The sequence below is a fragment of the Nymphaea colorata genome, chromosome 10, assembly GCF_008831285.2.
Source record: "Nymphaea colorata isolate Beijing-Zhang1983 chromosome 10, ASM883128v2, whole genome shotgun sequence".
Taxonomy (NCBI): domain Eukaryota; kingdom Viridiplantae; phylum Streptophyta; class Magnoliopsida; order Nymphaeales; family Nymphaeaceae; genus Nymphaea; species Nymphaea colorata.
In genome coordinates, this window is record NC_045147.1 from 3399101 (window position 1) to 3471189 (window position 72089).

At 37.8% G+C, this 72089-nt stretch overlaps 2 protein-coding genes and 2 pseudogenes across 2 annotated transcripts; all 4 read right to left on the reverse strand.

The window, feature by feature from the left end:
- Positions 1 to 1630: 1630 nt before the first annotated feature.
- Positions 1631 to 2993, reverse strand: LOC116261866 (probable carboxylesterase 2). Its single transcript, XM_031640776.2, has one exon. The coding sequence runs from the start codon at positions 2942 to 2944 to the stop codon at positions 1928 to 1930; it is 1017 nt and encodes a 338-aa protein (XP_031496636.1). The 5' UTR covers positions 2945 to 2993; the 3' UTR covers positions 1631 to 1927.
- A 7078-nt stretch (positions 2994 to 10071) lies between these two features.
- Positions 10072 to 11179, reverse strand: LOC116263159 (probable carboxylesterase 2; annotated as a pseudogene).
- Positions 11180 to 38768: 27589 nt separating this feature from the next.
- On the reverse strand, positions 38769 to 39718 carry LOC116262187 (2-hydroxyisoflavanone dehydratase-like; annotated as a pseudogene).
- Positions 39719 to 68660: 28942 nt separating this feature from the next.
- Positions 68661 to 69686, reverse strand: LOC116262190 (probable carboxylesterase 12). Its single transcript, XM_031641329.2, has one exon. The coding sequence runs from the start codon at positions 69684 to 69686 to the stop codon at positions 68688 to 68690; it is 999 nt and encodes a 332-aa protein (XP_031497189.1). The 3' UTR covers positions 68661 to 68687.
- Positions 69687 to 72089: the final 2403 nt, after the last annotated feature.

The window sequence follows — 72089 nt, forward strand, 5'->3', positions numbered from 1 at the left end:
GTTGGCATTCTTGGACTATGGTATAATTCATATTAATAAAAAAGTTGTATGCCTTTTAAAATTTCTTTATTAATTGAAAATAATAAAGAAAACTTCAATTTAGAAATTTCAACAAAATGAGTATTTTTAAAAATATGAAAAGTAATCGTAAATAACTATATTTAATATGAAAAAACGGTTGAACTCATAAAATGTTTTATTTATGAAATAATCAGTTACTTATCTAATCAACAAATAATTGTTTTGTATAATCATACAATTTGTCCAAAAGTCTTAGGTATTTAATATATAAAACAAAATTCACAAATTTAAAAACAAAAGTCTTTAACTAATAGGAAAACAACAATTTGTTTTATTTAATAAATTATCTGAAATATGATTTGATTAAAAAATACAATTTTATATAAAAAAAACACCTATTGCAATAAAGTTAAGAGGACTAACACAAAAAAGTTAATGATGATGTGGAGCGAATGAAAGTTTGACATCTTTTAACACGTTTTTTACGGATATATTCCTACCATGGGTTGGCATAGAAATGCAAGCTCGAGGTTGGTAGGCACTCAATCTTAATTTCTAGTTCAGGGGCATCAGCTTCTTGTGTTAATACAAAAGGAGGTCATTGATACACAAACTGAAGTACAGTGGGAGCGGTACCTCGAAGCATCACAAGTATGTCTTATACTCCAACAAACCATTTAGCAATAATAACACATTGTTATTGTCTCGTGAATGTGTCTCAAAAAATAAGACAATTCATTGAATATTGTAACAAGTGTTCGTTGAATCTGCTCTGTTTGTTGATACTTTTATAAGACAGTAACAATGTGTTACTGATCGGACAAAGGATTGGGTAAAACCTAATTCGGCTCTTTGGGGCTGTTTATTATTCTTTCATGAATTTTGATTCATGGAACACTAGAATAAGTCCTCCATGAATCTACCTTAATGCAGAGGTAAAATTCATAGAATATTTAACAAGTCAATCACCTTTATTTAGAGGCAAATTCATGAAATAGTAACAAACTGTTCTTATTGTCAAACATTTTAATAACGCGGTTCCTGGCATTAGAGCAGAGATCTAAAATGCGACTTGACTTGAATGGAATGGAGGGCCTACCTTGAGGTCATTTTAGGGGCGGAGGCAGGAGACCCACCTCGGCCATGGCCTCAACCCAGCTAATTGAAAAAAAAATTATATTAAAAAAATTAAAAAAATTATAGTTGTGTAATGTATTTTTTGGATTTGGGTTTAGTTTGGTCCTACCTGAAAAAGTTTATTGGATTGTTTGGTCCGCTCCTAAAAAAAATCATCGCTCCACCCCTGAGTCATTTTCCTGTCTACATAGGTAAGAGATGATATATGCATATTAGTTAGATTAGTTCGATACAAAGTAGAACCTTCAAAATGCTACTTCGCAATGAATCCTCCTCTTTATAGTGAGAGAGGCATCATGCTGGGGAACAAACACCACATGGGCGACATTTACTGGGAACGTATTTTCCACACTGAAAATCTTTGAAGCTTATAAAAGTCAGGAAATTTCTCAAACTAATAAAATTAATGAAAATTGTGAAATTCATGAAATTTAGGAAGTGTATAAAATTTTAGAACATTGTTCACGACACCTTTGTCAATAACTTTCATTTAATTTCTTATTTCATTATGTCAACCACAAACAAACACGAATTAAATATGTAAACACATAAAGATCACATTATAGTGACCGTGACACTTTGACCAATTTGTGGCGGCCGTGATCTCCAGAAACATGTAAAGCAAATAGGAAAAGAAAATATCTAGTAGTATTCTCTTTTGTAAGAAATTTTGTTGGATTCCGTCCAACTTATTGCCAATGTTCTGATTTTTCTCTCCTTCTAGAAGACGATGATGGCTCACAATCTGTAATGGACGACTAGGATGGCGTCAATCACCCTTGATGAACAAAGCAAATCGCTTGAGCAGCAACTTCGCCTTCTCGTCCTCTGGCCTGAACAGATGGAAGACGTGTTCCTTCCCTTCCACCTCCGCCTCCCCCTTCCAACCGCTAGCAGTCAAGGCTTCAAAGAACCACCGGCCGCGGCCCCGCAGGAAGTCATTTCCGGCGATGGAAACCAAGACGCGCCGGCACCCCAGCCCATTGAGGAACGGCGAGCCAACCGCTAGCGGATTCATAATGGGGTCGTCGACTCCAGGGCTGGCAGGGCACGCCAACTTCCATATCAACTCTACATGTGCTGCCGACTCAGGCAACTCGCCCTCCAGGAGAGTCGACGACGAGAAGTACGGATGGACCAGAAGGATCCCCTGGGTCTTCACCGGGTCTTCGATGGGCGGACCCGATCCATGAACTGCAGATGCGCCGCCGGCTCTCATGGCTACATGGTGGACGAGGTTGGCACCGGCGCTGTCGCCGGCGAGCACGATGCGGCCAAGGTCGGCATGATCGGCGACCCATGGCTCGGTGCCTGGTCCAGTCTGGCGCGCCACCCACTGGAAGGCGGCCCAGCAATCGTGGTGGCAAATTGGGGCGGGATGTTCCGGAGCTAGGCGGTACTCGACGGAGACTGCAACGGCCCCCGTCTCCGCGACGAGGGAGTTGAGGTAGTTGTGGAAGAGAGGAGAAAAGGCAGACCCCATGAAGAAGCCACCACCATGGAAGTAGATTAAGAGTGGGCGGCGGTGATGGTTGCCGGAAAGTGGGGGGAGGTAGAGGCGGGCGGAGAGGCCAGTCTCAGGGTCGATGAGGACGTCTTTGGAGGAGACGCCGGTGGTATGATGGTCGGTGGAGGGAGGGACCCTCTGGTTGCCATTCAGCCTCTCTACCCGGCCGTCCTGATAGAGCCGAATGAATCCAGGGACTTCGCCTATCAACTCTGCGGAGGAATCCATGCTCCAGAGAGAGTGCGTCGGTGCCGAGTGTGTAGCCTTTCTCCTTACCATAAATGGGTGTTTTGTTTTCAGTTTACTTACCTATCACCGTTTCATTTTTTCTAGGTGTTCATATGGGGATGCTTTTATTTATTGGGCCCAGCGGCCGCTGGCGTACCCAGTCGGATTCAGGCCAGGGCCCGGCCTGTTTTTTACCCTAGTGTCCATGATTTAACTCTCTGTTCGGCCCCGACATCATAACGGGCTGGGTTGGGTTCAGGTTAACCTACTTGACCCATGGGGCCCGTTAGCTAGTTTTGAGTCTCCACTTTTTAACTTTTTACCAAAGGCATTTGGGCTTTCAAGTTTTGACTTTTCCTTTTTTGTTTTTTTGTTGGAAAGAAAAGATCTTTGCGTGTTGAGCCATCGCCACCGTCGCCACACCACGAGTCCGCCACCGCCGCCGTCGACCTCCGGTCCACCACCGGAAGTGCTGGGGTTCGATTGTCAGTCGTCACCGAGTCTATTTCCCCTCCAGTGGTTCTAGTAGGAGGCTATTGATTTTCATCTTCACGGTGAGCAGGTATACAAGTGATCTCTTTTGATTTAGAATTATTAAAATTGATGGTTTAAATTCAGACGTTCCATTTGATTGGCTTTGTTCTTTTTCTTGATACATCAGATTTTTTTACTCTGGTTTTCTCACGCGTGTTATGCAACTCCTGAAATATCACCAACTTGATTATTATGTTTATCTCCTCTTGTTTGCTACATTACATTCTCTTGATGGTAGCTGACATCATACACAGACACAACTCTTGTTCTATCTTGCCTAAATATGGCACAATTCTGTTTTTGGCTAACTATTAAAAGAATATGCTTAAGCGTCTATATTTTCCATCTCGAAATTGTAAAACAAATGATAGTGCGCGAGAGAGTTCTATCTCTGTTTATATTGCTTAGTCTAATTCAAATAGTTGTTGTTGTATCTCCCTGTTTGATCTTAGTTCTTGGGTGCATTTGGATGGAAAAAGAAGAGGGGGTCCAAACAACATTGGAAAACTTAGTGGAGAGTTCTCTGGTTATAAGAACGTGTATGCTTTTTACTTGACCTAGTTGCTTGCTCTCTCTCTCCACACTTACATGTATGATTGCAAACAAGCACTTGTTAATTTTTATTAACATTTCTTTTTCATGTTAAATTGCAAATGGACATTCAAGATTGTCGACGGACTCTCAAGATGTCAAGATGTTTACTTTGATTTCCAAACTCTCTTTTTATGTTTATGGTTTTAGCAATTTTAGTTTCTGTTGTGATCTGGTAACTAATGTTAGTCAAGAGTGATGGCTAATTGATCAATGATGATCATGATGGCGATACTGGCTTTAGATGTTTCTTGGTGGCTGCTAGTGCTACAGTTTGGTTGTATAATTTTGAATGGTTGAAGTTGAATTTGCTTGTTGTGGCTGAAGTTGTTGAACTGCGACCATCATATTTCTTTTTTTAATGTTCTTTTGATACAGACCTCACTCTGTTGAGGAATGTTAGAGCAAATATTACATCCACTGATTTGATCAAGACTCCTCAAAAGTGAGGCTCAAATGAAATCTAAAAATGAAAAGGGAGGACAAAGCGTGAGCCAAAGAGGTTCTTTCAAAAGACGTTCAACATTTAAAATTACATATGCACATGATGCACATGAGATTAAAAACAGTGCCCGGCCGGCCTGACCCAACCCGGCCCGTCCCGACCCAGCCCGGTCCTGCAGTTAAAAAACGGGTCGAGCAGGGCCGAAACTCGGATGTGGTTGAGTATGTCCAATACCCTGCCCGACCTGGCCCATTAATAGTCGGCAGGTAGCATGTCAACCTGATCCAACTTCAGGTCGTTAACAACGTTCACTAAACAGGTTGACCCGGCTCGACCTGGCCCAATGCTCAGGTCTATTGTATTGTAGTGTCCCACACTCTTGGCTAGTGTTTTAGGGGAGTGTTTGGTAATAGTAATTTATTGTTGATGTCGTCTCAACATTTTACAAAAAAAAAAAAAATAGATTTTGAAATGTTTAATAATTGTTTCATAAATGCACTATAATTTTTAAGATAGATTCATAGATCATTAATGCTGCTAAACACCTCATAAAGAGCTTTTCTTTTTTGGCTTTGAGAATCATAGCATATACGAAAGTTTTAGTTATCAATTTAATTTACGCATATATCACTTCCTCTAACCTAATCTTGAAACTTCTTTACATATTTGACTACTTCACTGGCTCTTTGAAGCTTCGTCATATACATATTGGAAAGATTATTTTGAACTCAAAAACGTGAACTATTATAGGATGTGACGATGAACGTTATTTAAAATCTATAATTGGAATCTACGGATCTAATCTTAGTTCATGGAACCAAAGAAAAGAAAAATTCAGTGTCATTTGATCGTCGGGTCTTGGATCCTCGTGGGTTTCCATTTTCCTTTTTTAAATCAGGACGTGTGCGGCTAAATTTTTCAGATCAAATAGTTTGCTTTTGAACAGCTGAACAATTTTTTTTTTACAATTATTTTGACTTTCGTCCTTTTTCTGAACCCTGTCACGTCTTCTGTCAAATTTGGACGCTGACACATTACTTCGACTGTTGGGACAATTGAATATAATTTTTTAAAAAAATTCAGTTTACATTATCGTGCATATTATATCAATTTATGTCTATACTCGTACTTAGGTTAATAAAGGGTATTGCCATCTTCCTTATTAAATTTGACTACTTTCGAAATCTAACTTAAGCATACTTAAGTGGCCCGATGACAATAGTAAGACATCGTTCCGAGGCAAACTATCCTACATATAATCATGAATCGATAGCCAGTGTCTTTACAATTAAAATATGAATGAATTATTTATATGGTGAGACATATCAAATATTTACAAATCATAGATGCTTAAAACATTTGGTTATCTATATGAAGGAATTATTTATATGGTGAGACATATCAAATATTTACAAATCATAGATGCTTAAAACATTTGGTTATCTATATGAAGGAATTATTTACATGGTGAGACATATCAAATATTTACAAATCATAGATGTTTAAAACATTTGGTTATCTAGAAAGCATATTAAGAAATTGGAACGGATTCAGATTTAAAAAATGACATTCGATTATATTTAGATTCAGATTCGAATACAGACTCAAGCCAGACTTATTTTTAGACAAATATCAAATATCTAATGCTCATACATTTTGAAATCGGCCAAATTAGGTTCAAAATTTGGATTTGGATTCGGATATGAATGCAAAAAATAGATTCAAATTGTGAAATGGATTTCTAAGTTCGGATAAATATATGACTTTTAGTTGTTCTTATTTGAATCAGAATTTAAACCCAAATGTGTAAATATCTGAAAAAGCGGATATTGTTAAAGGTGTATCTAATTCAAATCGATACACTGACATCCCCATGTATTAGGGCATCGCTTACTCACAGTCTCATGCTCAAGAGAACTGGAATTAGGGTTGAAGAGATGTGATTAATAATATTGAGCGGATAGAGACAAAGATACTACTGGGCGACTATGAGAGGAATGGAACTATGTGGTGTATTAGAGGCCTCAAGGAAGAAAATAAGATTGAGGTCCAGGCTTCTCACCTGAAGGATTGGAGTGCTCTAAAATAACCTGTTGTGGAGGAGAAGCTCTAAAGAGTCGGGGTACATAACAGGGAGCAATTACCATCTTCTACTTTTTGTTTTAGTAGATTGGCTTGTTCTTTTTCTAGATGTGTCCAGTCCTTTTGCAAATGCCACAATACATGTTGTTATGGTTTTACCTTTTATTACTTTATGGCTTTACCAGTCTTATATATCCTCCCCATCCATGTTCATAGTAGCCACCTCGACCCTACATCATTTCATCTAGCATTGTTTCCTCCTTGCTAGAATTATGCAACTTTACTTCCTCCTTGCTAGAATTATGCAACTTTACTTCAGCTTGGAATGCTTGTTTTGCACTTTTAATAGTTGACCTGTTCTTTTTTTTTTCATGGGCTAGACTACCTTATAGCTCAATATTAAAATAATTGGTTAGATCTTTAGATTCTTATTTAACATTAACCACATGATCAAAACCTGGGCGGTAAGCTTCTCAAAATTTTTTCAAATACCGTTTCTTTACTATAATTTTCCCAAAATCTGCGGATTTGAAATCCTGGTAATTAGATCCGCAGTGAGGCAAACACACCCTTAATTAAAACTGATTTTTGATTACTCTCGTGGCCTCTTAAACCATGTCTTAAAGTCTCCATTAAGGATTTACAGTTTTATGTTGGTCACCTTTTTACCACAGCAATATTCTTACTTGAGAATAATCTGAGCTTCGTTTAAGATAGCACGACCAATATGAGAAAAGATAGTCCCAGCTTTTGAAAAACAGACCAGGCCTTCAATTTCTTGCTCCATTGTCCTTTAAGTACGAGCAACCAGCATTTCCCATGCAGCTTTTCTCAATGAAATCCAAAAAATTTTAATGACAAAAACAAAATCCTCATTTTATGTGCCCAAACACGTAATTATTCCCATTAAAAATTGGTATCAGTGATTGGAAAAAATCAAAATTGTCATGTCATTTGCCATAGTAAAAGAAGTTCTCTCAAGAATTTTGTCAAATGGTTTATGCATAGACATGTTTAACTTTGCACTGAATTGTTTAGCCTTCACCAACAATCACCACCTTACACAACAATGCTAGGTTCAATCAAACCTAAGCTCTAAACCCACTATTAGCAACAAAATGCGAGTCTAAGATGGAGTCTCATGCAATTCCTCTTTCATATTTATGTAAATTACAGATAGTAGGAAAACAGCAGCCAACTTGGGGGGACACAAAGAATCAACTGGAGAATAGAGTTTGCGGCACAAACATTTTCAATCTACTATTTTATGTACACAACAAACATTTAGAATCTTTAATTTGGCCGTTCTCATGAAAAAAATCTGGATCCGCCTATCAACAAACTATGACTACTGCTGTCTCTAGCATCGTGAGACGATCACCAGATTCACCACAAGTGCGGGTGCACTAGAATGATGTGTTGGATCTTCACTGGCTCTTCAACCAGCTAGCCCAATCCATGAATTGCATGTTCACCCTCGGGTCTCATGTTGACATGGAGAATGAGATTAAGTTTTAAAAGGTGATGAAGCGAGGTTAGGCGTTACGTCCGTCGTGAGGCAAGGTGTAGGCCTCACAACATTGATGAAGCGTAATTTTCATTCTCCAAATTGGCTAAGTGTAAAACATTTATAAAAGTAAAGAAAAAGTTTGGAAAAGGAGAATTAAAAAATAAATATATCAATAAAGCACAATTAAGTTACAATTACGGTATCGGACAAAAGGAGTTAAACTCACAATCACAAGAGCTTATGTATAGTAAAACCCTACGATCGAATGAAATATTAAAGTTATTTTAAAAAATTAATTTCTAAGTAAGGTGTGTTAAGGAAGCAAATGACTGCTAAAACAGGCTTTCCTTTTCTAACGATGTGCTAAACAACGTAAAGAGACTGAAAAAAAAAAAAAACAAAAGAAACAAAGACCAAAAAAACAAAAGATTTTTTTTGAAAAATGTCTTAAAAATAATTTTCTAACTAAGATGCATTAACTAAACAAATGACCAAAAATCTGATTTATTTACACCGTAAATCATCGACAAAAAGGACTTTCAATTTTGGAAAATGCAGTAATAAGTAGTTGCCAATAAACTGACCAGCCGGAACAATATTGTGTTTCCATTCAAATGACGTTCTAGAATATTTTAAACTCCATCCAAAACGATTAAAAGCAAACTACATTGAGCCAGAAAACAAGCATTGTGCATTGAAAAGCATGAGCTGCTGCTGGAAAAGGGAAGAACACGACCAGCGGGATAATCTTATTCAAAGTCGACCAAATGCATATGGATCGCTTTTTATCGACTTTCTTTTATGGAAATTCAATATAAGCACGATTTTAAAATCGACTCCACACCCGAAACCTAATTCTTGGACTGTTAAAACTCATTGTTATTAGGACAGTTTATTTGGTTTGTTTGTGGTGTACAGTTTTCTTACCATATGTTATTAAGAGGGTTTAGTGCAATAGTTTGGAGTCATGGCTAGTAGGTGGCTAATCTCTATTTCAAGTGTCAAGAAGCATCAACCTTTTATGCTACAAAAAAAGGGTTGTTAATGTGCAATCTAAAGTGTAACAGGGACGGCACTATAAAATACTAAAAGCAAACCCTGTAAACTAAGGTGACAAGAGGAAGCTCCCACTCTGTTGGAACCTGTACTGGTTTTCTACTATACCAAAAGTCCGTTGTCTTAAATGTCAAATATGATGGCCCACCAAAATTTTGGGTAAACCATGGAGACAAAACGTGAATGTTGGGTATAACATGTAGAAGAATGTGGAATGCATAGTGCTCCCTAACAATTAATTCTTAGTGATTTGTGTCACTTTAGTTGTTTGCTATCTTGTCCAATAAATAATTAAGGGTTAAACTCATCCAACTAAATGAGGATTCAATGGCTTGAATGTTCAACAATCGAACATCTTGACCTTGTTTGGTAGTGAAAATAGTTTGTTACTATTCTATGAATCTATCACAAAAAACTATAGTAACTTTTTGAAGAATTTTAAAAATTTTAAACTACATGTAAGTTTCAAAAATTTTAGTTTTAATGTATAAAAAAGAACTAAAAAATTTTACTTGAAACATTTTAAAAATTTTGAAACTATAGTTTATAGTTGTAGCTGCCGGTGCTGATGGCCCATCAACTTTGTAATTACTTTCAACAGGAAATCGCTACATCATGCACACGTTACGCCAAACAGTTTATCTCATGAACTGTATTCGTTTCAAGTGTACGAAATTTTAGAAAATTATTCACAGCGCCCCTTTGTCAACATTTGATGCATACTACTAAATGTAACTTTTATTTAATTTCTTCTTTCTTTACGTCAACCACAAACAAACACAAAATTAAGCATACACTGAAGAAGATCACATCATTCACTTAGACACTTTGTCCTATATGTGGCATCCGTGAATCTGCAAAAAGATGTAAAGCAAAAAGGAAAAGAAATTTTGTCGGATTCCGTCCAACTTATTGCCAATGTTCTGATTTTTTCTCCTTCTCTCGAAGACGACGATGGCAGACGTTTGGTTGGAAGTGAAGCTTTTGGCTTTTGGTACGAACAAAGGGAACCTGAAACTCATCAATCTATAATGGACGACCAGGATGGTATCAACCACCGTTGATGAAAGAAGCAAATCGCTTGAGCAGCAACTTCGCCTTCTCATTCTCTGGCCTGAACAGATGAAAAACGTGTTCCTCCCCTTCCACGTCCTCCACCTCCGCCTCCCCCTTCCAACCGTTAGCAGTCAATGCTTCGTAGAGCCACCGGCCGCGGCACCGCAGGAAGTCCTTTCCGGCAATGGCTACCAAGACGCGCCGGCACCCCAGGCCAGAGAGGGACGGCGAGCCAACCGCTAGTGGATTCATAATGGGGTCGTCGACTCCAGGGCTCGCAGGGCACGCCAACTTCCATATCAACTCCACAAGTTCTGCCGACTCCGGCAACTCGCCGTCGAGGCGAGTTGACGACCAGAAGTACGGGTGGACCAGAATGATCCCGTGGATCTTCACCAGGTCTTCGATGGGCGGACCCGATCCATGAACTGCAGACGCGCCCCCGGCTCCCATGGCTACGTGGTGGACGAGGTTGGCACCCGCGCTGTCGCCGGCGAGGCGGCGAGCACAATGCGGCCGAGGTCGGCATGATCGGCGATCCACGGCTCCGTGCCTGGTCCAGTCTGACGCACCACCCACTGGAAGGCCGCCCACCAGTCGTGGTGGCAAGCGGGAACGGGATGCTCCGGAGCTAGGCGGTACTCGACGGAGACGGCGATGGCCCCCGACTCGGCGACAAGGGAGTTGACGTAGTTGTGGTAGAGAGGGGAAAAGGCAGACTCGATGAGGAAGCCACCACCATGGAAGTAGATTAACAGTGGGCGGCGGTGGTGGTTGCTGGAAAGTGGGGGGAGGTAGTGGCGGGCGGAGAGGCCAGTCTCAGGGTCGATGAGGAAGTCCTTGGAGGAGATGCCGGTAGGATGATGGTCGGTGGAGGGAGGGACCCTCTCGTTGCCGTTCAGCCTCTCTACCCAGCCGTCCTTATGGAGCCGAATGAATCCAGGGACTTCGGCTATCAACTCTGCGGAGGAATCCATGGTTGAGAGATGTGAGAGAGAGAATCTGTGTGTCTCCTGTGTGCCGGAGCCCTTCTCCTTGTAATCTTATTTGTAAATGGATGTTGTTTTCAGTTTCCTAACACTGCTTTATTTTTTATTATTTATTATCTTGTCGACATGTGGATGCTTTTATTTCAAGTGTCCCACACAGAGGATCTCTTGAAGTTTTTTTTTTTCTTTTCCAAAATAAGGTATCTGGTCAGTATATCATCGCTTCCTAACCAGAAAACAGCCTTTTATCTCAAAGTTAGAGAAGTAATCCGTGAATCTCCATACAAAGTAGTTATGATTGGTCGTATGGTTCTCCAACTGTCCAATTTTGAGCTCCCTCATATATATATTTGATGTATTAGTTGAACTCTAAAGCATGAGCTATTACAGGATGTGATGATGAACGTTATTTAAAATATATAATTGGAGGTCGTTCCTATGGATCTAATCTTAGTTCATAGAACACTAGAATAGCTCAGATTCATGATGTAAAATCACCCTTCATATGCCCATTATATCTTGCAAAAAAAAAAAAATCAATAACATTTGATTGTCAGGCCTCGCATCCTTCTATGTTTCCATTTTCCTGTTTGAAATCAAGAATCACATGTGTACGGCTAAAATTTTCAGATCAAGTAGTTCGATTTTAAGCAACTGGACAATTTTTTTACAATTATTTTGACTTTATGTCAAGTTCGGAGGCTGAGACATTACTTCGAAAGGCCCATGCCTGTTGGGACAATTATCCATCCAATATAATTCTTTAAAATTTCAGTGTACATCATTGTGCACACTATATTTCAATTTGTGTCTAGACTCGTGCTTAAATTAAGAAAGGCTATTACCATATCCTTAATAAATTTGACTGAATCTAACTTACTGATGAATAGGTCAAAAAAAAATTGGGCACATTAATGAAACAAGTGTTTTATGAATTTGTCGCATTTTTATGGAAATTAACAATGTATTACTACCAAACCGTTTCTCAGTAATGTTTTGTATATCTCATATTTAATATTGAAGTTTATTTGAGATCATTGGGAATCTTAGATATGGAGAGCTGATGTCAGACATTGTCCAACATCAAATCTATGGTTTTTGCGATGAGTGTCTTATATCCTCTTTCTTACTTGTTGGTTAGATACGGTATTTGTTTATACTGTAGGTCTCATGTAAGAGGCATTTAATCTGGAAATCGGATTTAAGATTTGAGGCTACCAAACACAGGTCTGTCCAAAATAGAAGAAAGTGTGAAATGAACTTGAGAAACCGGAAAATAAATGGTCCAACTTACAAACTTTCTTAACATGGTAGATGAATTTCTTGAAGTATTTGAAAAATTGTGGATGACACAACTCGAGTAAACTAATTGGACGGCAACAATTATTTAAAAACCCCATGAAAGCAAAATTTTATCATACTCTTACGGGGTGGGGAACTGAACTGAACCAATCGATCATCATGGAAGAATAACGAAAATGATAGCTCAAGTATTTCTAATGCATCTATGCATACAGATCCTTCTTTGTGTGTAGGAAATACAGGAGGAATATAGTAGAAAAGAGCAGTAATCATGAATTGTTCTATCGGGGGACACAGCAAATTAGTTAGACCTTTTGCAGAATGATAGGAGCATTCGATCGAGCATAAGTTGCTTGTAAGAAGAGGAAAATGATTTGAGAAGAACAATGAGCAAAAGAGTTCAGTTGTGTAGTTTCCCAATGATTTGAGACAAAAAGAGAACAGTACATTACATCTTTCATATTCTTATCAAATCCCATCCTACTTGTGTCAAGGATTGCCAATTTCTTAACAGATTACAGTGCCCCAATATCGGATGTCTGCTTTACAAGATTGCAGAAACTGACTTAATTTCTCTTCTTTATTTGTCCTAGAGTGGAAATTTTTTTTAGGCACGAAGAAGCGAGCTGGCATAAAATAGTATGGATCCTTTTTATTGTGAAAGGTTGATGCACGAGTTTCATTGTATGAGTCATCATGGTCCACAAGGATATTTTTATTATAAGCTCCAAACAGGAAAAATAACTCAGCATGAAAGTGGTGAAGGACAATTATGTTACAGAGAACATTTGAGGCTGTTCAAGAATGTGAAATTATTAATTCATAAAATTCGTTAATTATTTTTCTTGCTTTCTTTGCACATTGTCCCCTTATTATAACTATAAATAAGTGTTGAGAAATGAAATACGTATGCGCTCGTACTCTAGTTTCTATTCTTTCTACTCTTCATGTAGTTGGACTCAATTTTTGTACATGGTATCAGAGTAATGTCCACGACTTGCTGGGTGATATTCTTATCCCAATGGTGGAACACTGCATGTAGGATCAGAGTCTCTCGGACATGTCAACTAGGTGGATTCTTCCAACCCTTATTACTTGCATCATTATGACAATCCTAAAGTTGTTCTGGTTTCACAACTCTTGATTGAAGATAACTACCTTATATGGAGCCATAAAATGACTATGGCATTGTCTGCCAAAAACAAGCTAGGGTTTGTGGATGGAAGTCTTCACCAACCAAGCATCGCTACACCAGAGTTTATGACTTGGAGACACTGAAATCATATGGTATTTTCTTGGATTCTCAATTCTATTTCTTGTGAGATTATGGGTAGTGTGATTTATGCTACTTCTGCCATAGATGTGTGGATTGAACTTAGAGAATGGTTCACTCAAGGGGTAGCACCATGAAAATACCAATTACAATATGTTACTTCTCGTCTATCAGAAAACATCATGACTGTTGTTGCATACTATATTAAAATCAAATCGTTGTAGGATAAACTATGCTCTTATGAGCCTCTACCTGAGTGCTCTTGTGGTGGTATGAAACTCATGGCAAAGTGGTTGCAAGAGGATCGTGTTATTAAATTTCTAACGAGACTGAATGGCACATTCACTAGTTTTATAAGATAAATTCTATTGTGTCACCCATTGCCTTCAATTTCCAAGGTTTACTCTCTTGTACTTCAAGAAGAAAAGCAGAGAGAGGCATGAGTGATGAGCAATCCAGTTGAGAATGTTGGTTTGCCCACTATTGGTAGGGATCTCAAGCTTGTTAAAGGCTGAAACAACAAAAAAATCTCAATATTATTGCAACTATTGCAAAATTTCAAGGCATACCAAAGAGAGATATTTCAAAGTAAATGGATATTTTTCAAATACTAAAGATGGCAATGAAAGGTATGTGAAATGTGCTCCCTACTTGTCTTCTGATGACCACTTTGGTGAAAAACCTCAATCTATAGCTTCAACTTCTGCTGCAATAAACAAAGATCTCAATAAAGATTCTGCACCTTTCTTTACAATAGAAAAATACAATCATATCAAACTTCTTAAAGATCGCTCATCTGCCCAGTGTAGTTCTGTAGCTATGTCTGTTCACTCTTCTGGTACTTGGATTTTGGACAACGGCACAAGTGATTGTATGTGTGTCATTGAACATTATGATCAATGTGTCACTTTTTCAGTCCTCATTTCCTGTTAGACTACCTGACAATGAACTAGTTTCAGCTACTCATATTGGACAAGTCCAGTTATCTCCTAACCTTATGGTGCAAAATGTCTATTATCTTCCCAATTTTAAATTCAATCTTGTTTCCATAAGTAAAGTTCTACTTAACTTCTACTTATTTTGATGTTGATACTTAAAAACATAAGATTAAAATATGCTTTTTGACATGCCGCTAGAATTTTATAGGAGGAGAAAACTAAAACTCGCATACGAATAAGTAAAGTATCTATTTAGGTTTTTTAAAAAATGATAAATTAACAATTGACTTTCAGCTATTTGAACTCTCATTGTAGGTAGAAGGAAGATAATAAGGAAGAGGATATGCCGGAAAATCTTGGAAAGGAGAGGATTATAAAAATGGTTAAACCTTGGAAGAGGAAGAGGATATAAAATTTGAAATCTTGTAAAAGAAAGGACCATTCTAAAAATGATTAATACTCTAAGGGTTATAGCTCAGGAAAAAAAAAACATTTTCCTTCTATTTACAGTGACTCTTTGGTCAACACTCAATGCATACTCCTAAATTTGACTTTCACCTTATTCTTCTGTAACAACCACAAACAGCACATTATATTCAAAGAGAAAATTTACATCGTTGAAAGTTTGATTTGTAAGTAGCTGCACAAGTCATTCTCAATTATATTGTAGTTCGTCCTTTTTCTAAACTCTATCAAGTCTTCTGTCAAATAAGGAGGCTGAGACATCCCACCATCTTTTGCCAGCTTGGGTTCCCTTGTTTTCATCAAATTCTTGCAAAAAGAATAGTGTCAGATCATAGATATCTGAAGATTGGTTGGTAAAAATGGGGCAAAAAAGGTTTAAATTTGGGTTGCGTCCAACTTTTTATCAGATTGGGCTTAGTCAGATTTTAGGGTTTGGAATTACATTTAGACTTCATTTTTTATAAGTAAACTTGGAGCTGCCTGGAATCAAATCTGCCGTTTGTAGGATTTATCCAACTTGAATTAAGATTCAGCTATGATCAGTTGTAGAACTAATGTGTTATTCCTTAACCTGTGGTGAAGGAAATCAGCCGGAACTATTATTTTTATGTTTTGAAAAAAATATATTAAGAATTGATTTTCACCTATTTGAACTGTGGTAGGTTAGATAGAGGGAAGACGATACAATTGAAAATCTTGGAAAGGAGAAGGGATTTTCTAACAATGACCAAACCTTCAAAAGAGAAAAGGACTATCATAACCATGGTTAATACGGCGTAGGTTACTGGAAGTTACCTTTTTATTAAAATCTGACGTCCAGAGTCTACCTAACACAATTGCTGGTTGAGAATAAACTATTATTAGATCCGACCTTCATGCTGCTCATCAAGTCAGCAGCTGACAAGCGTCTCTTATGATTATTAAGTCTTAGTATATTTAAAATTAGGCAAAATGCTGAGTTTTGTTGCCCGTTATGAATTATTAATTAAACTTATCATATCATCCATCGCCTACTTGCCTAAAAGTACTTCAAATGATTCACAGTTATTATGGATATTATTGTATATTTGCTACTCTCTTAGCCTTCAGCCAGGGGCGGTGCCATAAACTTTTGACCAAGAGGCACTAAATATATAGTGAATAAAAAACGTATAAATTAAAAGAACTATAACTTAAAAAGCAAATCAAATATTCATAATTATGAACAAATTTACAATTGGCTTCAAAAAACAAAACAAATGACTATAGTTATGAATAAATTTATAATTAGCTTCAAAAAGTAAATTTAATAACTATACTTTTGTACAAATTTACAATTAGTCCCAAAAAGTAAATCAAATGAAAAAGACTGTAGGTCTACACATATTTATAGTTGGCTCCCAAAACAAAACAAATAGTTATAGTTTTGTACAGCTTTACAATTGGACCCAAAAAAACAAATCAAATAGTTATAGTTCAATTATAGAATTAAAATTGGCCCAAAAATCAAATCAAATGGCTATAGTTCTGTACAAATTTATCATTGGCTTCAAAAAAGCAAAACATATAACTATAATTGCAAATAAACTCACATTCAGCCCAGTTGATGTTTCATATTCTGGAAACAAAGCATGATTGTTTCATCAATGGTGTTGTCAAATGTATCCTTCTCAATGTAAGTAATCAAAGCATCATTGACTCATCATCTCTCATTTTGTTACGAAACCAAGTTTTGATATTATCATGGCTGAGAATATTTTCAACACTTTTTGTTGCAATTGATAAAGTTAGTGTCAACTTGATCAGCAAATACACCAAATGAACTGCTATATGCTTTCTTGTTGTTATAATTATTTGTGCAAGTTCTACCAAAGAATTTAAATGTGAAAACTCCATAAGGTCTTCATATCTTTGATATGTAATTTTGATATCTAAGTCTTTTCATGCATATTCCAGGAAAGTCTTTAGGATAGAACTCAGCAAGACGAACTAAGTTACCTATATCAAAAGTCTAGTAGGTCATTAAGGGTACAAAGTTACCTATATCAAAAGTCTAGTAGGTCATTAAGGGTACTAAGTTACCTATATCAAAAGTCTAGTAGGTCATTAAGGGTACTAAGTTACCTATATCAAAAGTCTAATAGGTCATTAAGGGTTAACTTCTTTGGGGAAAGAAAGCAGACTTGCAAATGATGTGCAAATGTTAAGACATTATTTGATAGAATAAGGACTGATCAATTTCAAGCTATGATGGAGCTGCATATGGAGGTTTGTATTGGACAAATGCAGAGATGTTGGCAAGAGATGGATTTGTGACAGTTCCACTATAGTGCCCTGTTGAGAAAGAGTCAACTTTAATTTGAATAAGTCAAGTCTGATCCCATCAAAGGTCATTGAAACAAGAGTTTTAGTAGTTGGTTATGTCCCTTCTTGAACAGCTTTTCGTAATTGAATCAACACGTTCGTAATAGTCTAGCCTTCGAATCTTGGTCTATTTGTGTGAAAACAATTCTTTGGCTTAAACATGCTACTGAAAGGAGAAGCTCTGCCTCCTAAGTTAGCTTTCAAACAAGCCCTATTTTGCTGGATTTGAGCGCCAATTGCCATCCTAAGTTCCCCATTTTCAGAAACTTGTTGAGAAAGCCTTTCCATACAATCATAGGGGCATTTTAGGAATTTCATTAGTTACCTTATTTTCTTTAATATCTACCAATTAGAATAGGTTTATTGTTATTATTTGTTTTGGTTGTAGTTTACTGACTTATTTTTTTCTTGCTTTAGCCACTTATTTTGCGCCTCTTCCAAGATTCATGTACATTGAAGAGGTAAAGTGCGGATATTAGCAGAGTAGTCAAAGTACTTTAGGGTATATTTATTTTGTGCATTGGATTGTCTTCCTCGTGTGACTTTGCATAATTTTTTTTTTGTTTGAGTAATAAAGGAAATTTATATCTTATCCATTTTTGTTTTGGATCATGATTATCTGAGATCTTCTTGTTTGTGGATCGAACCCGACTTATCACCACTTTTTGTGTAGATCTGAAAATTTAATTGGTGCGTGACTGAGACGCCATAGAAGATAGCATCACAAAAGGCCAAAGATGGTCTGCGTGCACCATAAGGAGCCATGTGGCAACAGTAATACATTGGTATTGTCCCACGAATTGCCTGCAGATTCCTTTTTTTTCAGCACCAGTGATTGCTTGTAGTGATAACATAGCAAATCAAATTTTACAAGAGAAAGCGAAAGACGTCAATACTCATTGCCATTATGTGCAGAATAAAGTCGAAGGAGATGGAGACCCCATTTGATTAAAACAAAATCATTTTTCAAATTCATTGACCCAAAGTTCGCCGACAGAAAAATTCAAAAAATATCAATTGCATGTAATGGATGGTGTTGAAAGGTACAATTCAGATGAAACTTCTCATGCCTATCTTTCAGGAAGTGTGGATGTGGTTCCGGATATCACCTAAATTTATACAATATTTTTTTTATTACAAAATTTTTTCTGGCCAATCACTTGTTTCTCAGTGCCTTATTTTTTCGTCCTTTGTTTCTACCATAAAGGGCTCGCAATCTACCAAATAAAAGATAATCAGGCATGACACTATCGTATTCACCAATAAACCATCACAGGCATTGAGTAAGCCAGTATGAGGCTCAACATGTTCCCCGTGGATGTTTCCCTTGGATAATATAGGTCAACATTGGGTCGAATCACATAAATGTGTTGTCTTTGTGTGCTCATGTGTGGCTTGAAACTCCCGATGCAAATTGTTGGGAGAGAGGACTCCCATAACCTGGGGGCGAAGGCAGTTGTGGGGCACCATGTGGACAACCTACAAAAAATTCTTATTTTTATATTGATACTACAAATAAATTTTATTTATTTACATGTTGGTATTTCTTAAAACCCGACTAGGCTCAACTACATAATGGGTGTTAAATTATAATGAGAAAGTAGTTAAACAAGTAGAAACTGAACAAGTTAATGAGTTAAATGAATTAAGAGTTAAACAAAATGAAACTTGCTTAACATAAATGAGTTAAACGAGTCGAGTCCAAGTTTGATGTTGTATCCTCGACTCAAGCTTCAGCTTGTTCTATCGAGCTCTAGTCTTATGAGTCGAGCTCAAGCTGGCCCAACTTGAACTCGACTCGGCTGGTGTGCAGCCTTACTTCCTCCAAACTAGCTTTGCTATATATTGCACTCTAAATGAACCGAGTATTGGTAAACTCTCAAATGAACACTTATTTCAGTGTAATTGCCAAGTTCGTAATTCCAAATGTCCTCTTTGTTGATGGGATGAAAAATCAAGATATTTTAGTTAACACTTGTGAAACACCACTTAAATGTCCTCGTAATTGCCAAGTTCGTAATTCCAAATGTTTTTAAACATGTGCCAAGTGCGTAATTCCAGTGAATTTTTTTTTGCTCCGCCACAGCTAAACACCAAGAAGCCATGGAGGACCTTTTGAGGAAAGTTAAAGTAAAAAGAAGTACATCCCTGACGATGTGGTTGAAATCTTCTATCCTTTTGGACTGCAAAGAAATATCATTAAGTAAACAATGGTTGTTGTAAAAGAAAACAAGGTTCATGAAGAGGATGCCTGGAAAACCTTGAGTGGAGACATCTTCTCAATTATCATTGCAACCACCAGTCATATATATATATATATATATAAGAAACAAGAAATCCCACAATAAGTGCATGCATGAAATAAGGTTGTTTTTTTTTCAGCCCACAATAATCATTCATCACCAACAAGACATCAAAGATTAACCTAGCAATTAACTTATGTTAAAGATAAAGGGGAGGGGAAAACTAGCAAAAAAGAGCTTCATGGACCATAAGAGCTTATTTTGAATTGGGTGATTGCTCTAGAAAGTACTACATAGTCTACTATGACATTTATGATCAGTAACGTTCAGTATTGAATATGGCAGTAACGGCTCGAACAGGGCATCTTTTAGGTGCTATTTGGCATTAAAATTGAGACTACTGTCAAACAGTCCCTTAGGAGACTGACCCATTTACTGGTCTGCCACTTGAAGGACATATTCCTGGTTGTGAAATAAAATGAAATAAAATATTTAAGGCGACGGTGGAATATGAGTCCAATATATTCATCTTATCATAATTGGAACAGTAAAACCTCTATTATTAACTTGGCTAGCAATGGCATATCTTTGGATGAGCCATCACTTCTGTACCTTGATTTGGTACACCCATCACAACCATCAGTGTTGCCAAGACAAATTGCATCCGAGTCATAAATAGCATGTGAGTGCCACATTGCGGATGGGATCGCTGAAGATCACATGTTGATTGAACTATCAGTGAGATGGAGAGAAATGCATCATTAAAGACCACGTGTTGGCAGAACCATGGTGACACTATGAGAAACAATGTCATATACTGCCATTGGTGGGTCTAAACATCATCGTATGCACACAGCATGATTATGTGCATCTGGTGCATGCAAGATTTTGGTTGATTGTGGTGATTTAAGAAAAGCGGGTCAATATACATAAACCACACACTCTCGCTCCAATGCATTATATAGAAAAGATTTTCAGCTTACACAAGGGATTTTCCATTGTCCATCCATCCAGCAATGGCATTAACGCACCCTTGCTGTTTAGAAAACCATCCAGCAACAATTGTGTGACCTTCAATGATGATTTCATCCAGTTTCGATGAGTATTTCTATCTCTCTCTTATCTTTCTCTCCTCCTCCCTTCCAATTGGATGGTTGATGTCCACCGACAAGAATGGCAAATTGGCCGCTGGCCATTATTGTCTGTTATCCAAGATATCACGTGCTTTCCCGTTCCTCTGTATTGTATTAGACATCTAAATTTGATATTATGTAGCATGAAACTTATTCTAAAGAACAGGACTTGTCAACTTGATTTCATCTGTTATTAAGTATATGTTTGTAATTTTATATATTAAACTCTTTTATTTCTCATTTCTCAATTTTTGTGAATTGAGAATCAAGACATGTGCATATGAGCTAACAAGTGAAAAAAAGCTTTGGACTATTGGTTTTTGAATTTTCATGAAATCCTAACAAACTTTGAAGAAACATATTTTTTATCTTAGGTTTTTCAAGTAGAAATCATATTTGTATAGTTAGTTTCAATTTATAAAAAAAAATATGCATAGGTAGTTTTTCAGATAATTTAGTTTTTCAAACCGTTTTTACCTTTTTAATTACATTCTTAATGATAATTTCAAAATTTTGGACTTGATGTTTATGCATCACATCGCTGCATTGTGCATCACTTCACACCACAAGTTCAATGCATTGCTTGGCATCAGCAGGATTAACAACATTGGATGTAACAATAAAAATCTTTTTTTCTATGAAAAAAACGAATCATATTGAGACTAGTTGTCATCATGCGCGAGCGAAGTTTCAAAACAAGGAGACAGAGACCCCATTCGTTAAAAGTAAAAATGATCTTTCAGATGCATTTACCAAAAGCGTCCCAGTGGAAAAATTAATAAATTTCAATCTCAAGTGTGGTTGTGATGACATCTACACCCAATCGATGGTTAGTGTTGAAAAGATACAATTCTTTTGAAGGCAAAAGAAATCTCTCGTACTTATCTTTTAGATTTTTGGCTGTGTTTTTTTATGTCGTTTAAATTTATGCAATATTCTTTGTATAACAGAAATTTTCCTTGGCCATCGAGTGCATCCCCATGCCTATCTTTTCCTCTCCTCCCATGAATACAAATAGCAAGAAGAAAATCTCATTTTTACTACTAAAAGGTCTAGGCGGCTAGCAGTTTACAATATAAGAAAACCACCATGCATGACTCTATTGTAGTTGTCATCAACCGTCAAAGTCATTGAATAAACCATCCTGTGGATATATAGCCTTATCGTGGATAATACGGGGTCAACATTAACGTTGGTGGATTTATGACTTTATGTACTTCTGTAAGAAATCAAAATGAAGAAATAATTAAAGGGACAAAAATTTTTAAAGTGGTTCAGCCAATAGGCCTACGTCCACTAGTCTATCATTTCTTGCTTGCCTTCCTTTGGTGGAGAGGCTCATTTATATAGAGGAGTTACATAAGGGGTCTCTAGTTCCCAAGAGACATGACTTTTCATCTTTCAACATACATGACTTTTCATCCCTCAAGAGACATGACTTTTCATCTCTCAAGAGACATGACTTTTCATCTCTCAAGAGACATGTCTTTTCATTTCCTAAGAGACATGACTTTTCATCTTCCAACAGACATGACTTTTCATCTCTCAAGAGATATGACTTTTCATCTCCCAAGTAATACACATTGAGAGCCTTCTTGGTGTTTCTGTTAACATCCCCCCGCAAGCTCAATGCTCCAACAATGAGATTGAGCTTGTTAATTATTTGATAATGGTGCTGCTTACTAAGTGGCTTAGTTAAAATATCAGCAACCTGATCTTTGGAAGAGATGTACTGAATTTTCAAATCTCCTTTAGCCAATTTTTCTCGAACAAAATGAAGGTCAATCTCTATGTGTTTGCTGCGACTATGATACACAGGATGAGCTGCAAGATAGGCTGCGCCGATGTTGTCGCACCATAATATGGGAGGTTGTGATTGATCAACACAAAGTTCTTTTAATAAAAATTGTAACCACATGATTTCAGCAGTAGTATTGGCAATGGATCGATACTCAGCCTCAGTGCTAGAACGAGAGACAACTGACTACTTTTAGCACTCCATGAAACTAGATTGGATCCAATAAACACTGCATATCCACCTGTAGAGCGTCTATCATCAAGACATCCTGCCCAATCTGCATCACTGTAAGCATTAATATTTAAAACTGAACTAGGTTTAATAACAAGGCCATAATCAATAGTGTGCTTTAAATATCTTAGGATTCTCTTTACGGCATCCCAATGGGCATCAGTAGGATGATGCATGTATTGACAAACTTTGTTGACAGCATAAGAGATGTCTGGACGAGTCACAGTAGAGTATTGAAGAGCGCCAACAATGCTGCGATAAAGAGTTGGATCATAAAAATTTGATCCAGTTTGAGCAGATAAAGCAGGGGAGCATGCCATGAGAGTTGAAACTCCCTTAGTTCCAAGCATATTTGTTCTTTTGAGAAGCTCGAATATATACTTCCTTTGAGACAATATTAGCTTATTGTCAATTCTTTTTGCATCTATGCCCAAAAAAAAATGAAGCTCACCCAGATCTTTAATGGCGAACTCACTTTTGAATTGACAAATAATTTTATGAATATATTCTGGTGAGCTTCCTGTTATGATCATGTCATCCACGTATACCAAAACATATAGAAGTATTTCTCTTTTTCTCAAAATAAAAAGAGATGAATCTGTTTGAGCCCCTTTAAAACCAAGATTTTGGAGGAATAGACTAAGACGGGCAAACCATGCCCTAGGAGCCTGTTTTAAACCATATAAAGCACGTTCAAGCTTGCATACATGATTTGGGAAAGAATGATTTTGAAATCCGGGTGGTTGAGCCGTATAAACTTCTTCTGAAATAGATCCATATAGGAATGCATTTTGAATATCCAACTGATGTATTTTCCATTTGTGACTAATAGAAATAGTCAATACTGTCCGAATTGTAGTAGGCTTCACAACAGGGCTGAAGGTTTCAGTATAGTCAATTCCTTCTTTTTGACTATATCCCTTGGCGACGAGTCTAGCCTTGTATCTTTCCAATGATCCATCTGCCTTTCGCTTGATTTTGAACACCCATTTACATCCTACAATGTATTTGGCTTCTTTCTTTGGAACAAGTTTCCAAGTATTGTTTCGAATAAGAGCATCATATTCTTCTTGCATGGCCTTCCTCCAATTTTCATCTTCATATGCTTCCTTGAAACTTGAGGGTTCTTTGTCTTCAAGAAGAGTGGAGACAAGAGCTCTTGGAAGAGAGTGTTTGCTAGAAAAATATGTATGGAACTCATTGTATTTAGAATTAGGTTTGAAGATTCCCACTTGAGATCTAATAGTCATAGGATGGACTCGTTCTTGATTTGGTTCATTTTCATTGGATTGGGTAGGCTCCTCATTTTCAAGAGTTTTAGGTTGAGATTCACTATTTGTTTCAGACTGAAGTAAGGGTTCCTCTGAAGTTGTGGAGGTACTAGATGATGGTATTGTAGGGTTTGATAACTGATATTCATGAGGGGAGGTTAAAATTATAGCTTGGTTTTGAGTTTCTAGATCTTGAGTTCTAGTTTCTTGAGTATCAATAAAAGGAAATTTTTTCTCATTAAATTGGACATGTCTCGAAATATAGATTTTACGGGTTCGTACACCCAAACAATAATATCCTTTATGTTGAGGAGCATAACCCAAGAAAACACATCTTTCAGAACGGTAATCTAATTTATTTTTCTGATAAGCTCTTAAACAAGGAAATCATTCACATCCAAAGATTTTGAGGAAGCCATAGTCAGGTTTCTCTTTGAACAATTTTTCCAAAGGAGAAGCAAAATCAAGAATCTTGGTTGGCATTCGGTTAATCAAATATACAGCAGTACAAAAAGCATATGACCAAAAGTTCTTAGGAATATTACCTTCTGCCATTAGAGATAAACCTGTTTCAACAATATGTTTATGTCTCCTTTCAGCTGCTCCATTTTGTTCAGGGGTATGAGGACATGATATTCTATGTCCAATCCCATTATCGACAAGATATGATTGAAGCCCTTGAAATTCTCCTCCTCAATCTGAGTGAAAATATTTTATCTTGTGCCCAGTGAGATTTTCAGAAAGTGCCTTGAAAGCTTTAAAAACATGACTGACATCTGATTTTTTTTTCATCAAATAAATCCAAGTATATCTTGAAAACGCATCCATAAAAATCACATAGTACTTAAAACCATTCACACTCTCCACTGGGGCTGGACCCCATACATCAGAATAAATGAGTTCAAGCGGGCGGTTCACCTTACTTGAAATAGCATTAAATGGAAGTTTATGACTCTTAGCCTTTTGACAAGCTTCACACAAATAATTTAAACAATCATCATAATAAGACAAATCATACTTGTTCAAAACCTTCTTAACAATGGAAAATGAAGGGTGACCAAGTCTTTTGTGCCACTGCCCAATAGTATGTCTTTCTCCAAGTTGTGCTTCCTTTTTTCTGCTACTAAGGTCAATCTTATATAGCCCATCACTGCTCGTTCCTTGATGAAGAATTTTTCCCGTTCCCTGCTGCTTAACATAGCACATATTAGGATGAAACTCAAAATAGACTCCATTATCCTTAGAAAAACGTTCTACAGATAACAAGTTTCTTGTTATTTTGGGCACATGAAGGAGATAATTTAAAACTAAATTTTGAGATGTCTTTGAAGAACCAATATGAAAAATTCTCAAACCTGATCCATCTCCGATTTTTACTGCATCTCCACCTTTGTATTTGGCATGAATGGACAAGTTATTGATATCATTGGTGATGTGATGAGTCGCACCGAAGTCAGGATACCAATTGTCATCTCCAATGTCTTGATTCAGAGTGCTAGAAGAAACTGCATGATATGCTTGAGGAGGCGTTGTCTCTTTTTCTTTAAGCAAGTTAGTATATGACCAACAAAACTTTGCAATATGACCAACTTTTCCACATATTTGGCACACAAAACGATCACCTTTGTATTGATCACTTTTCCGGACTCCTCCTCTAGATTGATAGTTGTTTCTACCACGACCTCTGTAGTTGGTTTGCTTGTTGTAAACTTGTTTTGAGGCAATATTCGCAACCGGCATAATAGATTCAAAAGTTTGAGAATCATCTTCTTTTAAGTTGGCTTCTTGTATGAGAAGAAGCCCATGAAGTTCGTTCAAAGAGACAGGGTCCTTTCGAGTTTCCATACTGACTTTAAAAGCAAGATATTCACTTGGCAATCCTCTAAGAATTTGAAGGACAAGATCATCTTCATCAACAGGTTTGGATGCAATGGCTAATTGATGAGCAATAAATTTTGCTTTGTTTATATAAACATCCATAGAACTAGACCCCTTTTTCAAATCTTGAAACTGTGATTTTAACTGCATTATTCGAGCCCTAGATTGAGTGGCATATGACTGCCTAAGAGCGCTCCAAACCTCAAAAGAGGTTTTTAAACCAATAATTTGGGTATGTATTGCTTCAGATAGAGAGGACTTAATCCAACTCAAAAGTAGTTGATCATTTTTCAACCATTCAATATATTCTGAACTAATTTCAGTTGTTCCACTTCTAAACATTGATGGAGCAGGTTTGCTTCCATCAATATATCCCATAAGACCAAATGATATCAAAATTGAAGTGAATTGAGATTCCCAAATAAGATAATTTTCAGCATTTAACTTGATGGTGAGGAAATGCTGTAAATTGCTTGGGCACTGAAGAGGAGAAGCAAGAAAATTCATACCCGTATCAGAGTTGACTCATGTATTTGATGATGCTTCTTGATTTGCCATGAGAATGAAACGCGGCAACACAAGATGTAATCCTTAGGATCTAGCAGCAACACTAACAAGGACCAGTGTCTCTGATACCATGTAAGAAATCAAAATGAAGAAATAATTAAAGGGACAAAATTTTTTAAAGTGGTTCAGCCAATAGGCCTACGTCCACTAGTCTATCATTTCTTGCTTGCCTTCCTTTGGTGGAGAGGCTCATTTATATAGAGGAGTTACATAAGGGGTCTCTAGTTCCCAAGAGACATGACTTTTCATCTTTCAACATACATGACTTTTCATCCCTCAAGAGACATGACTTTTCATCTCTCAAGAGACATGACTTTTCATCTCTCAAGAGACATGTCTTTTCATTTCCTAAGAGACATGACTTTTCATCTTCCAACAGACATGACTTTTCATCTCTCAAGAGATATGACTTTTCATCTCCCAAGTAATACACATTGAGAGCCTTCTTGGTGTTTCTGTTAACACTTCATAGATGTTAGTTCGTCTTTTTGTACTACTTCATTTGTGACTTGAATCTCAAATAGCGTGGATAGTTCAAGGCTAGAACCAATTGAGTTCAAGTTACAGACCTAATTGTGAGGTTCCTTCCTCCCTACTAGCCATTCTCTAGCAATCTAAGGTTGTGTTTGTTTTACCATGGATTAATATCTATGGTGATCTAAGATCCCTAGGATCCTACGATCGGACCTCCCCCCATCTGACATAAGACCCATGCTTTTAAAATGAAATTCATGCTACTGAGAGCTGCAGTTTGTTTAAACTGAGGATCTCTCAAAACACACAGTTTTATGTAGCCTCGGATATGCAACCCACATGAATTGAGTGTTTGGTAAAATTTAAATGAACGCTTATCTATGTGTTGCCAAGTTTGATATGTTCACTTTCTTGATGGGATGAAAATCATGATCGTTAAAGTCATGTTTCCTTAACAAAAGAAATTCGTGGCTGGGATTTCCTTCCAACTTCAGACCATGACTTTTATACCCCAACCATTGCCCACTAACCATAAGAATTTGTTTTTATTTTTTTCCTTTTATGAAAACGTAGAGCGTAGTGATTAAATGGACATGGCTGCATTTCCATGCAGAACCGCCGTGGTGTGGTTCAATCACGAGTACTTGAAATGAGAGAAATATCATCAAGTAAATAATGGTTGGTCTAAGGGCCACTCTAAGCTTAAATTTGAACTTTAAGGGACACTCATATTAAAAACTGAAAATTAATGAAGTTTTCATATATAAATAAAGTAAATTTTATGGGCTGGTGTGGGCAATTGGCCCACACCAGCTACAACATAGCTTCTCCACTGGTCAAAACAAATTAAGATGCATGAAGAGGATGCCCGGAAAATCTAGTCTGGTGGCATTGATCATATATATTCCCATGCAAAAGCCACAATAAGTGCATCTACATTATAAGGATTTTTTTTTTTAAGAAAGCTAAGTAAATTAGTTTGAGAATTTCCACTGGACATGGTAATTAGTTGTGCAGTTTCAATGCCAACTTGTAAGTGTAAAGACAGAAGTTTGTGGCCTATAAGTACCACTTTTTACCTACGCTAGCTATTTGTTCATAATTTTTTTTTTAAATCAGTGGCACAAACTATGTCGTAAACTATCAAATAAGTGCCAGATGCATTTCTCTTCTCTAATGCTTCTTGTTTCTCAAGCTAACAAAATTTCAATATGGGCTTCAAAGGTGCGTATTTCATGTTTCATAGAAAGCAATACCTTTATTAAGATAATTTATAAAATATAATCTTTTTTAGTAATTACTAAAAGTCTAAGCCAAAGTAATAAAAAATAATTGTGGTATTTAAGCTTTATTTTTTCTGTCATCATGCGATGTCAATCAAATGGTGGAGATAGCTTAATCTTGTCATCCAAAGATGAGTTCAAGGGTCGAAAACCATAGACTACCCATCATCGGTTTCAATTTGTAGGCAGCCAAGTAAACAGTTGCATGGCTAGTTCATTTGCTAGTAGTTATACTTCATAAGCTGCAATTGCATTTGTTTTGTGATCTTTCTAGTTTCAGCTTAACATATTTATCTTCATAGTTTTGTTAGATCATATTAATGGTGCTTATTGCTTGGTTTAGTTAGACATAGTGAAGGAAATTGAGCTTCTTCTACATTCTCGAACTTTTCTCTGAACAAAATTTTTGGGTATGCCAGACACCTCATTGTAGGAGCAAATTCTTAGAGCTTTGGGGGTGCCATTCTTCCCACTGGTGGGTCTACTCTGTGAGGACCTTCAGTTTTTTTTTTTTAAAAAAAAAAAACTTATTTTCATCTAATTTTAAAAAAGTCTTCAAGAACTGGTTTTCTTGTTCTTTGTTTTAAAGTCTGTATGAAGAAATATCTCCACAAAAATTGAAAATTCATGTTTTGGAATCTAGGGGTAATTTTTGATATCTTTGAAAAGGGTTTTGCTTCTCTAACAACTTAGCTTTCAAACAAGCCCTATTTTGCTGGATTTGAGCACCAATTGCCATCCTAAGTTCCCCATTTTCAGAAACTTGTTGAGAAAGCCTTGCCAAACAATTGTAGGGGCATTTTAGGAATTTAATTAGTTACCTTATTTTTTTTAATATCTACCAATTAGAATAGGTTTATTGTTATTATTTGTTTTTGTTGTAGTTTATTGACTTTTTTTTCTTGCTTTAACCACTTATTTTGCGCCTCTTCCAGGATTCATGAGTACATTGAAGACGTAAAGTGTGGATATTGGCAGAATAGTCAAAGCACTTCAGGGTATATTTATTTTGTGCATTGGATTGTCTTCCTTTTGTGAGTTCGCATAACTTTTTTAGTTTCAGTAATAAAGGAAATTTATATCTTATCCATTTTTGTTTTGGATCATGATTCTCTGAGATCTTCTTATTTGTGAATCGAACCAGACTTATCACCACTTTTTGTGTAGATCTGAAAATTTAATTGGCATGTTACTGAGACGCAATAGAAAATAGCATCACAAAAGGCCCAAGATGGGTTGCGCACACCATAAGTAGCCATGTGGCATAACATAGCAAATCATATTTTGCATGAGAAAGCGAAAGACATCAACACTCATTGCCATTATGTGCAGAAGAAAGTCGAAGGAGATGGAGACCCCATTTGATAAAAACAAAATCATTTTTCAAATTCATTGACCGAAAGTTCGCCGACAGAAAAATTCAAAAAATATCAATTGCATGTAATGGATGGTGTTGAAAGGCACAATTCAGATGAAGATAGATGAAACTTCTCATGCTTGTCTTTCAGGAAGTGTGGATGCGGTTCCGGATATCACCTAAATTTATACAATATTTTTTTTATTTTTTCTGGCCAATCACTTGTTTCTCAGTGCCTTATTTTTTCGTCCTTTGTTTCTACCATAAAGGGCTTGCAATCTACCAAATAAATGATAATCAGGCATGACACTATCGTAGTCGCCAATAAACCATCACAGGCATTGAGTAAGCCAGTATGAGGCTCAACATGTTCCCCATGGATGTTTCCCTTGGATAATATAGGTCAATATTGGGTTGAATAACATAAATGTGTTGTCTTTGTGTGCTCATGTGTGGCTTGAAACTCCCGATGCAAATTGTTGGGAGAGAGGACTCCCATAACCTGGGGGCAGAGGCAGTTGTGGGGCACCATGTGGACAACCTACAAAAAATTCTTATTTTTATATTGATACTTCACATAAATTTTATTTATTTACATGTTGGTATTTCTTAAAACCCGACTAGGCTCAACTACATAATGGGTGTTAAATTATAATGAGAAAGTAGTTAAACAAGTAGCAACTGAACAAGTTAATGAGTTAAATGAATTAAGAGTTAAACAAAATGAGACTTGCTTAACATAAATGAGCTAAACGAGTCGATTAAGAGTTAAACAAAATGAGACTTGCTTAACATAAATGAGCTAAACGAGTCGAGTCCAAGGTTGACGTTGTATCCTCAAGTCAAGCTTCAGCTTGTTCTATCGAGCTCAAGTTTTCTGAGTCGAGCTCAAGCTGGCCCAACTTGAACTCGACTCGGCTGGTGTGCCGCCTTACTTCCTCCCAACTAGCAGTGCCATATATTACACTCTAAATGAATCGAGTATTAGTAAACTCTCAAATGAACACTTATTTCAGTGTAATTGCCAACTTCGTAATTCCAAATGTCCTCTTTGTGGATGGGATGAAAAATTAAGATATTTTAGTTAACACTTGCTTCCTTAACAAAAGAGATTGATGGCTGGGATTTTTTTCCAACTTCTAAGAATGACTTTTATGGCTCCAGCCATTGCCCGTCAACCATTAAAAAAAATTGTTTTTATTTTCTTTCTTTACAAAAAAAATAGTGCATAGTTATCAAATAGACGTGATCTCACTTCTCTGTACAACCACCATGGTTCATTCTTCACCTACATGAAACTTTAAAGCAAAGAAATATCATCAAGTAAATAGAGTACTTTATCAACAAGATTTCATCAAGTTTTTGAGAACAGTACAAAGAAATATTCAGTTTGATACTTTAGTCGCTTACAAAGCAAGCTCTAGATTCCAACCTAAACGTGATCTGTCTTTTAAACCTTTCTACAAATGGCGGCATATTAAAGCAGATCACACTCTAATCGAGCTATCTGTCCTTTAGAAGGTTGTTTGAGGGCAGAAACAATATGTTACTGTTTCATATATTTTTTGCCTCAAAGGTTATGGTGCCTTAAAAATTGAAATAAATTCATTAAATGCTTTCACAAATATTTTGTGAATTTATCTCAATTTTTGCGGCACATACATGGCTTACCAAACAACTTTTATGGGGTCCTTTGGCAGTAGAGACATTTTGTGAGTGTCTCATGAATTTATCCAAAAGATTGAGGCCAGTTTATCGAATGCTAAAACTATCGTTTTATGAACATGCTACAATATTTGGGGTAGATTCATGAGACACTTACAAAGTGTTGCTGCTGCCAAACTACCCTTATAAGTATGGAGAAAGCAGAATTTGCTGCTTTTTTTCCAATGTTATAAAATTATTTATGAGCCGATAAGCGGTTGAATCGGCCTCTATCACTTAATACAGTCGAACAAGATGTGTCATTTTGGTTTTGTATAAGAAACAAAAATTGATATCTATAACACTCACGATTAATATAAGAAGCTGAGTAATTAATGGGGTGTTAGACAAAATTTGTGGCGTCTTAATTAGCAGGATTTATGGGAGTGGCTTTAGAAGTGCGATCATCAAGGCAACTGTATATGGATCCAATTTTAGTCCCTTATTTTATCTATTTTAATTTATCTTATGGATATCCAAGCCACTGAACTTTCAAATATATGGTGGTACAAGAGAAATGTGAAGGGGTCAAGTCCAAAGTTCACCATTAATTTATTTCCTGAGATTTTACATGGTTTTGCTATAGTAAGGTTCGCTGGCTAGGGCTCTTTGGTCTCACTAAAAAAGTTAGTTAAAAAATACAAGTAACAGTTTTAAGTAGTTTAGAATGTAAAATATGATCCTTTCAAGGCACTTATATTGAAAATCCGTGCATCAGTCACCAAGTAATAGGTTGAAATCTTGTTCTCAAGTTAACAAAATTTTTGTACTGGCCTCAAAAGCTTCTTGTTCTCAAACTGGGAATACTAAGGGGATCTCGCGACGGTTTTCAACGTCGATCGGGACTCAAGTCTCAACATTGATCGGGGGACTCAAGTCCCCCCGTGCTTCTTCCTTTCCTTCCTTCCCACCAGGAGCGGAGGGAAGGGGGCAGCAAGGGTCTTGGCCCCCGTCAGATTTTAAAAATTTTAAAATTTATATATAAATTTAAAAAAATATATTATAATATATATTTCAAATCACGTTTTACTGATGGTTTTGACCGTTGGCAGCCATAAACTTTTGAGTGGGTGTTTCGTGGAAATTAGTAAAACCTTTATTAAGAAATGACAAGTAGTAGTCATCTTTTGTGGCGGCTAAGTCCAAAGATTCAAAAATAATTGTAGTCTTTTAAAGGTTTTACGTTATCCATGGATTGAAGACGACTTCAAGGGTCCAAAACCAAAGGCTAGCCACCAACATGTTGCCCTTAACTCCAAAATATAAATAGGTGAGCCAAGGTAGCATTACTCATGAGCATTTATCCCAATCATAAGCTCTAGCTAGAGAAAGTGAGATTATACATATCAGATGGAAGGATGGAAGGGAAGAAGCGGCGTTGCAGCGGTGCCGCTTATGATCATGGTGTTACTTGTGCTGGTTGTAGGGGCAATGGTTATGCCTGTTGCAGAGGCTCAATGCCAGAACGGGCCTTGCTGCGGTGCACTGGGTAACAACCAAGTGGACTGCAAAACGATAAATCCCAACTATTGCTGCAGCAAATTTGGTTACTGTGGCAGTGGCCCTGCGTATTGCGGGTGAGCTTTTTAGCTCTAGTGTTATGCCATTGTCAGGCTTATAAGACGGTCTTATGGCTATGAATAAAGCAGCTAGCTAAGCTGGTGGTAAGGTCCGGGTCAGCTCCAGTACTCCTTAAATAAAGCAGTGTATGCACCGTCTTGTTTGATGATGTAATATCTATTTGTGGAATCTCATAATGACACGTTATATGTGTTTGTTGTGATTGCATTGTGTCCTTCCATTGGCTTTAGAGAAATTTTAAAGCTAAATATGTGTCGTCTTTTATGGTTGCATGCAATTGGTCATCGATTCACGGATTTAAGATCCAAGGTTGCATTAAAAGACGTGCTTTAGAAGACTAGGATCTTAGGAACGTGGATTAAAAAATGTTGATTTTTGATATCCTTGGGGTAATTTTTGATATCCTTGAAAAGGGTTTTACTTCTCTAACAACTTAGCCACGAGATTGTCGATCGAATTTTCTCTGTATGTTCTGATCATATATTTTCCTAATAGGGGAACTTCAATACCGAGAAATAATGAAAATCTATGGGATCTTTTCGAATAATCTCCCAGCCAAAGTTTTCAACAAGGCTACGTACATGATCATCTACATAAAGCATGACAAAAAAAAAAGATTGTCTATTTTGAGAGGATAAAAAAGAGTTGTCTGATAGAGCTTTTAGAAAAGTTATGTGCCTCCAAGGAAATTGCTCAACCATGAACACACGATTCTTTAAGTGCTTTCTTCATACCATACAGAGGCTTTCAAAGTTAGCAAACATGATTTTTGAGGATCGGATTACTCAAAATCAGGTTGTTGTTTCATGCAATAGTATCTTCAATGGTAACTTTAGTGAAAATATAGTAGTGACACCACGTATGCCTGCTTCCTGAGGATGTATAAGTAATCCCTGTACTAGCAGATTCTCTTTTTTAGCATCAGTGATTGCCCAATTTCTTGTAGTGACTTTACAATACGTATTATTTTCCATGAGACGGAAAGCATATCAAGATTGATCACCATTATGTGAATGAGAAACTCCAAACTAATGAGGTAGATACCGCATTTGCTAAAAGCAAAATATTGACTAAAAGCTTCCCAAGGTAGAAATTAGTAAACATCAATGGATGTATGGTTGTGATGGCATCACCACCTCACTTGGTGAGCGTTGAAAGATATGATTCCTTTGAAGGTTGATGAAATCTATCGTCCTTATCTTTTTGGATATGCAAGTGAAAATATAATAGTGGCAACATGTTTCTCAAGTTTGATGTAATCTAATACTAATCGACATGAATTGAAAAGATTGCAACTAAAGCTTCTTGTTTCTCAAGTTCACAAAATTCGTTGCGGACGTCAATGGTACTTCATTCATGTTTAATGGAAAGCAAAACCTTTATGAGGAAAATCATAGGTTGTTTTGAAATCGTTAAGGGAAGGCTATGTCTGAATATTCAAAAAGAATTGTCGTATTTGAGCTTCACGTTATTCATGTGTGTCGTTGATTAAATGGTGCATATGAACGTTAACCTTATACGTCAAAGATGCTTCCAGGGCTTAAAACCCACAGGCTAGCGATCATTGGCTATAATTTTCTATGTGATCAAGTTTGTAATTGTGTCGCTAGTTAATTTGCTAGTGGTTATATGATGTAAGCTGGAATGGCATCTGGTTTTTCATCTTTCCAATTTTTGCTTATAGTAGTTGTTTTGTAGTTTTATTAGATCTTATTAGTGGTGCTTATTGTAGAAAACTATAATTGTTTGTCAGAGTTAGACAGTGTGCAGAAAATTGAGCTTCTTCTACATTCTCGAACTTTCTTCTGAACAAAAAAATTGCCTACTTTGCACACTCCATTGAGAAAATTCTTAGATTTTTGGACAAATTTGGTGTCATTTCCTTCCCTGACACATCTACTATATCGGGGGAAACTTTCAGAATTTTTGGACTTATTTTCATATGTGGTTTTCAAAAAAATTTCAAAAACTGGTTTCCATGGTTATCTATTTTCAGGTCTCTTTGAGAAAAGTTCATGTCTTAGGATTTAGGGGAAATTTTGAGTTCCATGAAAAGGCTATTCCTTCTCTAACAACTTAGCTTTCAGACAAGCCCTATTTTGGTGAATGTGGACATCATTTGCCCTTCTAAATTTTCTATTTCCTAAAACCTAGCCAGAGCTAGAGCATTTCTATACTATATATAATAGCGGCATTTTAGTAATTTGTTTAGTTTATTTCTTTATTTTCTTTTGTCAATTACACTAGGTTCATTTTTTTTTTGTCTCTTAGTTGTAATTTGTTTCAATTTTAGATTTTGACTTATTTTTCCTTGTTTTAGGTGCCTATTTTGGGACTCCTCAAGGATTCATAACTACATTGAAGATATAAATTGCAGATCTTGCTAGAGTCCTTGAGCAATTAGGAAAGATTTGTTTCTTGGACTGGATTGCTGTCTTTGTGTGACTGCAATATCTTTTGTTTGAGTAACAAAGAGTATTTTATTCATTTTTTATTTGGATCTAATCAGGCACATTACTGTCATGGAGATCAAGAATTTTAAGTGCTATTTGATTTCCACTTGTACTTCATCAAAAACATCTTTTAAAAATACTTGACGACAAATCTCACAGAAATTTGATCATCAAAAGTATCCTTGAGATAAGAAAGAGTTTTTTTAAGTAGTGTCCAACCACTGGGTCCTCTATGTATTGGCACACGCTATTTACAGCAACTGCGATGTCATGTCTAACGATAGTAGCATATTGTAAGGCTCCAATAAATCTTCTATATGATATGGAGTCATTTAAACCAGTCTAATGCTTTTTTAAAGCTGGACATGAAGCCATGAGATAGAGATTGCCATTACATCTTTTGGACCTGCCCTCATTAGACATTTGATAATGTATTTTTTCTGTTATGACCAAATATTTTTCTAATAAGACGACTTCAAAACCAAGAAAATAATGAAATTATGGTAGATCTTTGACAGAAATCTCCATGCTGATTGAAGTTTTCAAATGGACAGTTGACAGAAAAACGGCGAAATGAAGGTGTGAACTAACAAGGCAACATACATAATCCAAACTTGATTTGAGTTGATAGCACTACCAATATGAGAGAAGATGGTCCCAATTGTGGCCTATTGGGAAACAGATTGGGCCTTTTAAGTTCTTTGCTCCATCCTTAAACTTTGTGCAACCAGTATTTCTTGTATAGCTATTCTCAACTATATTCAAAAGATCTTGTGACAAAAAAAAAAAAACTCATTTTGTGCTTCCGGATTCATAATTGTATCCATTAAAAATAGGCACCAATGCTTGGAAAAGGTCAAAATTATCTCAGGAATTTGTCAAATGGTTTAGTTATGCATAGAAATGTTTAACTTGCACACTTAATTCTTCAGCCTTCACAAACAATCACCACCTTACACAACAATGCTCAGGTTCAATCAAAACCTAAGCTCTGAAACCACCATTAGCAACAGAAAACAAACAGCAGCCAACTTGCAAGTCTAAGATGAAGTCTCCTGCCATTCCTCTTCTTGTTTAGGCAAATTACAAATAGAAGTGGAAAACATAATAGAAAAAACATGAAAGATACAAATGGGTAACACAAAAAATCAAATGGAGGATAGAGTTTACGGCACAAACACTTTCAATTCTGATATATTTTGGTAGAGTAGGAGGAGTGTTTCAATATTCCACCGCTCAGCAAAAGACCGACGTCCACCCTTCTCCCCCATCCCTCACAGTTTTAGCCATACTTTTTAGTATCTGAGGTGCTGCCTTTGATATGCTTAACTTGCACATCAATGGCCTTACACGGAGGTTGACCCTCTGTATATTCGAACTGGGGACTGAGTACGCATCTACCTGCCCCTGACTCAAGCTATTGCATCAACCTCTTGGAGTTATGAGTGCTGCTGCCTCTAGTATTTTGCTTGCAGCTCAGGTGAGTTGATTAAAAGGTGATGAAGTGAGGTTAGGTGAGTCCATCGTCAGGCAAGGCGTGGGCCTGACAGCATTGATTCATTGAAGATTAAGTTTCACTGTTAAAATTGTCAAGTGTAAACTATTAATAAAAATAATGAAAATTTTGAAAAAAGACAATTAAATAATAAATATATCAATAAAGAACAATCTTAAAAAGCACATTTAATTAGTGTAATCATCTTTTGCCAAGAAACTGAGCAGCAAGAACAGTATTATATTTTCATTCAAAATCTTGTCCAATTATAAGTTAGTTTGCTCGATTCTCGTGCGGTTCTAGAATAATTTAAAACTCTTTTCTAAAATGATTAAAAGCACAGATCCCAACTACATAGAGCCCAGCAAACAAGCATTATGCATTGAAAAGCAAGACTTGCTGCTGGAAAAGGGAAGAACACTGCCAAGTGCCAGCAGGGATATCTGATTCAAACACGATCAAATGCATGTGGATCAGTTTGTATCCATTTTTTTTTATAGAAAATCAACATAAGCATGATGCTACGATGATTCGGCAGCCTTGCCCTGATTCTTTGAGTCTTAAAACTGACACTTACGACTGTCTATTTGGTTCTCTTGTGGTCTACATCTTTCTTACCATGGGCTGGCATAACAATACAAGCTGGAGGTTGGTAGCAGTCAGTCTTAATTCTGAGTATCAGGGGCATCAGCTTCCTTTGCTAATACAAACGGAGGTCACTGATACACAAACTGAAGTACAGTGGGAGCGGTGCCTCGAGGCCTCGCAAGTATGCCTTATACTTTAACAAACCATTTAACAATAATAACACATTGTTATTGTCTCGTTAATGTGTCTCAAAAAATAAGAAAAATTCATTGAATATTGTAACAAGTGTTCGTTGAATCTGCTCTATTTTTGTGATTTTTATATATATAAGACAGTAACAATGTATTACTGATCAGACAAAGGATTGGGTAAAACCTAATTCGGCTCTTTGGGGCTGTTTGTTATTCTTTCATGAATCTTGATTCATGGAACACTAGAATAAGTCCTCCATGAATCTACCCTAATGTATAGGTAAAATTCATGGAATACTTTGACAAGTCAATCTACCTTTATCTAAAGGCAAATTCATGGAATAGTAACAAATTGTTCTTATTATCAAACATTTTAATAACATGGTTCCTGGCATTAAAGCGGAGGTCTAAAATGCGACTTGACTTGAATGGAGTGGAGGGCCTACCTTGAGGTCATTTTCCTCTCTTTAAAATTGTATAGGGCTGCATAGGCAACAGAGGATATATGCAGATTAGTTAGATTAGTTCGATACAAAGTGGAACCTTCAAAATGCTACTTGGCAACGAATCCTCCTCTTTATAGTGAGAGAGGCGTCATACTTGGGAACAAACACCACGTGGACGACATCTACTGGGAACGTATTTTCCATGCTGTGAAAATCTATGAAGCTTGTAAAAGTCGGGAAATTTCTGAAACTAATAAAATTAATGAAACTTGTGAAATTCATGAAATTTGGGAAGTGTATAAAATTTTAGAACATTGTTCACCACAACACCTTTGTCAATAACTTTCATTTAATTTCTTCTTTCATTATGTCAACTAGAAACAAACACATAAAGATCACATTATAGTGACCATGACACTTTGACCAATTTGTGGCAGCCGTGATCTCCAAAAAGATGTAAAGCAAAGAGGAAAAGAAATTTTGTGGGATTTCGTCCACATTACTGCCAAATGTTAGGTAGAAAGAGAAGCTTTTGGCTTTTGGCAACAAGAAAGAACATCTGAAACTCGTCCTTCTATAACGGACGGCCAGGATGGTGTCACTCACTGTTGATGAACGAAGCAAATCGCTTGAGCAGCAACTTTGCCTTCTCATCCTCTGGCCTGAACAGATGAAAAACGTGTTCCTCCCCTTCCACCTCCTCCACCTCCGCCTCCCCCTTCCAACCGCTAGCAGTCAAGGCTTCATAGAACCACCGGCCGCAGCCCTGCATGGAGTCCTTTCCAGCAATGGCTACCAACACGCGCCTGCATCCCAGCCCAGAGAGGGACGGCGAGCCAACCGCTAGCGGATTCATAATGGGGTCGTCGACTCCAGGTCTGGCAGGGCACGCCAACTTCCATATCAACTCTACACGTGCTGCCAAGTCCGGCAACTCACCGTCGAGGAGAGTCGACGACCAGAAGGGTCCCCAGGATCTTCACCGGGTCTTCGACTGGCGGACCCGATCCATGAACTGCAGATGCGCCGCCTGCTCTCATGGCTACATGGTGGACGAGGTTGGCACCGACGCTGTTGCCGGCGACCACGATGTGGCTGAGGTCGGCATGATTGGTTATCCATGGCTCGGTGCCTGGTCTAGTCTGGCGTGCCACCCACTGGAAGGCTGCCCAGCAGTCGTGCTGGCAAGTTGGGGCGTGATGTTCCGGGGCAAGGCGGTACTCGATGGAGACGGCGATGGCCCTCGACTCGGCGACGAGGGAGTCGAGGTAGTTGTGGTAGAGAGGGGAAAAGGCAGACCTGCTGAAGAAGCCACCACCATGGAAGTAGAGGCCGGCAATGATGGTTGTCAGAAAGTGGGGGGAGGTAGAGGTGGGCGGAGAGGCCAGTCTCAGGGTCGATGAGGACATCCTTGGAGGAGACACTGGTGGTATGATGGTCGGTGGAGGGAGGGACCCTCTCGTTGCCCTTCAGCCTCTCTACCTGGCTGTCCTTATGGAGCCGAATGAATCCAGGGACTTCGCCTATCAACTCTGCGGAGGAATCCATGCTTTAGAGAGAGAGTGTGTGTGTGCGCGCCTAGTGTGTAGCCTTTCTCCTTACCATAAATGGGTACTTTTTCAGTTTCCTATTTTCATTTTTTTTCTAGGTGTCCATGTTGAGATGCTTTTATTATTTATTTGTAATTAGGCCTTGGCGCTGGCCCAGCTGCAGCTGGGGCTGGGCCTATCTTTTACCTTATCGCTTTATGCCCGTCCCGGCCCGACATCATAACGGGTCGGGGCCTAACCTACTTGACTCGTTGGGGCCCGTTAGCTATGATTCAAGTTTTGAGTTTTTATGTTTTTAACATTTTACGAAAGGCATTTGGGTTTTCGAGTTTCGACTTTTCCTTTTACATTGGAAAGAGAAAGATTTGTACATGTTGAGCCACTGCCACCGTTGCCGCACCACTGGTCCACCACCGCCACCATCGCCCTCCGGTGCACCTCATGGCAGGACTAACAAGTGCTGGGGTTCGATCGTCAGTTGTCACCGAGTCTGTTTCCCCTCCAGTGGTTCTGGTAGGAGGCTATTGATTTTCATCTTCACAGTGAGCAGGTATACAAGTGATTTCCTTTGATTTTGAATTCTTAAAGTTGGTGGTTTAAATTGAGAAGTTCCATTCAATTGGCTCTGTTCTTTTTCTTGATAGATCAGATTTTTGTCTGCTCTGTTTGGTTTTCCCACACACGTTTAGCAATTCTTGAAATATCACCAGACTTGATTATTGTGTCTATCTCCTCTTGTTTGCTGCATTACCTTCTCTTGATGTTAGTTAGCATCACACACAAACGCAACTCTTGATCTATCTTGCCTAAATGTGGACTACAGCTCTGTTTTTGGCTAACTATTAAAAGAATATGTTTAAGCATCTATATTTTCCATCTCGATATTGTAAAACAAATGATAGTACGCGATAGAGTTATATCTCTGTTTATATTGCTTAGTCTAGTTCAAATAGTTGTTTTTTCTATCCCCCTGTTTGATCTTTAGTTCTTGGGTGCATTTCGATGGAAAAAGAAGAGGGGGTCAAACAATTTGCAGATATAAAACGCACATTGAAAAACTTAGTGGAGAGTTCTCTGGTTATAAAAACGTGATGCTTTTTACTGGAGCTAGTTGCTTGCTCTCTCTCTCCACATTTACATGTATGCTTACAAACAAGCACCTGTCAATTTTTATTAACATTTTTTATGTTAAATTACAAATGGACATTTCAAGGTTGCTGATAGACAGACTCAGAAGATGTTTACTTTGGTTTTCGAACTTTCTTTTTAGTTAAGAGTGATGGCTAATCAATCAATGATAATCATGATGGCGGTACTGGCTTTAGATGTTTCTTGGTGGCTGCTGGTGCTACAGTTTGATTGTATAATTTAGAATGGCTGAAGTTGAATTTGCTTGTTGTGGCTGAAGTTGAGTTCAAGCTGCATTGACCTGTGACCATCATATTTTTCTTTTTAATGTTCTTTTGATGCAGACGTCACTCTCTTGAGTAATGTTAGATCAAATATTACATCCACTGATTTGATCAAGACTCCTCAAAAGTGAGGCTCAAATGAAATTTAAAAATGAAAAGACAGGACAAAGTGTGCGAGAAAATGGTTCTTTCAAAAGAGGTTCAACATTTAAAATTACATATGCACATGAGATTAAAAACAGCGTCGAACCGGCCTGGCTCGACCCGGCCAAGTCCGGTAGTAAAAAAACGAGCCAGGCCGAGCCTCAAATGTGGTTGAGTATCCCCGGTACCCGACCCGGCCTGGCCTCTTAATAGTCGGGCGAGTAGCAAGCCGACCCGATCCAACTTTGGGTCGTTAACAACATTCATTAAACGGGTCGGGCCAGCCCGGCCCGGCCCGGCCCAATGCCCAGGCCTATTGTAGTGCCCCATACTCTTGGCTAGGATTTTAAGAGATTGTTTGGCAATAATAATTTATTGTTGATGCCTTCTAAACATTTTTCAAAAAAAAAAGTACATTCCTGAAATATTTCAATATTTGTTTCATAAATGCACTCTACTTTTTTAGATAGATTCATAGATCATATACATTATCTTTTGCTGCTAAACACCTCATAAAGAGTTTTTCTCTTTTGGCTTTGAGAATCATAACGTATATGAAAGTTTTAGTTATCAATTTGATTTATATAAGTGGTATTCATCTAAACTACAAATTAGACCGTGAGTGCAAGGATAGTCAGCAGTCAATCAAAGTCCTCGTGATTGTTGACTGGTTGTCTGGTTCTCCACTTGTTCAATTTGAAGCTTTTGAAAGATTATTTTGAACTATTATAAAATGTGGCGATGAACGTTATTTGAAATCTATAATTGAAAGTAATTTCTAGGGATCTAATCTTAGTTCATAGAACACTAGCACATCATAACTTGCAAAAAAAAAAACAAAGAATCAGTGTCATTTGATCGTCCGGTCTTGGATCCTTGTAGCTTTCCATTTTCTTGTTTTAAATCAGGAATCACACGTGTACGGCTATTTTCAGATCAAATAGTTTGCTTTTGAACAGTTGAACAATTTCTTTTCTACAATTATTTTGACTTTCGTCCTTTTCTTCTGTCAAATTTGGAGGCTGAGACATTACTTCGACTGTTGGGACAATTCAATATAATTTTTTTAAAAAGTTCAGTTTACATGATCGTGAATATTATATCAATTTATGTCTATACTCGTACTTAAGTTAATAAAGGGTATTGCCGTCTTCCTTATTAATTTGACTACTTTCAAATCTAACTTAAGCATACTTAAGTGGCCCGTTGGCAATAGTAAGACATCGTTATTGGCTTAAGAATATATTTAAAAAAATGAAGTAGATTCATGAAGCATTATAACTGTTTTATTTTTTAGAATAGATTCATGGGACCCTAATAATCTGCTATTATTATCAAATGACTTAAAGGTTTTTTTGTTTGACTCAAATTTAAAATCAGAGTTAATTTGAGATCATTAAGGATTTGAGGTCAGACTCTCATTGTCTAACATCAAATCTAAAGTTTTTGCCATACAGGGAGAATCCAACATCAAGTATCATAGTGAAAGATGGTTTTACCTTTTATGGCCGTTACCTTTTTACCACAACAATATTCTTACTTTAGAATAATCCAAGCTTCATTTAATGTGATAGTACCTTTTATGGTCGTTACCTTTTTACCACAGCAATATTCTTACTTGAGAATAATCGAAGCTTCATTTAATGTGATAGCACGATCAATATAAAAAAAGATAATCCCAATTATGGCCTATTGAAAAACAGACCGGGCCTTCAATTTCTTGCTCCATTGTCCTTCAAGTATGAGCAACCAGCATTTCCTATGCAGTTTTTCTCAATTAAATCCAAAAGATCTTGTGACAAAAAAAAAATCCTCATTTTATGCACCCAAACTCATTATTATTGCCATTAAAAATAGGTATCAATGATTGGAAAAATCAAAATTGCCATGTCCATTTGCCATAGTAAAAGAAGTGCTCTCAAGAATTTTGTCAAATGGTTTATGCATAGACATGTTTAACTTGCGCACTTAATTTTTCAGCCTTCACCAACAATCACGACCTTACACAACAACGCTCAGGTTCACTCAAACCTAAGCTCTAAGACCACTATTTGCAACAAAATGCGAGTCTAAGATGGAGTCTCATGCAATTCCTCTTTTTTATTTGTGCAAATTGCAGATAGTAAGAAAACAGCAGCCAACTTGCGGGAACACAAAGAATCAATTGGAGAATAGAGTTTGCGGCACAAATATTTTCAATTGCTTACACAATAGGTAGTACTGTTCTATTTTATGTACACAACAATCAATTAACTTGCGATCAATAACCCCCTTTTGGCAGCATAAGAGGGTTGACCCCCTTACACTCGAATTGCGGAATGGCTGCGCACCTACCTCCTCTTAGGTATAGAGTCAGAAACTTTTCATGGGGCAGCCAAATTAAAGTTTCTAAATTTTGACAATGACAAAAATATTTATTTTTTAAAATTTTATATAAAACAAGTGAATTTTTTTAAAAATTTACATGTAAATTTTTTTTTTTAAATTTTGAGACATTGGCTCTGCCAACACCAAACCCCAAACCATTACATCAACCCCATCGGAGCTATGACTGCTGTTGTCTCTAGCATCGTGAGATGATCACCAGATTCACCACAAGTGCGGATGCACTAGAATGATGTGTTGGATCTGTTGGAGCTTTGCGAGGAATCTAGATAGCACACAAACGAAATATGCAGAAATCGAAAGAGACATTCATGATTCATATGTTTCATATAGGGCGGAAGAAGAACCTGTAGAGGCGACCGCCGACTAAATGTCGGCGGTTGTGGGAAGAACGGCTACAGTCCCCATAGAGTCGTTCCCCAGCAGAGGTAGCGGCGGCGGCGGCGGCGGCAATGGGTTTCTCTCCTCAGCCATAGCAGCCCAGTGATGAGGACAGGCAATTCACGTATGGCTAAGGAGACCGATTACCCAGACGGTAAAAAACTGAATGTGTCTCACACCATCACAAGACACGAGTATTTATACTTAGGGTCCCAAACGGATATGGACCCGTATCGACGCAGGACTATCCAGATGGGGAAATCCCAACAATCTCCCACTAGTCCAAGTCGATATCGAGGGTAAACAAAATGAATGGACTAGCCTTAAAATTCATTCCAAGGTCCCACCTTGTTGTCTTACAAAACTTCTCAACAAACAAATGAGAATACAAAATAAATAGACAACAAACTTAATAAGAATCAACAAACTGTATGTGATCACATTGAACTACACAAACCCATCTTCTTAACATGTTCAAAGAACATACTAGATGCTAGCGCTTTAGTAAGAGGATGTGCAACCATATTTGTAGTTCCAATGTGTTGAATACACACTAGTTGATTCTCTGTCCTTTCCTTAACAACAAAATACTTAAGTTCCATATGCTTACAAGAAATAGAACTTTTGTTGTTGTTGGAAAAAGACACTGCAGCTTCATTATCACAGTGAACCTTAAGTGGTCTATCAATGGATTCCACTATCTTGAGCTGTGAAATGAAGTTCTTTATCCAAGTTGCCTGTGATGTAGTCTCATATAATGCAATGAATTCTGCTTCCATGGTGTGAGCAGCAGTCACAGTCTACTTTTTGCTCCCCCATGAGATGGCACCTCCTGATAGAAAGAAAACCAAACCAGTAGTAGACTTTCTACTATCGGTACATCCTCCAAGATCGGCATCAGAATAGCCAATCACTTTTAAATGGTCCACCTTGCGATATGTCAACATGTAATCTTTTGTCCCTTGCAAGTACCGCATGACTCTATTTACGACCTTCCAATGTGCCATGCCTGGATTAGATTGAAATCTACCAAGCATGCCAACAACAAAGGAAATGTCAGGCCTAGTACAAATCGGCGCATACTGCAAGCTGCCAACCGCAGATGCATATGGAATGTTGATCATTTGTGCCTTTTCAAATTCGTCCTTTGGACAATCATTTAGGCTCAATTTATCCCCTTTAGCTATGGGTACCGAAATAGGAGAACAATTCTCCATCCCATATCTTTTAAGAACTTTATTGATGTATGCTGATTGGGATAGACTTAAAACACATTTAGATCTGTCTCGACGAATCTCAATGCCGAGAACAAATGAGCCTCACCCATGTCCTTCATCTCAAAATGAGATGCGAGAAAATGTTTGGTTTCTGTTAGCAATTGAAGATCATTTGAAGCAAGCAAAATGTCATCCACATATAAAGTCAAAATTATGAACTTACTCCCACATGTCTTAAGATACACACATCGATCAATGATGTTTTCTGTAAACCCAAAAGTCGTAATGACTTCGAAAAACTTAATGTACCATTGACGTGAGGCCTGTTTAAGTCCATAAATCGCTTTATTAAGCTTGCAAACCAAATGATCTTTACCACTCTCAGAAAACCCTTGAGGTTGATCCATATATACCTCTTCATCCAATTCACCATTCAAGAAAGCCGTTTTCACATCCATCTGATGTAGCTCTAAGTCAAAATGAGCTAAAAGTGCAAGGACAATCCTCATTGACTCTTTAGCAGAGACAGGTGAATATGTCTCATTATAGTCAATGCCCTCCATTTGTGTGAATCCTTTAGCAACCAATCTTGCCTTGTATCTCTCTATGTTGCCTTTAGAATCCCTCTTGGTCTTATAGACTCATTTACATCCTACGGGTTTTACTCCTTCAGGCAACGACACAAGCCTCAACGTCTGGTTTTTAGCCATAGAGTCAAGCTCTTCTTTTATGGCATTAATCTAGTGCCTATATTGTTTACTTTCAACGGCTTCAATGAATGTGAAAGGATCATCATCAACATTTATGAAATCACTAGGCTCTTGTAGGTATACCACATAGTCTGATGATATGGCAGATCTCCTGGCCCTTGTAGATCTACGAACAGGTAATTGATCATTTTCAATTTGTTTGTCTATGTCCTGTTCGTGTTCATCAGTATGATCTACACTTAATTCATCTGGATCTGATGCATTGCCTGTATGATTTGCATTCATGTCATCCTGGGAGACAACATAATCATACACATTTATATTCTCTTTATGAGGTCTACTTTCAGTATCCTGTATTTCCTCAAAATTGAGGTTTTGTAATGCATCTAACCCAAATGAGCCATCTTCCAGGAACTTAGCCTTATCTGTTTCCACAATATGTGGTGTATGAGATGGACAATAAAACCTATAGCCTTTCGATCTTTATGGATAACCAATAAAGAAACCACTGGTTGTTCTAGGATCAAAGGCTTTTATGTAGGGGTTATACAATTTAGCTTCAGCAGGACATCCCCATATGTGCATATAATAAAGAGAAGGTTTCCTACCTGTCTATAAGGAGTTGTGGGAACAGCCTTAGTAGGAACCCTATTCTGTATATGCACTGTTGTCCTGAGAGCTTTACCCCACAAGGTTAGAGGGAGAGTAGAGTAATTTAACATAGCTAGAACCATTTCTTTAAGCGTACGATTTCTTCTTTCAGCAACACCATTTTGGTAGGCGCTGCCTGGCATAGTGTATTGAGGCACAATGCCTTCTTCCTTTAGAAATCGCGCTAATGGTCCCTCCCTTTGTCCCATCTCAGTGAACCTACCATAATATTCACCACCTCTATCTAATCTGAGTATCTTGATAACCTCACCGGTTTGTTTCTCTACTTCTTTCTTATAGTCTTTGAAAACTTGACACACATCGGATTTTTCAAAGATTAAGTAGAGATACAAATACCGAGAATAGTCATCTATAAAGGTGACAAAATACTTTTCGCCTGTGTAACAAGGAGAGAAATGTCCACAAACATCTGTGTGAACAATTCCTAATCTTTCAGTACATCGCTCGGTACCTTCTTTATATATGTTAATTTGCTTTGCCTTTATACAATCAACACATATGTCGTTATCTGTAAAATCAAGAGATCGTAAGATCCCTTCATTTAAGAGTCTCCTTATTCTCTTTTCAGAGATATGACCAAAACGGCGGTACCATAGCATGTATGAATCATCCTTTATGGTACTACGCTTATTGTCAATTATATTATGACTACAAACCAACGATTCAGGAGATTGGATCTTCACATTCAACTTGTATAAACCATCACACAAAATAGTAGAACCTATTTCAACAAGATCTTTATAAATCAACATTTTTGAATTTTCAAACTTTAAACAGAAATCAAATTTGTCCAGTCTTGATACAGAAATTAAGTTTCTACTATATGATGGAACAAAGAAAACATCATGAAGATCCAAAACAAAGCCAGTGTCAAGCCTAATCTGGCATTCTCCTACAGCTTTCACATGTGAGCGCATTTTGTTTCCTGAGAAAATGCTCATCTCATGTAGTGTTGGTTCCCTTTTGCTCAGAAAGTCCTGTAAATTATTGGCAATATGCATAGTAGCACCAGAGTCAATCCACCAGCTATTAATAGGAACATGTAACATATTACTTTCAAGTGAAACAAATGACATGTTACTTTTCTTCTCTAACCAATTCTTGTACTTGATGCAGTCTGACTTCTTATGCCCCTTTTTTTGCAAAAGAAACACTTTATAGGGGCAAAGTTAGTCTGCGCAGTTTGAGAAGCAGTTTGTCCTGTTGACTTGTTCTTGGCACTCCTTTTCATTGAACTTTTCTTTATGCCAACTTTACTAGCCCCAGAGTGAGAAACCATATGTGCACTTTGCAACTTCTCACCTTTCATTCTTTCCTCCTCTTCAACACACTTAGACATCAATTCATTGAATGTCCATTCAGTATTATGTGTGTTGTAACTGATCTTAAAAGGAGTATATTCAGCTGGTAAAGAGGTCAAAGTAAAGAATACCAAGAAAGATTCAGAAATAGTCAACTTCATGTCATTCAATTGAGAAGCAATGTTCCTCATTTCTAACATATGCTGGCGAATGTTACCCCCTCCTTGATATTTCATAGATATTAACTTTGACATTAGAGTACTGGCTCTGGCTTTATGAGAACTGACAAACTGAGCTTCAACTGCATCCAAGAACTCTCTCACCGATCTACAAGGTGGGATAGCACCATGTATGTTCTTAGCGACCCTTGATTGCAAAAGCAACAAGCTTAGTTGGTTAGAACGCTCCCACTTGTCAAAATACACTATTTCATTATGTGTACTTTCTGGTGTAAGAGGTGGTGGCTCAGGTCTCCTCAAAGCCATGTCCAGATCCATATACCCCAATGTAAACACAACATTTTCTTTCCATTCAGCATAATTCGAATCATCAAGTAAAGGGATAGAATTTGAGCCATTAAAATAAATAGAACCAGGCACTGCAGATGACAAAAGACGTCTATAAGTTGACATGCATTATATGAGACAAACCATATGGAACAGTAAACCAAATAAAGGCTCTTCATGTCTACTATTTCCAAGACAAATACCAGGGGTCATTAAGATATTACTTTGGTAATATACCTAATACGCACATGTATTCCGTCTTAACTTTATCTAGTAAAACTAAGAAATGTAAATCCAAACTATAGTTAAGCATAACATCTTTGGGTGTAAAATGACAGAACTATGTAAGGATTTATTTTCCTATTTTACTCTACTTATTCTCCTGAACATAACACACTACCTTTGAGTAATTATGCTACTTCAAATGAGAATAAGTACAACATGAAACACTAATGTGCCTTTAAATCATGCGTAGTCACTTTGGTGAGGTATGACATGATTTAACTAATCATAGGCTCTTTACATTAGCGTTATCGTACAAATTTATGATCATGCAATAAAATTTAACTTTAGCATAATCCTAAACAAAACATGATACAAAAACATAATATGTCACAATAACACATTTAAAAATGAAATACACGAATCACATGAATCCTTTCTGCATAATCAACTTAATGCTATCTAAATTATTCATTAAAGCTCCATAAAACATAATCAATCGGTCCCGTATCGATCTAAAATGATCGAACCAATCCATTAATCACCTTAAATGGCCATAAAAACACATATACCAGCTTCCTCTAGCTTAGAACCGGTCCCGTATCAGTCCTAAATGGACCGAACCGGTGGAAAACTAGATGAAGCGGTCCGAAAAAAGGAAAGAACCAGTCTCAAACAACTCTAAATCGGTTCGAAAAGGCCCAAACCGGCTCTAAAACTGAATGAACCGGTCTGAAAATCAACTGAACCGGTCTAGAAAAGATTCGAATCGGTCCTAAAATGCCCGAACCGGTCGGTCCCCAAAAGCCTGAACCGGTCCTGAAACGGACTGTATCGGTTTCGAAATGAACTGAAGCGGTTCTGTTTATAAAATCAGACCGAACGGATACGGATCGGGATCGACAGGTCCCGACCTGATCCAAAAAGAAATGAAAAAAGGCGGGCGGGCGGAAGAATCTAGGCTCTTTATCATACCTTTGTGGCGTATAAATTTGTTTGCAAAAACTATATTCTCCTTTTATTTGTTTAGAAATGGTTATCTCAGTACATTTTTTTACTAATTCGTCAATAATAAATTGAATCCTTATACTAATGTTGTCTAGGTGGGGCATCATCTCTTTTTCTTTATATTTTTTATGAATTTCAGAACCCAAGGGGTCTGGTAATTTGAGAAAGAGGCTTTCTCCTATCTCTTTATTATAAAAACAGCCCGCTAAGGAACTATAATAAAAGAAGTCTTGTAAAAAAGGTTTAATATAGCGCCAGTCTTTAATTTGGAGCTGCTCTAGTTTTCTAATGGAGTCTTTCTGTTGTTTATCATACCCTGTATTTGGCTGGTATCCTAGTAAGAATAATTGTATTTTATTGGTAAAGTTGTAAATGTTTTTACCTAAAAGAATTTCTCTTTGTAAGTCTTGTGGGTGTTCTCTTTTGTATGCTTCCCAAGATGCTCTAGCGGTTTCTCCTAAGAATTTTTCTGCCCAATTGTACATTTCTTCTGTTGTCCACATTTCTTGATTCATCCTATCCCATTTCCTAGCAACTCGTTGAGTCCACATGTCTATTACTGAGGGTAATAATTGCGGATCATGAGCACTTATGTTTAAAATTCTTCCTTCATCTATTAAATCTTTTCTGTCTATGGTTTCTAAAGGCATTCTTTTACCCTTAGGTGTATAGGTATCTCTTTCTTTATATTCTACATAAGCTCTTCTAGGGGGTTGTCCGGGTGAATAGAATAGTACAGGTGACGTTGACTGGGGTTGTGTTTGGTGTTGAGGTTGTTGTTGGTCTTGAGGTGATCTTCCACTGGTCACGAGGGATGATTCTGGAGCATCTATTTCCATAAGATTTTTTGAGATGTGCATATCTTCTAGTCTATTTATCCTAATATTTCCCGTGGGATCTATATATAGGTGGTCTTCTTCTTGAATTTTTCCTTCTGCTACTAATTTTATTTCTAGTCTAAGGATGTCATCTTCTGATAAGTCAAATCCCTTAGGAAGGAGAATACAATTATTTTCTAAGGTTTCCATTAATCTTCTATCTGGCTACGGAATTCTTCAGATTCAATTTCTTCTTTATGTTGTTTTTCTTTATAGTCTAAAAATCTTACAGTATAGCTACCATTGGGGTTTTTAAACATTAAACTTTCTTCAGGAACTTTGACATTAGTCTTTATTTCTAGATTTTTACTAATATTCCAATCTAAGCCTTCTAATTCTTCTGGTCAATAGCCATAGGCTTGATCATCCTAATACCTTTACTAGTCATAGATTCGATTATAGCCTTGGTATCAATTTTGTACTTTGTAGTACTACTATTTGTTAATTTTCCTAAGAATCCGACATTTACAAGTAAATTAGCTTTTCCCGTAAATGTTTCATATCCTTTAGTTTGAATTCCTATGATAATATGTTCAAGGTCTCTTATTCTTAGCAAGAAATCAGGTGCACAATAAAATATGCCCTTGTTGTTAGACATATCAATTTCCATACTTGCTATAATGGCCTTCCTAGCATCATTTGCCCATCTCTTATCTAGTAAGGTGATTAATACTTTAGTTCCTAGATTTCTTCTGGCTAGGCCTTTAATTCCTATAATTATTAGACCAAGATGGATAAATCTATTTTGGTTTCGTAATAATTGTTTAATACTGTCATGACTAACGATGCCAATGTTTTGGTGTTCAGTAGTTACACAAACTTCTTCTTCTCTACTTATTCTGACTAACTGTGGGTTAATACTCCAAAATCCTGTCCTATATAAAGTTCGAGGGTTTAACAGAGAGAGTTGATGATTATTGTATATTTCCAAATCTCTGTTTACGTCTATTATCTCTTCTAATGTTCTAGGGCTAGGACCCTGGGTGCGGATCATTCTGGTTAACAGATTATCGTCTATTCGCCTTATTTCATTAGTATCACTGAGGTTTCTATTGAGACTAGAAAAAGAACGTCTAACAAAGATTATCTTCTAGAAAAAGCTATACTTTTAGGAATAGGGGTAGGGGTAGGTTTGATCCCACCATTTCCTATATTTAGTTTGTCTAGTCTTTTGGTTAATTCCTCTAGGTTTGCTTCCTGTGGTTCTGGATTTTTTCCTAAGGTTCGTTCGAGATGGCTAAGCCTTTGGTTTAGTTTTATCATCATAATAATTAGCAGGTTTAGTTGACGAACTATAAGTTTATCAGAACTACTAGGTGGATCGTATCTGGTTAATCCTTCTGCATCGGGGTAGTAGGTTCTTGTTTCTTTTAGACTTTGTATGTAGATATCTTCTTTATCACACATAAATGTCTGTAAGGTTTACTATTTTTTTAGGGTCGTATGTTTTTCAGGAATCATATAATAATACGAAAGAAAATTTTGTAAACTAAGTAAAATATTTTAGGATTTTTGAAAACACCGTGTTTAGAAATCAAAGGATACTTAAGATTTTTCGAAAGAAAAAGGTTCTAGAGCCTACTAGGTACTCATCTCTTTTAATCCCGCAGTCCTATGTATCATGCATACAACTTCACACTCTGTTTACAAGTCTTAAGTTTTAGGTTGGAAAAATTCCTTTCACAGGAACAGGGTTCTACGAACAGATAACACATCTATTATAAAAAAGAACAAACTAAAACATGGTAAGCCTATGGTATGATTCCCCCGATTTTAAAAACTTGTTGTATTCTCCTTTCATAGAACACCATGTGCGACACCTATGTCATCCCATTCAAACCTCACCGTTTGTGCACTGTTTTCCCCAAAACGGCCTCCTCGCCTCACGGGTACTTCTTTTCCACAATAGCCTTTTGGTCTTAAAGGATTTACACAGTGGCTCGTCCAGAGAATCAAGAACTCAAAAACACGGGAATCAGATCATGAACAAAACATGTTATAACAGGTTCTTCCTTAGGTTCTTCCTTATAAAGCATGGTTCTACGCATAGATCCTGGCTAGGGCCAGAACTTCCAACATAAAACACAAAGATTCATAATAACAGATTATGCAGGCGTATGCAAAGAGACATGCTTCCGGGGAAGAGACTTTCCCGTTCGGCTTATAAACGAAGCACGAAAGAAAGCTTTAAACACACATAAAAACTTTCATTAAAAGCAGAGCATACTTACAAGACCAAGAGCGTACTAGGCTCTGATACCAATTTAAAGAGGGGGCCAGATTTACAGACGAAAGCGCCGGTTCGCTTCTTACAACAACATGGGAGAAAAGGGGAGTGGAGAAGAATGTGAAGGGAAACGAGGAAGGGAGAGGACTCAAGGACTCAGAAGTAAGCACTCGGAGGTGGATGGATGAGAGGATGATCCTTACAGACGCTGGGGAGGTGCATTTATAGGCACCGGACTTCAAAACCAATTACAATATGGAAAAAGAATAGGATTCCTTCCCGAACAAGCTAAACACAATCAAACAAAAGTAGTTACATTCGAAGGAAGTCGATGGTGGACAGATGTCGTGTGCTGGATGAGGTGGCAGTCGAATGTATCCAAAAAGCCAAAAAGTGCTACAGTGTGCTATAGTGCCCGCCAAAGTGCTACAGTAACTGCTACAGTAGCCGCTTCGTCTTTTCTTCAATGAGGATGCCACGTGTTCACTTTTTTGACATGTGTAATATTCCTTCGTCTTTATTCACACATCGTTGCTTTATTTACATAAAGAGGGTCGGCAACTACAACGATCTTCCAGAAGTGCCTCGAAACGATTTGCTTCAGGATGTGACCCAGAGCTTATCCTGTGGGGTACGTCACAGGGTAAATTTTTTTATGCCGAAAATTTACAAACGTAAAACCCATATTTATCCTAGAGGGTTTTTCCAGGGTAGATTTCTACAACGCAAATCCTATGTTTAACTTGGGGGATTTTCCCAAAGAGAAGTTTATCACGTTTCTTCTCAAACGGATGATGCTTACGTTTTACATGGGAAGCACTGTACCCATGGAAAGTTTAACCATGACTTACAAGGGCCAAGTTTAACCGGTCTTGACAAACGTTAGGCTGCAGGGTTAAGGACTCAGCAGTTTCGTCCCTACTTCTTTTAGAGGATGTCTACTGCCATGCTGGATCAGTTTCTCCTTCGCTATCTGAATGCTGATAGAATTGGAGAACAGTTGCAGCACCATCTTTTCCCGTGTCTCCTATTTCATGGACTTGCCATCCTACATTAATTTGGGCAAAATGTTCCCGTAAGCCTGGTTTCATACAAACATGATTTTGGAATGGTATCACCATTTTTACATGTTCAGAGTTAGATAGGTATATCCTAGTATTTCTGTCTTCTGAGATAAGGTTATGTGGGTGATGCCATGTTTTCAGTTGTTGAGACATTTTGAATTCCCTCCATCTTGTAAGCTCATTGTACTACTCATCTGTATTTACTTCTGGTTCTGGTATGTCCGTGAGAGGTAGGGGGGTTTGTAGAGGGGTGGCAAAAGAGTGTGTCTGAATAGTTATCTCATGTTTTGCATCACATGGATAATCATATGTTGGTGGGATTGTATTGATGTCTAAATTTACAAATCCCTTTGTAACCCAGTTGTTTAGGAAAATTTGTTCTACTATATGGGCCAGCCGCCAATTGAATCGCAGCATATGAGTCTGCTCTACTGCTGTTACGATAATCCTTCTTACATATCCTTGTTCCATTAGACCTTTCAAGGAGACCTGCATATCAAGCATCTCTGTGTCTGTCCATTTCTTTAGATTGATGCTTGCCAGGACAATCTTAAATCCTACATTGCACTCACAGAAAGAGTTATCAGTATGTCTTTCTTGTTGATATTTGACTAAACAGAATTTCATTCCCTTCTTTCGCAATCCGGGGTTTTTTGCAAGAAATCTTAGTATATCCTGGATGCGTCCTTGTTCCTTCTTCTGCTTCTGGAGTACGATTTTGTAGACTTGCTCTTTTGCTTCATCAATAACTGGGGGAAAACTTTCTCGTTTTTCCTCCCACTGTTTTTTCATTTCCTTTTCCCAATGCCTTTTCAGTAACTCGACCTCGGCTGTCGACTGTTTTAATTTTTCAGCCAGGTCTTCTATTGTTTCTTTACAAAGAGTTAACTCTTTACTAGCAGCCTCTAACTGTTGGGCTATGTCTAAAAATATGGGGTTAGGGGTAGGATCCGGAAAGAGCTTGAGTTGGCTTTGTGTAATCTGGTTTTGAGTATTTTTGATGCTAAGGTAGGTTGCCAGGATGCTAAGAACTTTAGAGAAAGTTGGGTTTTTCCTATTGTGCCAGAGGTTGTCCAATATAATATGATCTTTTTGGTCAAGGTTCATACCAGGTAAGGTTAAAAATGTAAATTGGAGTCTGGGGGTAATATGGGTAGGCCTAGGTCTGGGTCGATTTGGACAAGGTGGGTTTGGCTGGAAGAAGCCACGTTTCCTGAAACAAAATGTTATTGTTAAATAAAAGAATGCATTCTACTTTGTCTACCGTGGCTAGTGTCTACTTACAGAAGATTAAACTCATCCTATATGATGCTCAAAAAGCTATCGAACAATATTAGTCATCATCCATGTTATCTAACATGTATTGTAGGTTGGTTAAAGTAGAAAATTTTTCTTGAAATTCCTCACCATTTTTTCTAATTGATTCGAGTATATTATGTCCCTTGCAGCTATAGCTACAGGGTTCTTCATCAGAGGAATTAGGAGCATGAAATGATTCTTCTATGGATACAATACTATAAATGCTTTCAGTATCGCTAATATATTCATCTAAAGCCAATACATCCTCATTTACACAGTCGACTAGAATAGAGGCTTTATTGTAGAGATTTTTCCGTTTTGAACAGTCCCTAGCTAAATGTTCAGGACTGCCGCAAGTAAAGCATGTTAATTTGTTTTTATAATCTCTTTGAGTATTATATTTTCTAACATGTTTATGTTTGTCAAGATAGGGTTTTCTAGCATTAGATTTACGAAGGTAGTATCTCTGTCTTTTATCTTTATCTCTTGTTTTATAGATTTTTGGGTGTCTAGGCTCTTTATCATACCTTTGTGGCGTATAAATTTGTTTGCAAAAACTATATTCTAGAGCCTACTAGCAGGCAAAAAGGTTCCCCCAAATATCCCTTTAGTCAAGGAACAGATATACCATTTTGTAATGCAGGCAAAAAGAAAACAACAGATTAACATGCAAAATTTGTTAAGGACCATGGCACGACATTCAAAGAAGAAAAAGCCTGGTTTAGAATTTGCTTTGCTGAAACATAGACATGACCTACATGAAGAAAGTTCTTTCTGTGAATGTGATCAAGGATTTTCCATTATACAAGTCACTCTGAACCTTAGAAAGTGGCAGGACCAGGAGATCCAGGGGATAAAACTTTCCCCAAAAACTCTTCTGGAGCAAGGATTTTTGAAACGAGTACTAGTTACAAAAGAAGAGCAGGTAAAACATCTTGATTTTCATTGGCGGGCTAGCATACACATTAAGAAGGCTGTTCAAAGTAGGAAGTATAAAGCCTTATGGATATATTAATTTAGACATTGAAACTATTCCTCCTTCGTATGAATACCCTTGTGATGCGAAGCATGAGATCACAATTAACACCTATACTTCACAATTTCCCTTGCAGACTCGTATCCCTGAAGAAACTCTTCGAACTCTTCTCATTACTGAAGATATATATTCCCAACTAAAGCGTTGGAGAGCTTATACCATAGCTGCAGACCAACATGCCCGGTGGACAAGATCCACTTGTATGGTTGCTGAAGATAAACATACACGCATCTTCCTAGCAGATACTTGGCTTACTGAAAAATTTTACATTTCTTTCCAAAGTATCTTACAGATAAACCCTGGCCTCTGTGAACACTTCTACCAAATATATGATAGTAGTCCTGCAAAATGGACCGGTGATGACCAAAATGTCGGAGCAGTTATTCACAGAGATGACAATGAAGATGAGTGGCATGTTGATGGTGAAGGAGAATGGGATCAAAATGAACAATACGAAGAAGAAATTATTGAAGAAATTGGAAACAACTAGAGAAAAGTAGGGACAAAGCTGTTGAGTCCTTAACCCTGCAGCCTAACGTTTGTCAAGACCGGTTAAACTTGGCCCTTGTAAGTCATGGTTAAACTTTCCATGGGTACAGTGCTTCCCATGTAAAACGTAAGCATCATTCGTTTGAGAAGAAACGTGATAAACTTCTCTTTGGGAAAACCCCCCAAGCTAAACATAGGATTTGCGTTGTAGAAATCTACCCTGGAAAAACCCTCTAGGATAAATATGGGTTTTACGTTTGTAAATTTTCGGCATAAAAAAATTTACCCTGTGACGTACCCCACAGGATAAGCTCTGGGTCACATCCTGAAGCAAATCGTTTCGAGGCACTTCTAGAAGATCGTTGTAGTTGCCGACCCTCTTTATGTAAATAAAGCAACGATGTGTGAATAAAGACGAAGGAATATTACACATGTCAAAAAAGTGAACACGTGGCATCCTCATTGAAGAAAAGACGAAGCGGCTACTGTAGCAGTTACTGTAGCACTTTGGCGGACACTATAGCACACTGTAGCACTTTTTGGCTTTTTGGACACGTTCGACTGCCACCTCATCCAGCACACGACATCTGTCCACCATAGAGTTCCTTCGAATGTAACTACTTTTGTTTGTTTGTGTTTAGCTTGTTCGGGAAGGAATCCTATTCTTTTTTCATATTGTAATTGGTTTTGAAGTCCGGTGCCTATAAATGCACCTCCCCAGCGTCTGTAAGGATCATCCTCTCATCCATCCACCTCCGAGTGCTTACTTCTGAGTCCTTGAGCCCTCTCCCTTCCTCGTTTCCCTTCACATTCTTCTCCACTCCCCTTTTCTCCCATGTTGTTGTAAGAAGCGAACTGGCGCTTTCGTCTGTAAATCTGGCCCCCTCTTTAAATTGGTACCGGCCCCCTCTTTAAATTGGTATCAGAGCCTAGTACGCTCTTGGTCTTGTAAGTATGCTCTGCTTTTAATACAAGTTTTTATGTGTGTTTAAAGCTTTCTTTCGTGCTTCGTTTATAAGCCGAACGGGAAAGTCTCTTCCCCGGAAGCATGTCTCTTTGCATACGCCTGCATAATCTGTTATTATGAATCTTTGTGTTTTATGTTGGAAGTTCTGGCCCTAGCCAGGATCTATGCGTAGAACCATGCTTTATAAGGAAGAACCTGTTATAACATGTTTTGTTCATGATCTGATTCCCATGTTTTTGAGTTCTTGATTCTCTGGACGAGCCACTGTGTAAATCCATTAAGACCAAAAGGCTATTGTGGAAAAGAAGTACCCGTGAGGCGAGGAGGCCGTTTTGGGGAAAAAGTACACAAACGGTGAGGTTTGAATGGGATGACATAGGTGTCACACATGATGTTCTATGAAAGGAGAATACAACAAGTTTTTTAAAATCGGGGGAATCATACCATAAGCTTACCATGTTTTAGTTTGTTCTTTTTTATAATAGATGAGTTATCTGTTCGTAGAACCCTGTTCCTGTGAAAGGAATTTTTCCAACCTAAAACTTAAGACTCGTAAACAGAGTGTGAAGTTGTATGCATGATACATAGGACTACGGGATTAAAAGAGATGAGTACCTAGTAGGCTCTAGAACTTTTTTCTTTCAAAAAATCTTAAGTATCCTTTGATTTCTAAACACGGTGTTTTCAAAAATCCTAAAATATTTTACTTAGTTTACAAAATTTTCTTTCATATTATTATATGATTCCTGAAAAACATACGACCCTAAAAAAATAGTAAACCTTACAGACACTTATGTGTGATAAAGAAGACATCTACATACAAAGTCTAAAAGAAACAAGAACCTACTACCCCGATGCAGAAGGATTAACCAGATACGATCCACCTAGTAGTTCTGATAAACTTATAGTTCGTCAACTAAACCTGCTAATTATTATGATGATAAAACTAAACCAAAGGCTTAGCCATCTCGAACGAACCTTAGGAAAAAAACCAGAACCACAGGAAGCAAACCTTGAGGAATTAACCAAAAGACTAGACAAACTAAATATAAGAAATGGTGGGATCAAACCTACCCCTACCCCTATTCCTAAAAGTATAGCTTTTTCTAGAAGATAATGGCTGTTAGACGTTCTTTTTCTAGTCTCAGTAGAAACCTCAGTGATACTAATGAAATAAGGCGAATAGACGATAATCAGTTAGCCAGAATGATCCGCACCCAGGGTCCTAGCCCTAGAACATTAGAAGAGATAATAGACGTAAACAGAGATTTGGAAATATACAATAATCATCAACTCTCTCTGTTAAACCCTCGAACTTTATATAGGACAGGATTTTGGAGTATTAACCCACAGTTAGTCAGAATAAGTAGAGAAGAAGAAGTTTGTGTAACTACTGAACACCAAAACATTGGCATCGTTAGTCATGACAGTATTAAACAATTATTACGAAACCAAAATAGATTTATCCATCTTGGTCTAATAATTATAGGAATTAAAGGCCTAGCCAGAAGAAATCTAGGAACTAAAGTATTAATCACCTTACTAGATAAGAGATGGGCAAATGATGCTAGGAAGGCCATTATAGCAAGTATGGAAATTGATATGTCTAACAACAAGGGCATATTTTATTGTGCACCTGATTTCTTGCTAAGCATAAGAGACCTTGAACATATTATCATAGGAATTCAAACTAAAGGATATGAAACATTTACGGGAAAAGCTAATTTACTTGTAAACGTCGGATTCTTAGGAAAATTAACAAATAGTAGTACTACAAAGTACAAAATCGATACCAAGGCTATAATCGAATCTATGACTAGTAAAGGTATTAAGATGATCAAGCCTATGGCTATTGACCCAGAAGAATTAGAAGGCTTAGATTGGAATATTAGTAAAAATCTAGAAATAAAGACTAATGTCAAAGTTCCTGAAGAATGTTTAATGTTTAAAAACCCCAATGGTAGCTATACTGTAAGATTTTTAGACTATAAAGGAAAACAACATAAAGAAGAAATTGAATCTGAAGAATTCCGTAGCCAGATAGAAGATTAATGGAAACCTTAGAAAATAATTGTATTCTCCTTCCTAAGGGATTTGACTTACCAGAAGACGACATCCTTAGACTAGAAATAAAATTAGTAGCAGAAGGAAAAATTCAAGAAGAAGACCACCTATATATAGATCCCACGGGACATATTAGGATAAATAGACTAGAAGATATGCACATCTCAAAAAATCTTATGGAAATAGATGCTCCAGAATCATCCCTCGTGACCAGTGGAAGATCACCTCAAGACCAACAACAACCTCAACACCAAACACAACCCCAGTCAACGTCACCTGTACTATTCTATTCACCCGGACAACCCCCTAGAAGAGCTTATGTAGAATATAAAGAAAGAGATACCTATACACCTAAGGGTAAAAGAATGCCTTTAGAAACCATAGACAGAAAAGATTTAATAGATGAAGGAAGAATTTTAAACATAAGTGCTCATGATCCGCAATTATTACCCTCAGTAATAGACATGTGGACTCAACGAGTTGCTAGGAAATGGGATAGGATGAATCAAGAAATGTGGACAACAGAAGAAATGTACAATTGGGCAGAAAAATTCTTAGGAGAAACCGCTAGAGCATCTTGGGAAGCATACAAAAGAGAACACCCACAAGACTTACAAAGAGAAATTCTTTTAGGTAAAAACATTTACAACTTTACCAATAAAATACAATTACTCTTACTAGGATACCAGCCAAATACAGGGTATGATAAACAACAGCAAGACTCCATTAGAAAACTAGAGCAGCTCCAAATTAAAGACTGGCGCTATATTAAACCTTTTTTACAAGACTTCTTTTATTATAGTTCCTTAGTGGGCTGTTTTTATAATAAAGAGATAGGAGAAAGCCTCTTTCTCAAATTACCAGACCCCTTGGGTTCTGAAATTCATTAAAAATATAAAAAAAAAGAGATGATGCCCCACCTAGACAACATTAGTATAAGGATTCAATTTATTATTGATGAATTAGTAAAAAAATGTACTGAGATAACCATTTCTAAACAATTAAAAGGACAATATAGTTTTTGCAAACAAATTTATACGCCACAAAGGTATGATAAAGAGCCTAGACACCCAAAAATCTATAAAACAAGATATAAAGATAAAAGATGGAGATACTACCTTCGTAAATCTAATGCTAGAAAACCCTATCTTGACAAACATAAACATGTTAGAAAATATAATACTCAAAGAGATTATAAAAACAAATTAACATGTTTTACTTGCGGCAGTCCTGAACATTTAGCTAGGGACTGTTCAAAACGGAAAAATCTCTACAATAAAGCCTCTATTCTAGTCGACTATGTAAATGAGGATGTATTGGCTTTAGATGAATATATTAGCGATACTGAAAGCATTTATAGTATTGTATTCATAGAAGAATCATTTCATGCTCCTAATTCCTCTGATGAAGAACCCTGTAGCTATAGCTGCAAGGGACATAATATACTCGAATCAATTAGAAAAAATGGTGAGGAATTTCAAGAAAAATTTTCTACTTTAACCAACCTACAATACATGTTAGATAACATGGATGATGACTAATATTGTTCGATAGCTTTTTGAGCATCATATAGGATGAGTTTAATCTTCTGTAAGTAGACACTAGCCACGGTAGACAAAGTAGAATGCATTCTTTTATTTAACAATAACATTTTGTTTCAGGACAATTCTTCTGTAACAATTCTTTGTAGTACTACTATTTGTTACTTTTCCTAAGAATCCGACATTTACAAGTAAATTAGCTTTTCCCGTAAATGTTTCATATCCTTTAGTTTGAATTCCTATGATAATATGTTCAAGGTCTCTTATGCTTAGCAAGAAATCAGGTGCACAATAAAATATGCCCTTGTTGTTAGACATATCAATTTCCATACTTGCTATAATGGCCTTCCTAGCATCATTTGCCCATCTCTTATCTAGTAAGGTGATTAATACTTTAGTTCCTAGATTTCTTCTGGCTAGGCCTTTAATTCCTATAATTATTAGACCAAGATGGATAAATCTATTTTGGTTTCGTAATAATTGTTTAATACTGTCATGACTAACGATGCCAATGTTTTGGTGTTCAGTAGTTACACAAACTTCTTCTTCTCTACTTATTCTGACTAACTGTGGGTTAATACTCCAAAATCCTGTCCTATATAAAGTTCGAGGGTTTAACAGAGAGAGTTGATGATTATTGTATATTTCCAAATCTCTGTTTACGTCTATTATCTCTTCTAATGTTCTAGGGCTAGGACCCTGGGTGCGGATCATTCTGGCTAACTGATTATCGTCTATTCGCCTTATTTCATTAGTATCACTGAGGTTTCTACTGAGACTAGAAAAAGAACGTCTAACAGCCATTATCTTCTAGAAAAAGCTATACTTTTAGGAATAGGGGTAGGGGTAGGTTTGATCCCACCATTTCCTATATTTAGTTTGTCTAGTCTTTTGGTTAATTCCTCAAGGTTTGCTTCCTGTGGTTCTGGTTTTTTTCCTAAGGTTCGTTCGAGATGGCTAAGCCTTTGGTTTAGTTTTATCATCATAATAATTAGCAGGTTTAGTTGACGAACTATAAGTTTATCAGAACTACTAGGTGGATCGTATCTGGTTAATCCTTCTGCATCGGGGTAGTAGGTTCTTGTTTCTTTTAGACTTTGTATGTAGATGTCTTCTTTATCACACATAAGTGTCTGTAAGGTTTACTATTTTTTTAGGGTCGTATGTTTTTCAGGAATCATATAATAATACGAAAGAAAATTTTGTAAACTAAGTAAAATATTTTAGGATTTTTGAAAACACCGTGTTTAGAAATCAAAGGATACTTAAGATTTTTCGAAAGAAAAAGGTTCTAGAGCCTACTAGATACTCATCTCTTTTAATCCCGCAGTCCTATGTATCATGCATACAACTTCACACTCTGTTTACGAGTCTTAAGTTTTAGGTTGGAAAAATTCCTTTCACAGGAACAGGGTTCTACGAACAGATAACTCATCTATTATAAAAAAGAACAAACTAAAACATGGTAAGCTTATGGTATGATTCCCCCGATTTTAAAAAACTTGTTGTATTCTCCTTTCATAGAACACCATGTGCGACACCTATGTCATCCCATTCAAACCTCACCGTTTGTGTACTTTTTCCCCAAAACGGCCTCCTCGCCTCACGGGTACTTCTTTTCCACAATAGCCTTTTGGTCTTAAAGGATTTACACAGTGGCTCGTCCAGAGAATCAAGAACTCAAAAACACGGGAATCAGATCATGAACAAAACATGTTATAACAGGTTCTTCCTTATAAAGCATGGTTCTACGCATAGATCCTGGCTAGGGCCAGAACTTCCAACATAAAACACAAAGATTCATAATAACAGATTATGGAGGCGTATGCAAAGAGACATGCTTCCGGGGAAGAGACTTTCCCGTTCGGCCTATAAACGAAGCATGAAAGAAAGCTTTAAACACACATAAAAACTTTCATTAAAAGCAGAGCATACTTACAAGACCAAGAGCGTACTAGGCTCTGATACCAATTTAAAGAGGGGGCCGGTACATATTTAAAGAGGGGGCCGGATTTACAGACGAAAGCGCCGGTTCGCTTCTTACAACAGCATGGGAGAAAAGGGGAGTGGAGAAGAATGTGAAGGGAAACGAGGAAGGGAGAGGACTCAAGGACTCAGAAGTAAGCACTCGGAGGTGGATGGATGAGAGGATGATCCTTACAGACGCTGGGCAGGTGCATTTATAGGCACCGGACTTCAAAACCAATTACAATATGGAAAAGGAATAGGATTCCTTCCCGAACAAGCTAAACACAATCAAACAAAAGTAGTTACATTCGAAGGAACTCGATGGTGGACAGATGTCGTGTGCTGGATGAGGTGGCAGTCGAACGTGTCCAAAAAGCCAAAAAGTGCTACAGTGTGCTATAGATGTGTGGACAGATGTCGTGTGCTGGAGAGGATGATCCTTACAGATTCTTCTTCGTATTGTTCATTTTCATCCCATTCTCCTTCACCATCAACATGCCACTCATCTTCTTTGTCATCTCTGTGAATAACTGCTCCGACATTTTGGTCATCACCGGTCCATTTTGCAGGACTACTATCATATATTTGGTAGAAGTGTTCACAGAGGCCAGGGTTTATCTGTAAGATACTTTGGAAAGGAATGTAAAATTTTTCAGTAAGCCAAGTATCTGCAAGAAAGATGCGTGTATGTTTATCTTCTGCAACCATACAAGTAGATCTTGTCCACCGGGCATGTTGGTCTGCAGCTATGGTATAAGCTCTCCAACGCTTTAGTTGGGAATATATATCTTCAGTAATGAGAAGAGTTCGAAGAGTTTCTTCAGGGATACGAGTCTGCAAGGGAAATTGTGAAGTATAGGTGTTGATTGTGATCTCATGCTTCGCATCACAAGGGTATTCATACGAAGGAGGAATAGTTTCAATGTCTAAATTAATATATCCATAAGGCTTTATACTTCCTAGTTTGAACAGCCTTCTTAATGTGTATGCTAGCCGCCAATGAAAATCAAGATGTTTTACTTGCTCTTCTTTTGTAACTAGTACTCGTTTCAAAAATCCTTCCTCCAGAAGAGTTTTGGGGGAAAGTTTTATCCCCTGGATCTCTTGGTCCTGCCACTTTCTAAGGTTCAGAGTGGCTTGTATAATGGAAAATCCTTGATCACATTCACAGAAAGAACTTTCTTCATGTAGGTCATGTCTATGTTTCAGCAAAGCAAATTCTAAACCAGGCTTTTTCTTCTTTGAATGTCGTGCCATGGTCCTTAGCAGATTTTGCATGTTAATCTGTTGTTTTCTTTTTGCCTGCATTACCAAATGGTATATCTGTTCCTTGACTAAAGGGATATTTGGGGGAACCGTTTCTCTTTTTTCTCCTAATCTCCTAATTTCTTCTTCAACATGTTCCCTGAGGAGTCTATTCTCTGTTTCTAGAGCTTGTATTTTTTCATTTAGCTCTTCTTTTTCCTTTTTTCGCCAACTTATTTCTGCTTGGGCCGCTTTTAGGCTCCTTTCTAAGGTAAGATAAGCATCCAAGCTTTGCGGTCGGAGGGGTATATGATCTAGGGATAGTTTGGGCAGAGTTTTGGATTGAAGTTGCCTGTTCTTTAGGTTGAGATGGCTGGCTAATAAAGAAAGGATTTTTGGGTATGTGGGATTTCTTTTGTTTTGCCAAAGATTGTCTAGAAGGACATGATCTTTTAGATCAAGGATTAGGCCTGGAGAAGTTCGAAAGACCAAATTTGAATGCGGTGGGAAGATTGGTAATCCTAGATCTGGGTCAATGGGCAACTGGTTTATAGAGGCCATGTTTCCTGAAACAAAATTTTTTGTTAGAGAAAAGAATGCATTCTACATTGTCTACCGTGGCTAATGTCTACATGCAGATGTATCATTTGAAGAACGAGATGAAGATGTTTGGACCCGTTCTTGTTTCATGTCATTAACTAACTGTTGCATGCTTAAAACAATGTCTAAAAGATCATCACTAGCTTGTCTGATATCGATGGAGAAAACAGGGTTAAGGTCATGTAACCTTACTCTGGATTGGTCGAGATAACTTACAATTTTATTAAGTCTTATAATTTCTGACTCATAAACATCAATGTCTCTATTCATCTTTGAGCAGTCGACTTAACATATCGGCTAGTCGATTGTTTTCTCCTTTTATGTGCTCAAATGTTACTTTATAATTCTTCTCCACTCCCCTTTTTTTTTTTACGAGACGCCTTCCACCACGGGCCTGGATCGGTTCCGAAAAGAACCCCGACCCGAACCCGCCCGACCTGTTGGGCACGGCGGTTTCGGGAAAACGAAACGCCTCCCACCGCCGCTGCCCTAGCCCAACGGCAGGGATGATGGGGTGGCGGGAGATGTTTCAGACGGCCCTCCCACCGGCCGTGGGACGTCTCCGGCGGTCGCCTGGCGCCGTCCGGCACCCGGCGACACTGCCGGCCACTCCCAGTGGCTGGTGGGCAAGGACGCCCTGCCTCCTTCTTCTTTGATGCTGTAAACAGAAAACGAAGGGGGAGGCGTCGGGCGATCCTCATACCCGCCTCCCACCGCCTGAGGATGGCGGCCGGACGTCGCAGGGGTTTGAGCGGTCCACGGCTCCACGCCTGAATGTCCATCCCTCTTCCCGTTTCCCCTTTTCCCTCTTTTCCCTTTTCTTCAAATTAGGGGCGTCTGCAACGGCGGCGGGAGAAGCCACAAGCAAACCTCCCTTGCCAACGACGCCCTTCAACGGAAGGCCAATGCCTTCCCTTTTCCCTTTTCACTTCTTTCACGTTTCTGCCCTATTCCCATTGCGTGAAAACAGAATGCAAAGGAAAAACACGCAGCAGAAGCGTTGTGGGCCCATAACCCATTGTTGGAGCTTTGCGAGGAATCTAGATAGCACACAAACGAAATATGCAGAAATCGAAAGAGACATTCATGATTCATGTGTTTCATATAGGGCGGAAGAAGAACCTGTAGAGGCGACCGCCGACTGAATGTCGGTGGCTGTGGGAAGAACGGCTACAGTCCCCATAGAGTCGTTCCCCAGCGGAGGTAGCGGCAGCGGCAATGGGTTTCTCTCCTCAGCCATAGCAGCCCAGTGATGGGGACAGGCATTCACGTATGGCTAAGGGGACCGATTACCCAGACGGTAAAAAACTGAATGTGTCTCACACCATCACAAGACACGAGTATTTATACTTAGGGTCCCAAACGGATATGGACCCGTATCGACGCAGGACTATCCAGATGAGGAAATCCCAACAGGATCTTCACTGGGTCTTCAACAAGCTAACCCAATCCATGAATTACATGTTCACCCTCGGGTCTCATGTTAGCATCAAGAATGAGATTATGTTTTAAAAGGTGATGGAGCGAGGCTAGGTGCTAAGTCCATCGTTGGGCAAGGTTTAGGCCTCACAGCATTAATGAAGAGTGATTTTCATGGTCAAAATGGTTTAGGTGTAAAACATTTATCAAAATAAAGAAAAAATTTGAAAAAGGAGAATTAAAAAATTAAATATATCAATAAAGCACAATTTTAAAAGCACAGGTAACTAGTGTTGATCATCTTTCATACACATACACACGTGCAAACCACAATTAATGGTGCTGGATAAAGGGAGTTAAACTGACAATCACAAAACCTTATTAAAAATAAAACCCTAATATCGAATGAAATATTTAAAGCTACTTTAAAAAATAAATCTCTAAGTAAGGTGTGTTAAGCAAGTAAATGACTATTAAAACAGGCTTTACTTTTCTAACAATGTGCTAAACCACGTGAAGAGACTGAAAACGAAAAAAACAAAGCCAAAAAAAAAAAACAAAAGTTTTTTTGAAAATGCCTTAAAAATAATATTCTAACTAAGATGCGTTAACTAAACAAACGACCAAAAATCCCTTTGATTTACACTGCAAATCGACAAACCCCCAAAAAAAAAAAAAAAAAGACTTTCAGTTTTGGAAAATGCCGTAATAAGTAGTTGCCAAGAAACTGACCTGCAGGGACAATATTGTGTTTCCATTCAAATCACGTTCTAGAATATTTTAAACTCCATCCAAAACGATTACAAGGAAGCTACATTGAGCCAGAAAACAAACACTATGCATTGAAAAGCAGGAGTTGCTGCTGGAAAAGGGAAGAACACGACCAGCGTGATAATCTTATTCAAACTCGACCAAATGCATGTGGATCATTTTTTATCGACTTTTTTTTATGGAAAATCAATATAAGCACGATTCTAAAATCGATTCCACACCCAAGCCCTAATTCTTGAACTCTTAAAACTCATTAAGACCGTTTATTTGGTTTGTTTGTGGTGTCCAGCTTTCCTACCATATGTTCTTAAGAAGGTTTAGTGCAATAGTTTGGAGTGAGGGCTGGTAGGTGGCTAATCTCCATTTCAAGTATGAAAAAGCATCAACCTTCTATGCTACAAAAAAAAGGTTACTAATGTGCACCCTAAAGTGTAATAGAGACTGCACTCTAAAACACTGAAAGCAGACCCTTCAAACTAAGGTGACAAGAGGTTGGATGGAAGCTCCGACTCTCTTTGTTGGGACGTGTACAAATTTCAAATATATGTCTTACCAAAATTTTTGGTCAGCCATGGAGACAAAACGTGAATGTTGGGCCTACCATGTAGAAGAATGTGGAATGCATAATGCTCCCCAAACAATGAATTGTTACTGATTTGCTATGTCACCTTTACCGTTTGCTATCCTGTCTAATAAATAATTAAGGGTCAAATTCATCCAACGAAATGAGGATTCGTTGGCTTGAATGTTCGACAATCGAGTATTTTGAGCTTGTTTGGTAGTGAAAACAGTTTGTTATTACTCATGAATCTATAAAAAAAAAAAACTATTAGCAAGTTTTTAGCAAATTTTATAAATTTTAAACTATATGTAAATTTCAAAAATTTTAGTTTAATATATAAAAACAAATTAAAAATTTTTACTTAGAACCTTTTTAAAAAATTTTGAAACTATATTTTATAGTTGTGGCTGCCGGTGCTGATGACCCATCAACTTTGTAATTACTTTCAACATGAAATTGCTACATCATGCACACGTTACGCCAAACATTTTATCTCATGAACTGTTTTCGTTTCAAGTGTACGAAATTTTAGAACATTATTCACAGCGATCCCTTTGTCAATATTTGATGCATACTACTAAATTTAACTTTTATTTAATTTCTTCTTTCTTTACGTCAACCACAAACAAACACAAAATTAAGCATACAATGAAGAAGATCACATCATTCACTGAGACACTTTGTCCTATATGTGGCATCCGTGAATCTGCAAAAAGATGTAAAGCAGAGAGGAAAAGAAATTTGGTCGGATTCTGTCCAACTTATTGCCAATGTTCTGATTTTGTTCTCCTTCTCTCGCAGACGACGATGGCAGGCGTTTGGTAGGAAGTGAAGCTTTTGGCTTTTGGTAAGAACAAAGGGAACCTGAAACTCATCAATCTATAATGGACGACCAGGATGGTATCGACCACCGTTGATGAACGAAGCAAATCGCTTGAGCAGCAACTTCGCCTTCTCATCCTCTAGCCTGAACAGATGAAAGACGTGTTCTTCCCCTTCCACCTCCTCCACCTCCGCCTCCCCCTTCCAACCGCTAGCAGTCAATGCTTCGTAGAGCCACCGGCCGCGGCCCCGCAGGAAGTCCTTTCCGGCAATGGCTACCAAGACGCGCCGGCACCCCAGGCCAGAGAGGGACGGCGAGCCAACCGCTAGCGGATTCATAATGGGATCGTCGACTCCAGGGCTGGCAGGGCACGCCAACTTCCATATCAACTCCACAAGTTCTACCGACTCCGGCAACTCCTCGTCGAGACGAGTCGACGACCAGAAGTACGGGTGGACCAGAATGATCCCCTGGATCTTCACCGGGTCTTCGATAGGCGGACCCGATCCATGAACGGCAGACGCGCCCCCGGCTCCCATGGCTACGTGGTGGACGAGGTTGGCACCCGCGCTGTCACCGGCGAGCACGATGCGGCCAAGGTCGGCATGATCGGCGATCCATGGCTCGGCGCCTGGTCCAGTCTGGCGTGCCACCCATTGGAAGGCCACCCAGCAGTCGTGGTGGCAAGCGGGAACGGGATGCTCCGGAGCTAGGCGGTACTCGACGGAGACGGCGACGGCCCCCGACTCAGCGACGAGGGAGTTGACGTAATTGTGGTAGAAAGGGGAAAAGGCAGACTGGATGAAGAAGCCACCACCATGGAAGTAGATTAAGAGTGGGCGGCGGTGGTGGTTGCCGGAAAGTGGGGGGAGATAGAGGCGGGCGGAGAGGCCAGTCCCAGGGTCGATGAGGACATCCTTGGAGGAGACGCCTGTAGGATGATGGTCGGTGGAGGGAGGGACCCTCTCGTTGCCGTTCAGCCTCTCTACCCGGCCGTCCTTATGGAGCCGAATGAATCCATGGACTTCGGCTATCAACTCTACGGAGGAATCCATGGTTGAGAGATGTGAGAGAGAGAATATGTGTGTCTCCTGTGTGCCGGAGCCCTTCTCCTTGTAATCTTATTTGTAAATGGATGTTGTTTTCAGTTTCCTAACACTGCTTTATTTTTTTATTTATTATGGTGTCGACATGAGGATGCTTTTATTTCAAAAGTCCCACACAGATGATCTCATGAAGGTTTTTTTTTTTTTTTTCATAATAAGGTATCTGGTCAAGTGAAACGTGAAATTGTCAATTATTAATTTGATTCATGTGAACGCTACTTATCTAGATTACTAACAAATGGTGGATACACGTTAGGTATATCGATTCCTAACCAGATCACAACCTTTTATCTCAAAGGCAGGGAAGTAAGCAGTAAATCTCCATACAAAGTAGTTATGATTGGTCGTATGGTTATCCAACTGTTCAATTGGAGCTTCGTCATATATATATTTGATATATTATTTGAACTCTAAAGCATGAGCTATTACAGGATGTGATGATGAACGCTATTTAGAATATATAATTGGAGGTCGTTTCTATGGATCTAATCTTAGTTCATAGAACACTAGAATAGCCGAGATTCATGCTGTCAAACCACCCTTTATATGCAGACTGTGACTTGCAATATATATATATATATATATATATATATATATATATATTGACATTTGATCGTCAGGCCTTGCAGCATCCATGTAAGTTTCCATTTTCCTGCTTGAAATCAGGAATCACATGTGTACGGCTAAATTTTTCAGATCAAGTAGTTTGTTTTTAAGCAGCTGGACAATTTTTTACAATTATTTTGACTTTTTGTCAAGTTCGGAGGCTGAGACATTACTTCGAAAGGCCCATGCCTGTTGGGACGATTACGCATTCAATATAATTCTTTAAATTTCAGTTTACATCATTGTGCACATTGTTTTTCAATTTGTGTCTAGACTCGTGCTTAAATAAAGAAAGGGTATTACCATCTCCTCAATAAATTTGACTGAATCTAACTTACTGATGAATAGGTCCAAACAAAATTGGGTACATTAATGAAACAAATGTTTTATGAATTTGTCACATTTTTGTGGACATTAACAATGTATTACTACCAAACTGTTCCTAAATAATCTTTTGTATATCTCATATTTGATATTGGAGTTTATTTCAGATCATTGGGAATCTTAGATATGGAGAACTGATGTCAAACATTGTCCAACAACAAATCTAAGGTTTTTGCGATATACAGAGTATTATATCCTCTTTTTTTACTTGTTGCGGTATTTGTTTATACCGTAGGTCTCATGTAAGAGGCATTTAATGTGGAACTCGGATTTAAAATTTGAGGTTATCAAACACACGGGTCTGTCCAAAATAGAAGAAAGTGTGGGATGAACTTGAGAAACCAGAAAATAAACGGTTCAACTTACCAACTTTCTCAACATGGTAGATGAATTTCTTGAAGGATTTGAAAAATTGTGAAAGATGCATCTCGAGTAAACTAATAGGACGGCAACAATTATTAAAAAACCCCATGAAAGCAAAGTTTCATCATACTCATAGGAGGTGGGGGACTGAACTGAACCAATCGATCATCATGGAAGAATAACAAAAATGGTAGCTCAAGTATTTCTAAAGCATCTATGCATATGGATCCTTCTTGGTGTGTAGGAAATACAGGAGGAATATAGCACAAAAGAACAGTAATCATGGGTTGTTCTATCGAGGGACAGAGCAAATTAGTTAGACCTTTTGCAGATTGACAGGAGCATTCGATCGAGTGTAAGTTGCTTGTAAGAAACGGAAAATGATTTGAGAAGAACAATGAGCAGAAGAGTTCAGTTGTGTAGTTTCTCAATGACCGCAGACAAAAAGAGAACAGTACATTACATCTTTCAGATTCTTATCAAATCCCATCCTACTTGTGTCAGGGACTGTCGATTTCTGAACCTACTACAGTGCCCCAATCACGGATGCCTGTTTTACAAGATTGCAGAAACTGACTTAATTTCCCTTCTTTATTTGTCCTAGAGTGGAAATTTTTTTTAGGCAGGAAGAAGCGAGCTAGCATAAAATAGTATGGATCTTTTTGACGGGTGGAATTCGTAATTGTCCTCATTATAAAATAGTAGTGGTCCCTGGGGTCGTGCAATGGTTTCGTGAAACATTGGTTTCTAGGGTTTTCCTCTTCCCCATCTGAGAGAGACCTCAAGCACACCGCAATGACCCTGGAAGATCCTACCGCGATCTACCGTCCAGTTCTTTAGATGGATTCAGGTACGCTTCCGCTTTAAGTTTAAGGTTATGTTTATTTCAATGATTTAGCATGAGCATGATCATGTTTTGTTTAGGGCATATACGTTAGGTTTTGTGTATGCATGAAGGGGAGAAATCCCAAGGCTTCTGTCGCAGCCACGAAAGAAGAA

Bases quoted from the DNA above. Each gene is read 5' to 3' on its own strand.
- LOC116261866 (XM_031640776.2), bottom strand. From the start codon at position 2,944: ATGGTAAGGAGAAAGGCTACACACTCGGCACCGACGCACTCTCTCTGG.
- LOC116262190 (XM_031641329.2), bottom strand. From the start codon at position 69,686: ATGGATTCCTCCGTAGAGTTGATAGCCGAAGTCCATGGATTCATTCGG.